The sequence below is a fragment of the Lygodium microphyllum genome, chromosome 13, assembly GCF_053477565.2.
Source record: "Lygodium microphyllum isolate KBCC chromosome 13, Lygodium_microphyllum_v1.1.10, whole genome shotgun sequence".
Taxonomy (NCBI): Eukaryota; Viridiplantae; Streptophyta; class Polypodiopsida; order Schizaeales; family Lygodiaceae; genus Lygodium; species Lygodium microphyllum.
Genome location: NC_141147.1, coordinates 80,421,097 through 80,493,185, shown reverse-complemented (window position 1 = coordinate 80,493,185; position 72,089 = coordinate 80,421,097). Strand labels below are relative to the sequence as shown.

General features: G+C 41.0%; 1 protein-coding gene and 2 pseudogenes across 1 annotated transcript; all 3 read left to right on the top strand.

The window, feature by feature from the left end:
- The first annotated feature begins 20,123 nt into the window (after window positions 1-20,123).
- On the top strand, window positions 20,124-37,874 carry LOC148026825 (putative calcium-transporting ATPase 11, plasma membrane-type pseudogene; annotated as a pseudogene).
- Window positions 37,875-45,894: 8,020 nt separating this feature from the next.
- Window positions 45,895-46,650, top strand: LOC148026824 (calcium-transporting ATPase 10, plasma membrane-type-like; annotated as a pseudogene).
- Window positions 46,651-46,986: 336 nt separating this feature from the next.
- Window positions 46,987-60,134, top strand: LOC148026823 (uncharacterized). The gene is made up of 3 exons (XM_087690345.1): window positions 46,987-47,065; window positions 52,428-52,710; window positions 59,951-60,134. The coding sequence occupies exons 1-3, from the start codon at window positions 46,987-46,989 to the stop codon at window positions 60,132-60,134; spliced, it is 546 nt and encodes a 181-aa protein (XP_087546471.1).
- Window positions 60,135-72,089: the final 11,955 nt, after the last annotated feature.

The following is a 72,089-nucleotide window of genomic DNA, read 5'->3' as shown; positions in this document are numbered from 1 at the left end:
TGAAGCTAAAGCCCTAAAGCGGGACGATGGTAACAGCGTGGCCCTGTTCATGTACGAGAATATCATCACCCATTTTGGCAGTCCCTTAGAGCTGGTAAGTGATAGAGGCACGCATTTCCTCAACAAAGTCATGGAAGAGTTGACAGAGTTATATAAGATCCGCCATCGCAAGTCCACTCCTTATTACCCCAGAGCCAACGGCCAAGTCGAAGTCACCAATCGCATCCTCTGCTCGATCCTGACAAGAACAATCGCTGCACATCGTCGTGATTGGGACGATCGACTTACAGAGGCCCTCTGGGCATACAGAACCTCCCATAAAGCAGCAACAGGACAGACACCCTTCCAGCTGGTGTATGGAACAGAAGCTGTTTTTCCAGTTGAATTGGAATTACCCTCTTTGAGAGTGGCCATCAAAGAGCATTTGGGGGATGATGATTCACTGCAACGCCGTCTCTTGCACCTGGAATGTTTGGATGAAATTCGTAGGATGGCTCTACAGTGCATGGAAGCCACGCAAGCTCGACGTAAGGCTTACCATGATAGCTTCATCAAGCACAAGGAGTAAAAAAGAAGGTGATTTGGTCCTAGCCTATGATTCACGCTTTGGCAAGTTTCCTGGCAAGCTCCAGCAGCGGTGGATGGGCCCCTATAAAGTACTTGCAGTCAACCCTAATGGCTCTGTCCAAGTACAGAACGTGGATGCCTCTGATGATCCCTTTCTGATCAATGGATATCGCCTGAAGAAGTACTTTCCTCCTTGGGGATCTTGACAATTACGGACACTTGATCCTTTCCCTCATTGGCGCGGCACTGTACTTGTTATGATGCTACTTCTGATAGCCGTTCTTCAATCACTCCTGATGAAGTGGGCGCAACCCTCTGTCCCCTCAAAACCCCCTTCCAGCCTTGATCTCTTATCCTCTATTTTCCACCAGCGACAGTGGCGAGGTTGGTCTTGACACATGGTCTTTCTACCATGCCCTTACTCAATATTGAAAAAAAGAAAAAAAAAAGAAAAAAAAAACAAAACATATCGGTCATGGGAGAAAAGGACTTAGGTCCCTGTCATGCCAACCTATTCTTCGAGAAAAGGTGGAAACACCCTCGAGAATAGGGGAAAATAAGAAAAAGAAAAAAAACCTAAATAAGAAAAAACAAAAAACAAGAAAAACAAATCTGTTATGAGAGAAAAGGAAGCAATTCCCTGTCATAGCAGGCCTCGTTCCAATAAAAGGTGATAAACACCCTTGGGCGAGAAGCTGGCTGTGGAAAAGGTGGTAACACCCAGCAGTCCAGAAAGTGGATTCATTGATTGATATCCCTCGGATCCAATTCCGAAGCTGCCTCCCTTGGTACGCTGTGTCCTGGGTCCCTCTACAAAGTGACTACCTGTCCTCTAGCAGACAACATGTTCCTAACCAATACAATAATCGATTTGATGGCTACCTCCCTGGGTATGCCTCTTCAACAATTGATGACGCGATCTTCATCGACAAACAATTGAGTGATGTGAGCTTTCATCCTAACCGGATGGGGAAGTGAGTATGGTTGCCCTCTGTATCTATCAACAACGAGTGAGACAGGGGGTGGGGCGAGAGACCAGTCTTTTCCCTTTAAATTGAATGAAAGGTGAGGAGTGTGAATGACGTGTTGCACACACGGGATGGGCCTCTCAAAGCACAAAGCACAATTTGTTTCTGTGCACTACACCATAAGGCTCCCTTGCCTTCCTTCTTGCACCGTATGCTGGCACAGGGCGGGATGCACTGTTGCACCATCAAATGCGCACAAGGCATACAACCTTTGCACAAGTGACTGTGAGGATTACATCAATGGGTTTCAGGAAAAGGCTGCCCTCCTGTATCTATCCACAGAGCATGAGACAGAGGGTGGGATGAGTGTGACTGGAGTTTCTTCAATCAATTACCGAGAGGTGAGCTTGAGGGACGTTACGACACTTGGAGTCAGGTATGTTCCACTTTCCCTGTGCACCCACGGGATGGGTTTTTACCGTCATCACAAGACACATCACCCTGTTCTGTACACTGCACTGTAAGGCTCCCTTGCCTTCCTCCTTGCACTTATGCCAGACGGGTTGGACGCACTAATGCACCATCAACTGTGCACCCTGTCATACTCCCTTTGCACCATTTCCCCCTTGTTGATTCCTCAACCGGGTATGAGATATGGGTTTTAATCATTCTTCCGCGAGTGATATTAGTCATGGGGCGAGTGACTGTTCTTTCATTCCAATTGAGTGACTGTGAGTTGAGTGTAGTATCCCTCATCATCGACGAATTTCCGGTGATTCCTTCAATCAGCTACCTCCCTGGGTGCTGCCGCTGGTCCCTTCCATGACGGACATGTGCCGAGAAGATGCCTTGGTCCCTCCAGCGCCGACAACCACACTGGACGTGCCATCGATACTCAACCTTAATTCTTGACGAAACGGGCCAAGTTTTTCTAACCCTACAACTTCTGTTTCTTAGTGATGGTCATGTTTTAAGTGTGGGGACGTTGGTGGATGGTCTGTGGCGTGGTCCTAGGTCCCTGTTGTTCGGTTAACCCTATCCGTTAAGGTCTTAAGTGTGGGGGCGCGTCCCTGCGCGTCTATATTGCATATCCTCTGCATATGCCTTATCCTGCTCATGCATGTATGCCATGACTTGCTTTTACCCTAATGGGATCCCTTCCCAACCACCCGGTTATGTTCCACCCACCCTTGGGGCTGTTCCCTTCCAGTTTTTCTTCATTCCTTGATTTTGAGGTCCTACTATGTGAATGCACCCTACGTTCACCAAAATCCCAATCCAACCTTATAGCCCTATTTCCCCCGTTGAACTGACCATTTTTCCTTTTTACCTACCCTTGTTCCGGTGCACGGTTTTTGTGTTATTAATTTTTGAAGCATTTTGCGCAATTTAGCCGGTTTTCCATGTGAATGCGCTTTTCTTGCTTCGGAACCGTGATCTGACATCCTATCCCTGACCACCACTTTTTCCCTGACATTTTTCCTTTTTATTCCGCATCATTCCGATACACGGTTTGTCCAATATTAATTTTCCAGGTTTTTAAGACTTTTTCATGCGTATTTTCAACATTTTTCCATGTGAACCTGCCCTATTTGTATCGGAATTCCAATTTGATTTGACAGCCGTGTTCCCTGTGCCTTCCCCTCCCTTTTTCCTTTTTCCTCCACCCTTTTTTGACTTCTGTATTTTTTATTATTAATTTTTAAATGAGTTTTTGGGCGTATTTTTGGAGTTTTTCGCATGTGAACCCCTCCTACTTCTGCCGGAACTGCGTTTTAACGTGATAACCCTGTGCCACTCCTTCCTGCGGACATTTTTCCTTCTTACTGCCTGTCTTTCCGGTGAACGGTTCGTCCGATATTAATTTCCGATTCCATTTTCGGGTTTATTTTTTGGGTTTTTCCCATGTGAACACGTCTTATCTCAGTCCGAACTCTGTTTTGATGTGATAGGATTGTCGGGCACATCTTTCTGCACAGTGTTCCTTTTTTCTGCACCTCATTCCGATGCACGGATTTTTCGCTATTAATTTTTACTTGCGTTTTTTTGTTCGTTTTTTGTGTTTTTTGCACGTGACCGCCCTTTACCCTTCTCGGAACCTCCTTCATATATTTTTCTTGTTTTCCCTCTGTCGTCCTGCCCACTTTTTGTTTTTACACTATGTCGTTTTGACGTCCGGATTGGGAGTTATTAATTTTTCTTTATTTTTACGTTTTTCTCGCGCCCGTTTTGTGCGTGAACGCGCCTTTTTTTTTCGATTTTCCGAGTCTCTACGCGCCCCGGTCGTGTCCGTGTAACCCGTACCGTCTTCCCCGCGTCATTTCAATCCCGTCACGGCAAATTTTTTTACCCCGCCCCGCGCACGAGCGCGGGACGGGGGTACGCGCCCTTGCCCCCCACCCCTTCCCCCCACCTACCCACCCCATGGCCCCCCCCATGGGCCCCCCACCCCTTCCCCCCCAACTGCCTACCCCTTCCCCCCAACCGCCCTTCTCTCTCTTTCTCTCTCCCTTTCTTTATCTCTCTCCTCCTGCGCGCCCTCCTCCTCTGCAACTCCTCCCTCCCACGCGCCATCTCCCACCATCGCCTTCTCCTCCCTCCCCCCACGCCAGCGCCCTTTCTTTTTCCCTCCCCCCACGCCATCGCCTTCTTTCTTCCTTCCTTTCCCCCAGCCCGCCTCCCCCTTCCTCCCAACCCCCCCTACTTCGTCCCTCTCCCTCCTCCCGCCAGCCTCCCGCAGCGCCTTCCCCCAACCCCCCTCCGCCTTCCTCCCTCCCCCCCGCCGTCTCCTGCTTCCCCCCGTCTTCCCACAGCCCTTCTTTCTTCCTTCCTTTCCCCCAGCCCGCCTCCGCCTTCCTCCCAACCCCCCGACTTCGTCCCTCTCCCTCCTCCCGCCAGCCTCCCGCAGCGCCTTCCCCCAACCCCCCTCCGCCTTCCTCCCTCCCCCCCGCCGTCTCCTGCTTCCCCCTGTCTTCCCACAGCCCGCCCCCCGTCCTTCTCTCTCTCCGTCCTACCCCCAGCGCCGCCGCCTTCTTCCCCTACCCCCCCGCCCTGCTTCCTGTCTGTCCCCCCGACTTCCGCCGCCCGTCCTCCTCCCCCAGCCCGCTCCTCCCCCGCCTTTTCCCCTACCCCCTGCCCTTCTGCCTCCCTCCCCCCGCCGTCTGTCCTCTCCCCCAGTCCGCTAGCCGCCGACTTCCTCCGTTCTTTCCCCTCCCCCGCCGTTCTTTCCCCTCCCTCGCCGTTCTTCTCCTCTCCCCTCGCCGCAGGTTGCCGCGCCCGTGGAACCGTCGCGCCACGCAGGCTGTCGCGCCTCCAGCCGCCAGTCGCAACGTCGTCGGGTCGCCGAAACGCCGCTGTCAGCCGCCGGATCTGTCGCCGCCGTCGTCCGCCGCCACCACCACCTCCACCCCTTCTCTAACTACCTTTGGTTAGTTGGTCTAACCTAACTAACCCTAACTAGGACAACTAACCTTAGTTAGTCTAAACCTAACTTAACCCTAGCTAGGTTAGTTTTAATTACCCATAGTTAACCTAGTTAAACTACCCCAAGTTAATCTAGCTAACCTAGTTAACTAAACTTAGTTGACTAACCTAACTTAGTTGACTAACCTAGCCTAGTTGACTAACCTAAGCAACCTTGACTAACTTGACTTGACTTAGGTAGACTAACATGACTTACCCCCACTAACCAGACTTAACTGACTTATGCCTAACTGACTTATCTGATTAATGTGATTTAGGTGACTTAATTAATCACTACATTACTTTTTCCATTAAAAAAATTCAAAAAAATTTCTAAAAATTCCTTTTGCCTTTTGCCAATTTTTGGGAGTTTGTCCGTTGGAAATTGCCTACCCTATAATTTCTGAAAATTCAATATTTCCTAATTTCACCTCGAAATTGCCAATAAATGTAGAAAATTCATTAAAAAATTCTAAAAAATTCTAAACAAATTCTAAAAAAATTCTCAAAAATTCCCCTCACCTCCCTTCATCATTTTCCCTTTATTCAAACATAAATAATCACAACTTAACACAAAAAATAACAAATAACAAATATAAAAAAAATTTAAAAAAAATAAAAACTAAAAATCAAAATAAACAACCAACACAAATCAAATCCACACATCCGCTAAGGTGTTGTCATTGTTGTTTCATCAGTGATCTTTACTTTTCCTTTACTGGATTCACTTCTTTTGGTGGACTCTTCCGTGCGCATTTTTGCATTACATACACACCCCTTCCAGGTATTTATTTTATGTGCTTTATTTATTTTTATTTTCCCCCTTAATCACAAATTAATTGTTAAAATGAACCCTTTAATTCACCCACAGTTTCCACGCGCATTCGCGCTACACACACATACTTTTTAAATTAAAATCAACCAGCCGTTCACTTAGCACGCGCTACATGCGCTACAGATGCACTATAAATTTTTTTAATTCAAATAAACCAGCCGTCACATGAGCACGCGCTGGCAAAAAAGCGCTCCACATCACCTTAATTTATAATCAATGAATTGCATTTAGAGACCCAGTCGGGAATCGAAGTTCGGGAATCGAATAACTGCACCGCTTAACCTAATAATTGGTAATTAAATAACTAATAAGGAACCGCCGTTTTCTTGTTAAGGTTTATCACCTAATAAAAATTCACCCATTTTTAATAATTGATTAAAATCAACCCTTCATTAAATTAATCCCCCCTCACTGCACTTAATTCCCCTTTTTAATGAAGCGTTTCGTGGGATGGGTTTGCGCAGTCATTAGTGTTATTTTCCATGGTCCAGTCTTGGTTTTATCACAGAGGTAGTTTTTATATGTGTCGGATGTGGTATAATTTTGGTTTCCTGTCTTAGTTACGGTTACGGGTACGGTATGCAGTTTTTTTCTTTTATTGCCTGATATGGGGTTCAGGGTGTTTGTCTGATGCATCGCATGAAGCTTTCGGTCGCATTTGTCTCGAGGTCATGTCAAATTTTTTCTAGGATGTGGTTTGCTTGGGGTTAGTAGGTCGAGTCACGTTTTATTGGTAATTCTCTTATCCTTGGTTTTTTTGTCTGTTGCTTTGCAGGCATTCTCCTTGATTGTCTGTGTTTGTGGTGTGTGTGTAACCATCTGAATGGCGCCTTCTCATGCTCCTCCCCTTATCCAGTACGTCCCATTAGTTAGTAGAGATTACTCTTCCCTACTTACTTTTGAGCCTCTCACGAAGGCGGGACTTGCTGCTTTTGTGGCCACTCCTTTTCCCCTGCTTCCAGAGGATCCGTCGTTATGTGATGAGTTCCTGGCCTCTTACAGCAAGAAGACAGGCGTAGTCCAAGGAATGTCTATGACTTTGACGCCTCGAGGCTTAGGGAAGGCTCTGTCTTTACCCTTCAAAGGAGAACCTTTTGTGACCACTCGTCAGCTCTTCTCTAATGAAGAGATTCTGAAGCTGTTGCAGAAGCAGACAAGGGAAATCCTTGATGTTAAGAAGGTGATAAACTCTTCAGGAGTTTCCTTTTCTATGATCACTGATCCCGTATGGAAGACGCTCTGTCAGTTCCTTCAGGACAGGTTTATGCCTACCAAAACGCCATCCCATTATTTGTCCAAAGAGCTTTTCACAGCTTCCAGGATGGTGTTGAAAGGAGTTGCTATTGATTGGAGTACTTACCTCCTTACTAAAATGGATCAGCATTTTGTTAAAGTCACCAGGGGTAATGTTACCAATGTTACATATGGATCATATTTGTCTGCCTTCTTGACCTATTCAGGTTTACAGAAGACTGTGCCTCCACCTCCTCCATTAGATCCAGTACCTCCTCCTCCCCCTTCAAAAGAGTTAGAACCCATTGACATAGAGGATGATGATTCTCCGCCTCCCCTGGTCATTCAGCGCAAACGCTTGAAGAGGGTAGCGGATAAAGCCCCTTCTGTACTTCCTTCAGTACCTATCCCTGCTACTTCTGGCAGTGCACTCCCTGGGTATCTCACTTGCAATAACCTGTTCAGAGCACATCGAGAAGGCTCTTTGGAGATCTCAGTTCCTTCCCTGCACAGTCTCGTCTCAGGAGATGCCATTCCTTTCCTCTGCAAGGATATTCAAAGTTCCATTGAGTTGTCAGTGACAGCCTGTGTTCAACAGCTGTACGCATCTTTCTATGAAGAGCTCATGCAGTCCAAGGACCAGTTGGATAAGGCAACATCTGAGTTAGCTTCTGCTAAGGATACCCTAGCAGATTTATTTAAGCAAATGGAACAACAAACCCAACTGGTGGCCACCCAAAGCGATGAGATTTCTTCATTGAAGACCTAGTTATTCGAAGCTCAATCCCAGGTTACTAGCCTTTCAGAGGAGAAGGAGAGGATGTCCAGAGAAGCGAAGGAATTCCACGCTATCTTAGATGACAAGCTTTCAGCTTTACAGACTACTAATGCCACAGTGGCCAACCAAGCCTCTCAAATCCAACAATTGCAAGATCAGCTTGCAAAGTCCCGCTCTGTTCCTCCAAGCCCTCCTGTTCCATTAATTCCTTCTCTTTCACAACAGGACTTGGCTGCCCTTCAGAGACAGGCTACTTTGTGCCCTCTATTCCAAGATAAAGTGGAAAGATTGCAGTCCAGAATGGACTTGTTATGGTCTACCTTTGAACAGTTTCAGGAATATGTCTTACCTGACCATTCTTTCTTTGTCCACTACCACTTACAGAAGTTGGTCTTCTATATGAAGCTTTCCACGATGGATTTACCTTTTCCAGAGGATGGCTGGAGTGGGGCTTGGTCTGCTGAGTTGTTGACAGAGGTAGTCAGAATGGTCTTTGAAGATTCTGTCACGCCAGATACCATGTTGATGTCATACATGTATCTCCGCGGAGATTTGTTAATTCCAGATGAGGTAGATATGGCATGGTATGTGGGGGATGTGGTCTTACAGGCTGTTTTATATGTCAATCATTTGGAGTTACGTATAGCTGATATGTTCCAAAGTTATTCCTCCAAAGTAGCTAATTGTCATGATAATTCGTGGCATCCCATGATTGATTCGGTGGTCCTCAATCAAAGACAAAACACAGCTTCTACCTTTGCCCAGAGTACTAACCAACTGAGGATGGATCTCTTAACCTATCTTTCCAAACATAATCCATTTGATGCTACCTTCTTTGATGCCTATCATGGACGATCTCTTTTAGGACCTTCTGTTCCTACACTCCTCTATTACCAACAAATGGCTCACCGCTATGCTATATATTTTTCCCTTTGTCAATCTAATTCCACAATTATTTTACCACTTCTTTTCCAACCTTCAAATTTCCCTCAAATTCCTATTTTCACTTACTGTTCCTTTATTGAGGATAGGGTATTTTCCCCTTCTCCACCCTGTCCTTCACCCCTCATTAATGTACCCTCCACATTTCCTATTTATCAGTTAACACCGTTCCTTAGTGATTCCTTACAAATTTCTGCCACTCCTTCTTTAACCTTTTCTTCCTTTTATGATTTTTCCTATCCTTCCCTACATCCACTTTCCCTTATTCCACTACCCTCTCCTAACACTTCCATATCTCAACCACCTCAGTTGGTTAGTGACTGTGACGGTTTTGATAATCAGATTTCCAGAAGAAGGGGATGGAGTTCGGATGATTGCCTTACAGGACCACAGATTAATTGGCCAGTAATTCCGGGAGAATGGACAGCTTCAAGTCAAGCTTATCAAAACTATGTTCATTTTGCCCAACAATATTCACAGTTTGCAGATCCCTCAATGAGATTAACTGCTCACTTTGCTTGGTACCTGGCGTATATGCATAGGCACTCTCATACTGATTCAAAGCCTATTCCAAATTTGTGCATGAATGTCAATGTTAGCATTGATTCCCAACAGCTGGAGATACTGTATTTTCATGCCCTTTGTTTGCCTAGCAGATACTTGGACCTGTTGGAAAGGATGTGCTGTCTCCCATTTTTCCAAAATCCTCCTAAAAACTTTGTAGATGAATCCTTATCTATGGATCGATTCCGACAACATCAATCTTTTAAGAGGGATCATCTTCATTGATACCTTTCCAATGTATGGTGGAAGCTTTTAATGAACACCTCTCTTTTTGAAGAAGTCATTCAGATGGTTGTGTTGTGTATTAGTGTTTGTGTTGTGAGTTTATTTATGTCATACGAACGTGGTGGTTTCCTATTGGATTTCGTGTACGAGCTCTGTTTTGGAGATTTGTAGAGATGGGGTCGTGGTTGGAGAATTGAAGCTGATGCTGAAGAAGAAGAAGCAAACTCTTATATCCTTTACAAATTTGTGGTGATTTTTAGTTTGATAAGAGGTGTTAATGTATGAAGAGTTTTCTTTTCTTTATATTTTTCTATCAGAAACAGGTTATAAGTTGGGGTCGTGGTGGATGGATTCTTTGTGAAAAGATATTGAAGATCAAAGTTGAGCTTTTCCCTGAACTTGTATTCCCTTTTTCCTGGGTCGCGAGGACGCTTCCTTATTAAGTGTGGGGATATGTTGAGTGTTGAAATGACTTGTTTTTTGGCTGATTTTTGTTGTTTTTGAGAGCTGAATGGTTGATTTTATGGGATGATTGATTGATTTGGAAGTGGTTTGAGAGTGTTTTAGATGATAATGATTGTGTCTTGGAAGTTCATGATGTTTGTTGGTGGTTCTGTGATGTTCTGATAGGTTCTGAATGGTTCTGTATACCTTCTGTTTTGCTCCGTTTTGGTCTGTTTTGTTCTGATTGTCTTCTGTAAGGAGGGAAGGAGTATTGATTGATGAAGAATGAGATATTGTAAAAGTTTATTGAATGGTTTGTGAGAGTTTGGAATGATTTGAGAGTGAGTTATGTGGTTTTGATGATCTTCTGTAACCTTCTGTAGGTCTTTTGTAGAGCTTCTGCTTCTGTTCTACTTCTGTTCTGTTCTGTACTGTAGCTGTTCTGTAGACTGTTCTGTATGCTTCTGTAAGTGTTCTGTGGAATGTATGTGTGACTTTGGGAAAGTTTTCTAGCCTTGGAAAGAGGTGAATACAAGTGCAAAAGAGCTGAAAGAAGTGGAAGAAGTAGCTGCTGAAGACTCAAGAGAAGACTAGAGTGAAGTGACAGTAGTGAGCTGTGAAGAGACATTGTAGTGGCTCTGGTGACCCTTCATATCAGACATACCTCTTGGGAGGGGTATCCACGACCTAAGAGTGATTATTGAGAGTGAATTTTGAGAGATTATAGTGAGGATATGATGTATTATTGATAGAGAGTGAGAGAGAGAGAGAGTCAGAGATAGACAATTCTACTCAAATAGAGTGATTGTATATGAGAGATTGACAGAGAAGACTATGTAGATATTGAAGATGAATACTATGTGATGTATTTCCATTCCAAGATGGTGTATTCCTTTGCTTTCTTTGTTCTATTGATGGATTTTGTGAAGATATTGAAGAATATGGTTGATTCTATTAAAACCGTGGGAGATCTACATGATGCTGCATGAAGATTTGTTGTGCCTGGTGTTCTTTTCTTCATTGGGATAATATGAAACATGATAAACAAGCTTGTTGATGTTACAAGATAGATTTTCTTGCAAGAGAATTCCCTTTTCCTTGGTGTTCCTCTCGGGGCTCCATCAAGTAAACAGGTGCTACTGCTTCCTCAATCTCTCTGATAGTGGCCACTCTTACATTTATAGGGGGTTACAGCATTAGCAGCTCTTGCAACTGATGAGTTGGAGGATAGTACTTCTTGAGGGGACTACCATTGAAGAATCCTATGCCTTTTTCCTCTAAAGTCTCAAGCTTGACATTATCGGTTCGTTTAATATTGCGGACTTTGAAGGGCTCTAATCCTTTGAATTTCATTTTTTTCTTATGCCCCTTCATAGAGTAGGGAAACACGAGGTCGCCTTGCTCAAAGTCACACTGTTTGACATGCTTGTCAAACCAACTATTGTGTTGTGGTTTTTTACAAATTAGCACACGGGTAGCTAAGAGCCCGATCTCAAAAAGATGTTCTAGCTATAGTAGGCATTCCATCCATGCCTCCTTTCCATCCCATCTCTCTATTATTCCTACTCTCAAGATTGGGACAAAAAACTCTATTGGCATGATCTCTTTGGTCCGTAGGTCAGCTTGAAGGGTGTTTGTCCCACTGCCATCTTGTAGGCCATCCTATAGGCCCATAGCATTGCCATGAGCTTGTTATCCCAATTGCTGTGCAAGAGAGAGACCACTCTAGTAAGGGCATTCACTAGTATTTTGTTCGCGGATTTTGCCTAACCATTGGCTTGAGGGTAGTAAGGTGATGATTTCCTATGGATGATCAGGAATGTGGATAGAAAATGAGCAATCACTTGATTAATAAAGTGTGTTCCTTGGTCATAACTAGCTTGATGGGGCAATTTAATCATGAGATCACTTGCTCCCAAAGGAACTTAGCCATAGTCCTTACATAATTCTTCCCAGTGGCATGAGCTTTGGCCCATTTTTTGAGATAGTCAGTGGGTGGCTACTATGATGTATTTGGCCTAGGAGTACTGTACTACAAGATTGATTGGCCCAACAAAGTTCATTTTCCAATTTTCAAAGGGTTGTTGTGCTATGATCAGGGTCAACTCCATCTTATCTTTACAAGCAGGGACCTTGGTCCTTTGGCACTCATCACAATGCTTTCCAAATTTGGTAGCATCGTGAAATAGAGTGGGCTACCACAATTGAGATTATAGCACTTTGCGTACTGTGATATCTCCACTGAAGTGTCCTCCAACAATTCTAGCATGCGCTTCAGTTAGCACATCATGCATTTTGTATTTACACATGCATCTTTGCAATAAGCCATCATGTCCCAATGATCTATAAAGCTAATCGACAAAATTAACTGATAGGGCTGAATCTTAAGGATAAGGTGCTTTAGCCTAGCCTTTTTGATATGTCTCTCTGGTAGTTCTTGTGCTCTAAGATTTGGACTATGTCATTTGCCCATGGCGTTAAGTCTAGCATGAACAAGTCTTTTTTGCTAGATATGCTAAACAGGTGCACATTGGGTAGGTCCTCTACAATCCCTTGTCCAATGACTTTACGTCTGGTGGGTATGTGGGACATGTGATCGGCCATGTAATTTTTCCCACCCTTGCATACAACCATGAAAAATTCAAACTCTAAAAGTAGAAGCAACCATCTAGCTATGCATCATTTAGAGCAAGGTTTATTTACAAGATAAAGCAAAGCTTGATGGTCCACAAAGAAGGTAAAAGGCATAGCCAAAATATAATGCTGAAACTTCTTTATAGCAAATACCATGGATATGCCTTCCCTCTCCGTCATGGAGTAGTTCATCTATGTATCTGTGAGTTGTCTGCTAGTAGCAAAGCTCACCAAATAGTTAAGATTGAGCTTTCCAGACTCGAATCTTAACTATCCGATGAGCTTTGCTCCCATGGAAAACTTTGAGGCATCAATATGGATGTGGAATGTCATGCTCCAATCTCGAGCTTGTAGAATTGGTGCAGTAGTGAGAGCCTTTTTCAATTCCTCATAAGCATGTTGTCACTCCTTGGTTCACTCAAATACGGTCGGTAGCTTGTAAAGTGGTTTAACAATTAGTGCATAGTTCAAGAGACGAAGCGCCGATAGTATCCTGTGTGTCTGAAGAAGCACTGAACTCCCTTATAGTTTGTTAGTGGTGGCAAGTTGGCAATAACCCTGATTTTGGAGAAGTCAATGGCAATGCCATTTTTGGACACCACATGCCCTAGGATACATCCATGTTTTACCCAAATTTGGCACTTTAAGGGGTTTAAAGAGAGACTATACAACCTACATAGTTCAAAGACTGCATGAAGCTTATTTAGGTGTTCCGCCCAACTAGAGTGTGCACATAAGTCATCAATGAATATCTCTAGTTCTTGCCTAAGCATGGCTTTGAAGATGGTGCACATTAGATGTTGAAAGGTGGCATGTGCGTTAGTAAGCTCAAATGGCATGACTATGTAAGCAAATATACCCTATTCCCTGTAGCAAATGCCACCTTGTGTCTATCCTCATGGTACACCTAAAATTGGTTATAGCATGAGAAGTTGTCCAAGAAAGTATATGCTTCTTTTTTCGATACTCTCTCGAGCATTTGCTCCGTGTAGGGTAAGGGATAATTGTCTCTCTTAGTTGTAGCATTGACTTTTTTGTAGTTCACACACACTTGAATCTTTCCATTTGTTGCTCAGAGCTTACTTTTGATTCTAAGTTAAACTCGCAACCCTTGCTAGAGGATGGATTCTCCCTTGGTAGTCACAACTCTGAGATTGATTCTATTTTAAAGAGAGGCGCGGCACTAGACTGGACTAGCCCTGCTTGCTCATAGTCATGCCTAAGTGATCCAACCAAGTGCAATCACATTCAGTTCTAAAGACTCCTCTTTCAATTCTAAAAGTGTTGGCTCTCCGTGGCATGGAGTCTACTCTTATTTGTTCGATCAGTCGCCCGTTTGTGTCGTGCTCTATCATCTCAACCTCTTCTTCACTTTCCTCATTTGCCGAGTAGTAGACTTCATACTCGAAGTTTGAATCACTACATTCTAAGTGCTCGTCTTTGTCTAGGCCTCTATTCTCATCTCCTTTTTCATCCATGATCAATGCCCAATTGTACATAAGGTTTAGGCCGTGCACCTTGGTCCATTTCCATTTTGGCCCATCCATGAGGTCTTGGAGTGGCTGGAGATTGCAGCTGGGTTACCGATGGCTAGCTCCCTTATCAAGTATTCAAGAAGCTCTTGGAGCTCAAGTTTGTTAGAAGGAATATGGAAAGGGGTAGGAGTTTGTCATTCGCTAGGGCTTCTGGCCATCATGCAAAGTGGCACTGAAGGTGGGGTTTTACTCTTCGGTAGCTAGGATGCGGTGCCTTTGTGGGACTCACCTACTGTCCTTGCAGCCTTCTTATAATCATCTTCTTCACATCCGAAAATAGTAGATCGATAATAGTTAGCATATGCATCCAATCTCACTTTTTGTCTTCAAGACAGGAAATGTACTTCATTAATGGCCTAGCAAAATGTCATAATCCACTCCCTTCATAGCTATGAAGTTCACTAAGAATTAGACACCCGCTATTTTCAAGGGCCAATCCTTCAACACTTTGAATGGCCTAATTTTCATGCCATTAGCCAATGTGATGTTAAACCTTGCGGTCTCCACTAGTGGCTTACCCCATGCTTGTGGGATTGCATAGCTAAGCACACCGAATCCCATTCTTGTGTCTCTACGATCCCTTTTCTTGTGACATCTCCTAATGCTACTAGTGGTAGGACTGCATGCATCTCTGTGCCCTCCTAGAAAGCATTTACATGCACGGACTTAGGCATTGAATTCAATGTTAGGCTCAATATCTTGTGTGGCTGCATCATGGTCATGCAAATAAGTTGCTCCTGGATCATTATATCCCTCTACCCACTCCTTTAACTCTCACCATAATGAGGAACTTTGCCTAAATAGATCCCCCATTAGCATGGGCACATGGGCGGATATCAATGTTGTAAGCATGCTACTAGCTGCTTGCCTTTCATTATGGTCTACACTCATTTGCCACTGCTCGGGCAGTCCACTTGCTTGTGGCACCTAGGTTTCATCTTTGTGGTGTCACCACATGGGGTGCTACCCACAATAACATTTTCAGCTCACAAGCTTGCTGTCTACACTCTCATTCAATCCATTTTCAACATTAGCCTATTCCAAAATAGCATTGCATGCATCATCATACTCCCTCTGAAGTTGTTTCTCTATGTCTTTTTCAACTTGCATTAATGCTTGCAAAACTTCACCATCACGTTGCCTTTTTTGTTTTAGCATATCAATGATTGCATCATGAAATTCACGCTTCGCAATTACAAGAACTTTGCTAAGTGTGAAGTTCTCTCTACTGCTAAGCATGAGTTCTTCCAAGACTTTTTTAAGGTTTGTAGTAGTCTCAAGATTTGATTACAGCTTGTAACCAGGCTACTTGCCCCCTTTTTTTCTCTCCTTGTTTCTTCTCCTAGATGCATCCTCCATAACATGTTCAGGTATGGCTTTTTCAGCCTCTTTCTGCTGCTCCATTTTACTTTGTGTTATGCGGTTAGAAGGACTTGAAGAGAAAGGACCAGTAGTGTCCTCTTCTCTTCTTCTCTTTTCTTCCATAAGAGCTTCCTGATTACGAACTTTAGCCAAATAATCATAGGTTGAAAATGAATCCATTTGTGCACTCCATCCTGTTCTCCCTTGTATACTCTGACTTGCATTAGCCAATTCAACCTCCTTTGTTGTTTTGCCCTTTTCCATGCAATCCAATGCTTGCATCCAAACATGAGATTTTGTTTCAAACATGCATCCTTTACGAGCTTCATCAGCCCTTTCAATTCTCAAACCATATGTGGTTGCATCTATGGCTACAAATGTTATCCTTGTAGCTATCTCTTCCAGCCTTTTGTGCATATCACCATTTCCAAAAATTAGCTCTATTGGAAGACCAGTTTCTATTGCATGTATTTTTCCATCTTTCCAAAATACTATCTTTTCGCCTCTGCTTCATAGTAGGCTACACAATCTCACTTATCATGATGTAAACTATCACACCAAATGCATCTCCTCTTGTATCCCTCTCTATATAGCCTTTGGGTTGTTGCCTACTGACCCTTCTCTTCTACCTTGACATCCAATTTTTTGATCTTTGCATTGATTTCAATCAAATTCAGCCCCAAATCGCACATGCCCTTGATTAACTCATCCACAACATCACCTTTAAGTGCCAAACTAATAGGTATAGCCAGCTATTCCACCATAGTTATAGGTGTTTTGTCTATAATTTCAACCCCCTTCTGAGCACTGACAGGTTTGGTGCATGCACCCCATCTTAATTTCATCTACTCTCTCTTTATCAACATATGCATTACCTCAGTTACATCAGCCCAATCTAATTTCAGCCGTGTTTTGGAAGAGGCATCTTCTAAACAATCAGTCAGCTTCTCTCACAAGTCAGGATCTACAACCTTTGGAAAAAAATCATTTTTTTGGCTTTCCAATGATTGCTGCTTATTGGCATCTAACTGCACATCCTGACTTTCAAATTCACGGAGCAAAGCTGTAGCATCCAACCCTCTATTGGGTTTTTCAATCCAGTCTGTAAATGTCTTTTTAGTTACCAAATGTGCATCTTCCAATAAAATCTCTTCTCTCAAGGCTTTCTTAAAGGCTGTCCAATCAACATCTCTTCTATGTCTCATTAATCCGATCATGTAATGCATGCATGGCCAAACTAGAGAAATACCAACTCCATGCATACTGCGGTACCCCATGAAACAACATCTTTTCTTCATACAACCTCATGAAGGCTAAAACATTTTGACCCTTAAATTGCTTCAATTCTTGTCCCATTGCCTACAATGCATTCATAGCTAAGGAATCAATTCTTTCTACTTCTTCCTCCCAAGTTTGCATCTGCTATTGTAACAAATGCTGTTGTTTTTGCTATTGCAAAAAAGCAATCATTTGTTGTAAAGCATCACCACCACTTGAACCTATAGAATCCCCCATCTTTATACAACTTGCTACTGGTGCCGACTTTCACAACGGATTCACAATTGTCAAAGTGTTTGGGGTTGAAAGTCTACCACGGGGTAAGAGAGAGTGGAGTGAAGGAGACTCAAGGAGAACAATAGATAAAAGAGAAGGGGTTGGAAAAAATAGAAGATGTAGAAGAAAGCTAATAGAGGTGAAGCATGTCAATTTATTTCAGCATCTTGCCATTCATGGAAGACATCAACTCATAATTATAACTCATAACCAAATACATCCAAATAAGGGTGGGATGAAGCCCAAGTCACATTGAGATGATAGCTCAACTCATACAAAAATACATAACATAACCCATGATCATAATCCATGATCCATGCTACTGCCATCCATTGATTGTTATAGGTATTCATCTCAAAATTACATGTAAAGTTCAAACTAGTAGTGGTAGAAGCCACTACGACCAAGACACATATCAAAATCTCATGTCAAAATCCTTGTCAAAGATAAAGTAGCACTTTAGCCTTGTCAATAACAGTGTTTTTCAGCCCTTAATCAAGGCTACAAGATGCATATAAATCCAATCATAAGCCTTTCTAATGAATGTCCAAGGTTGTCCTACTGTTTAGGGGTTGTATCCAATACATATATCACTTGCAAGTTCTCCCAAATTGAGTGGACTGTGGGCTGCCCTATTTATGACAGTTTTAAACAGTCCAAAACAACCCCTAGATCAATAAAAATCACACATTTGGCTGCGCCAAAATCCCTATGAATGAAGATGAAGCAAGAAGAGACCTTGGTGGTCATGAATTATTTGCCCTTCCTTGTTTCGGACAGCACCATAGCTCTCTTCCTCCCCCCCAAAATGCATGTCAAATACATACTTTACCTTTCTCTCATTAATCTTGACCATTCCCCTTGAGTTTGTTAAAATATTGAGAATGAATGCTATGGGGGATCAGTGATGAGCAAATAGACAATCATAATGAGGTAGAAGCATTGACAAAGAAGAACAACTAATATTATCTAAGCATAATTCAAGTACAACTGAATGATAATGACTCATGGAATGAGTGTGGGGATGAGTGACTTTTATAGGCTTATAGTAGGTGGCATTGGTAGGTGGAAAAAAGTGGAAAGGGACCATGATAATAACTAACTGTGGTTTTAATAAACCGTGCACACATGACCTAATCCAAAGCTTTATTTGTAGTCTGTTTCTTTGCCTTGTTTATTCCAAACAAAGAGGCTATGGTGGATGTGACTGCACATTTCTCAACACCCCTCCTCAATCACAACTAGAAAAGACACTGAGTATATAGAGATTGTCATGAGTAGAACCTTGCTAAGTGTAGACATGGAAAAAACCAACCATACAAAGCGAGAGGCTATTACAAGGCCTCACTAAGTGTGTAGAGGCTGTAGTGTGCAGAGGTTACATGAGGAGTATAGGAGCTTATGGTGGGAACGTTAGGCAAGTCCACATTTTAAACTTAAAAAAGTCTATCAGAAAATGAGCCACAAAAGAGGGACTTGTGAGTCCTATCCTTTTGTTCTTGGGGTTCTTCTTCTCCTTCTTCTTCAATTTTGTCTTCATCTTCTTTGACTATAGCAAGATATGCTCTTTGAGACATTTTCTCAGCATAGCAAAATTTCTCAATATGCCCAGTTTTCTTACAAAAGTCACAAACTACGCTCTTCTTCCCTTTCACATAGAGGAGTTGTTGGTCTCCTCTTGGGTTGCTTGTTTCTCCCTTGTTCTTGATCTTCTTTTCCTCTTCCAGGAGAGAGGATTTGATGTCCACAAGTTTTGGCTTTGGCATGTTGATTAATGTGGTAGACACATTATCAAACTCAGGTGGAAGACTCTTGAGAAGCACTCCAATGCAAATGTCTTCATCCATCGTCAAGTTGATTCCTGCAAGTTGTGTCAACAAGCTTTCCATATAATTCAAATGAGTTGCAAGTGAGGTATTACTTTGGATGTCAAGCCTAAAAAATTCAATCAGTAAACCATATTTTGAGGATTTTGAATGAGCTCCAAATAGGGTTTCTAATCGATCCCATGTCGTGTAAGAGGTTTCACAATCATCAACATGATGAATATAGTTGTCATCAAGTTCGAGCATGATAATAGCTTGAGCCTTATCATCATTTTTATCCCATATGACTGAAAGTGCATCCTCCCTTGGTTTCTTTTCTTGACCACTTGTGATTGACCACAAGCCTTTCTTCATTAGGATCAGTTTGATCCTAGTTTTCTATGTATGAAATCCAACACCATTGAATTGGGATGTCGGTGAGTCCTTGCCCATTTTGAGATTGCAAGATTAGCACCAAATCAGCTCCAAAAAATTCAAATTTCAGGTGAGCATAAGTGCCAAGAAGCACTAGGTGATTAGCATCAAGAGATACTAGGTGATTTGGTGACTAGTACGCCCGTGAACTTGGAATCTTCAAGATCTTGCAAGTCCGAGTCTTCCCCTCCTTGATTTGATGCTGGAGTTGCAAAAAAAATTGAGAGTAGTCCAAGAGAAGTGTTGAATTTGAGTGTGTCAAAGGACACAAGAGGATTAGTGTTAATCAACACTAGTATTAAGAGATACAATGTAGTTGGCACTTGATGTTGAATCTTCTTTTTATTGATTGGAAGTGGTAACTTAGTTGGGAAATCAGTGTTGTAGTAGGTCAAAGAGTCAGTGACATTACTGAGCCAAAGGAAGTAGGAGAATGAAGAAAAAATTGAGCTTTACAGATTAATGGCTATGGAGTCTGCATTAGGGAATCTAGGGCCAGCTTGGTTTTTCAGCTCCTGTGAAATGAATAGTTGATCATTTTGAAAACTTTATTTATAGAAATGAAGCTTAAGGATAGATTATCAAAGCCCTATGATGCTTGTCAGCATCGCAGCATATGCAGGCAGATTGAGCAGTATGAACAACAGAGGCGTAGATTTGACCAGCAATTTGTTGCAGGTGCAATGCTGGGATTAATAGGTGACAATGTCAAGCCTTGGGTTGACAAGGAGGAGTGCCCTGAATCAGGGAAGATTTCTTCGGAAGAAGATACGAGCGGAAATGGCCCAGGAAGAGAGATTCAGGTCCTCCATTGAAGGTGGGTAGCTGTGGAGGTAGGTGAGAGATTCATGGGAAAGTGGAGGGAGCCTGAAATTCAAACTGGAATGACTCAATCAGTGGTGGCTGAATGACTTACTAACTTGAAACCCGCTTTGATATCATGTTAAAATATTGAGAATACATGCTATGGAGGATCACTGATGAGCAAATAGACAATCATAATGAGGCATAAGCATTGACAAAGAAGAACAACTAATATTATCCAAGCATAATGCAAGTACAAATGAATGATAATGACTGATGGAATGAGTGTGGGGATGAGTGCCTTTAATAGGCTTACAGTAGGTGGTATTGGTAGGTGGAAAAAAGTGAAAAGGGACCATGGTAATCACCAACTGTGGTTTTAATAAACCATGCATACATGACCTAGTCCAATGCTTTATTTGTAGTCTATTTCTTTGCCTTGTTTGTTCCAAACAAAGAGGCTATGGTGGATGTGATTGCAAATTTCTCAACATAGTTGAGCTTCAATTGCATGCCTTGGAAGCTCCTCATGTGGTCAAGTTGTGCCAACACTCTCCCTGCAGCCCATGCTCGTGATTTGCGGCACAATTCACGCTAAAGGCCATGCTCTTAACCTACATAACTCTGAAGTTTCATAAAGCATACTTAAGTTACCTAAGTCATTAACAAAGGCATATACCATGCCCCCTGCTCAAACCAAGTGGACTTTTCAAACTAAGTGACATCCAAGAAAAATGAACTTAAAGAGTCAGTGATTTATGTCTTGTAACCTATCCTGAAGCTCCTTTAGACCAAGTATGCAGATCTACATGATCCACAACATCTCCATTTTCACACTGTAAACATAAAATCCCATGACATTGTAAATACGTATGACGGTTATCTTCTTTTTTTAAAATTTTTTCTTAAATAACTAAATTATAGCAAAAAAATATGTTAAAATTTATTGAAAAGTAATAGTTGAAAGTACAAATATAACATTTGGCTTACATACTTAGCATAAACTTACAATTAATCAAATAAAACTTAAAAGAAAAATTAAGAAAATATAATAAGTTATAAGAAAATGTAATTTATTAAGAAAATTAATTTCTTTTGATTAATTAGTTAAATTAGCAAGAAATCTCTAAAAAGTAAAGAAAAAGTAGGTTTTGATTCTATAAAGTTGTTGTCAAATTTTAAAATGATTAAACTCCTAAGTAGACTTTTCATTTATATTTCAATTAAATAGTCTAAAAAATGAGTATTTTTATAGCACTAGCCTAAAAACTATATTGAAAAGTAAATTCCTTATAAATTATATACATATCATTTTCAATAGTTAGTGAAATGTGTCTAGTAAATTTTTTTCCCTTAATCTCTAATAAATTAAAAATAAATAAAAGTACCTTTATATGAAAAATGTGTGTTCACATGTATAGAAGCTAAACTCAAGTTGTGAGTCTATTACTATTTGAATGAAAATGATTAAATTTCCATTGAAAAATTCATCTTAATCCTTGTCTAGAAAAGGCAATTTATTCAAGTATATTGCTCAACTAATTTTTCATTATAATAATGATTTTATTTATATATGTGCCTTCGAAAATCGAATGGGATTGAGGCATTGTGCTATCCCCAAGGCTATGCCTAAGATACACTTCGCTCAAAGTTATAAATAAACCATATAAGGTAGTAGACTATCATCTAGGTACATATGGTCCTTCGTATAGGAAGATTCTCCCTTACAATAGACAAGAACGAACAAGGCTTTGGTTAGAGGATATAATCTTAATTCTAGTCCTTTGATAGGGAAGGAAATGTATATATGAGTCTAACATGGCTTATCATTAGAAGGTCTTAGATGGATAGGGTAAGGTGTGGCAAATTGATTTTTGGGTTTGTTTGCTCTTTAGAGTAGTTGTAACTATGAAAATAATATAAATACATTTTCTTCAAAAAGATTGTTTTTGTGTTTATATATTTAAGAATGCAAGGTAGGCCTAGGGAATGCCTAGCCACCTACGTCCACACACTTGTGACTAGTATAGATAGCTAGGGTCCTAGATGACTACAAAACTACCCTCCCTATGATTTAGGGCCAAGTACATTTCATTGTGCATCAACTTGAAATAAGTAGACTTTATTTTGCATTTCACATTACAAATGGTCAATGTATAAAATATATAATGAATTCAAAAGAGAAGCCATTTTTCAAAAATAAGTTTTGAACACTTGACTTGCATGCTTTTGTTTTGACTTTGACTTGACTTTTCATCCTTTTGTTGGGATAAGTGTACAAAGATCAAGGAATTGGAAATTACTTCTATTATTTCAAAAGCTTCAATCTCCTTGATTAACTACCTCTCACATAGTCCTCTCATGCTTCAATCTAAAATAATCATGTCTCCTTTCTTCCTACCATGAAAGAAAAGAACACAAGGCTAGTATCTGCAAGATGTAGTGAACTTACTTACCTTCATATGTTATAGTCTAGATATTGAAGGCTCAATGACAACTCCTTGATCCAAGTGTTTGCTCCAAGATCCACAACTCAACTCCTTCACATTTGCCTCAAGCATGTCACCATTGATGAGAGCTGAACATAGAGGATAAGGAGGAGGATTGGGTGAAGGTGGTAGGTTTGAGGGTAGCAAGAGGTTGTGGTTTTGTTATATTGATTTGGAGATGAGATTGGGCAACTTCTTTAGGATTGTGCTCAAGTTTTTCTTACTTGATTTGATCTAGCTAATGCATGGATTTGTTATAAATGGAGGTTAGGGTTTTTGGGAAAGAAAGAATGGAAATTTTTTAAAAAGGACTGAAATGATATATACCACCATTTTACTTCTCGATCTTAGGGGACGAGTCAAGAAATGTGGGGGTAAATGGAGAAGAGGGACTATTCCCCATGGCTTTTCAAGCATGTTTTGAGAACCTATAGTAGCTTGGGATAGTTTGGAAGTATTCTTGGCAAGACAATATGGACCTATAGGTTGGTTGAGGGCTATAGTGTGAGGCAACCTATAGTACTCTCTAGTTTGGCTTTAGCTTGGGTGTCAAAGTGTTTGTGGAAGCCTTAGTTTGCACTTGGAAAAATAGTTTGTGGCTAGAGTTGGCTCTTTGGGGATCCAAAGATAACAATTACACTGGTAATATCCTTGCACTTCTAAGAGATCTTTGGGTACACACCAATGTGAGGTCTTATTATAGGTGAGCTTACACGATACCTCTTTTGATGCATTGGCATTCTATGCATGGGCTTAGTGGCCTCATAAGGTCATGTTGGGTGTTCATGTGGGTCCAAGATTCAGGTTGCCATTGAAGATATATAGGCTTTTAGGACTCGGAAGGTCATTTTGGACGAGGTGATTCGAGAAAATCACAAAAAAATATTTGTCTAAAACTTTGTTGATTTTTTGTACATTTGGAGGTTTGAAATAAAGAAGAGGGTGGGAACAACCTCTTGGGAAATCCAAGAAATCACTGGATGGAAATATTTCATGGACCGGTTTACCAAGGGGGGGTGAAGAGTAAATATCAATGGAGGAAAGTGAAGAGAAAATGTGTTTAATGTGAAAAGAAAAGACATGAAAAGGATTTGGAGCCATCCAAGGGGCATGTGAGGCTCATAATGTCATGGATTTGGAGCCTTATGATAATTCAAACAAATGGGACCCTTCTTGGAAAGCATTAATGGAAGAAAAATCAGGCACATGGTTTTGTAAGATTTTTTAAAAATACTTCCACTTCGATCCAAAAAAAAATTTAACATAAAAGTTGTAGATCATGAGTTGAAATTTTGACTGGTATTTTTTTATAATTTTTTTGAGCCACGAGTCAGGAAATATGACCAAAATGGTGGATGCCAACATTTTCCAACTGCGGTGGAGACCACCTCCCAATTTTATACACACCTACACTTTCTTATCCACACTTAATACTTCCGTAAAACATCATTCATTAGAATCCCAACCCTTTCCCCTCTCTTCTCCTCTCTCTCAAGCTAATAAACCATTAGAATTCCCCTCTTAAATCACCCTCAAATCATCCTTAATTGTAGTAGTAATGTATGAATTCTCACTATTCGCTCTCCATTATTGCTAGATATGATCTTATTTTATGAAGATTCTCTATATTTTTTTATAGGAGAGATCTTGGACTCAAGCTATGGGGGAGAGAATGGAGAAAACACACCTATGAAGGAACTTGATTAAGTACAAAATTTGTCAACAAAACATCTAGATTTAAACACCCTCAAGGCCTATATAAAAAGACATTCCCCTTTGTAATTTTCAACAGAGAGCCAAGAGGCATTCTTCAGCCCTATTGAGCCTTCCCCATTCTCTCTCATGAGCTCATGCAGTTCATTTCCTTACTATAGCTTATGCATGCTCTATAGTGTAATAAGCCCATGCTATTGGTGTCCATATTGTGTATATTGGTTATGTCTTGAGGGTTCTCCATCTCTTGTGCCCTCTTAAGTTTTATTGATTCATCTATTTTTTTAGTTCTCTCTCTCTCTCTCTCTCTCTCTCTCTCTTAGTTTTCCTCTCTTCTCCCTCACAAGCTCCTCTCCCTCTTGCATAGCATCCTAGTCCTCTCTTCCATGACTAGGTGGTGCCCTTACCTCATTCACTTTGTGGCAGAAGGGAGTTTGGCATAGTAAAGAGGCTGCCATACCGAATTTCGTTCGTCAAAGGGGACAAGATAGGAGGAAAGAAGACTTCAGTCAAATTCAGAGTCATGAATTTAGGTATCCATAAGTGTCTACTCGGGATGGATTGGCTTAAGCCCAACGACGCCCATATCCACTGTGGAAAGGGTCAAGTTTCCTTTCGAAACTCTGAAAGGGAATTTGTCACAACTCAAGGTGAGGCAGGAGTGCCAAGAATCCAATTAGCCAAAGTATCTCGGATCATAAAAGGAGTCAGAAAAGGATTACCCGTTTACCTGATCAAACTCAACAAGTTAGATCAAAAGCAAGAGTCTCATGAAGGACCTTCTTGGCTAAAGGAATACGCTGACGTGTTCCCTGAGGAATTGATTGAACTTCTGCCTCAAAGAGAAGTAGATCATGAGATTAGGCTAGTGCCTGGAGCTGCACCAATTGCAAAAAGACCTTATAGAATGTCCATACCGGAAGCAATTGAGTTGAAGGAACAACTCAAGCAACTGTTAGATCAGGGTTACATCCAGCCTAGCAACTCACCGTGGGGAGATCCAGTACTATTCCAGAAAAAGAAAGATGGGACACTTCGACTATGTATTGATTATCGAGGGTTGAATCAATCAACAGTCAAGAACAAGTATCCTATTCCTAGAATAGATGAGCTTCTTGATCGTCTTCAAGGTGCAAAGATCTTCTCCAAGATTGATCTCAGGTCAGGTTACTATCAGATAAGAATCAAGGAAGAAGATATTCCAAAGATGGCCTTCAATACAAGATATGGGCACTTTGAGTTCCTGGTTATGTCATTCCGGCTTACAAATGCACCTGCCACCTTCAATAGATTAATGCAAGATATCTTTAGACCATATCTTGATGATTTCGTACTTGTCTTCTTCAATGACACTTTAGTCTATTCTAAACAGGAATAAGATCATGAACCTCAACTTCGAATTGTCCTTGAGACAATGAGGTCTCATAAGCTATATGCAAAAATGAAGAAGTGTGCATTCTTCAAGCGTCAGATTGAATATTTGGGATTCATAGTATCATCAGAAGGAATATCAGTAGACCCAGCCAAGGTCAGAGATGTGCTTAAATGGCCAATACCAGTATCCATCAAAGAGATATGTAGCTCTCTTGGATTGACAGGATGGTATAGGGTCTTCATCAAAAACGATGCTTTGATTGCAGCACCTCTTACAGACTTACTAAAGAAGTAGACTTCCATTACATGGTCAACTTTCGAACAAAATAGCTTCGACAAATTGAAGCAAAGTTTGGTATCATCACCTATTCTAAAACTTCCTGACCTCAATAAGGAGTTTGAGGTAGTAACTGATGCTAGCATTCTGGCCTTGGGGTGTGTACTTATACAGAAAGGTCATCCAGTAGCATACTCTTCAAGGAAATTGAAGAGTCATGAAAAGAATTATGCCACGCATGATCTGGAATTACTAGCTGTCATCCATGCTCTAAAGCTTTGGAGATACTACCTGTTGGGTAACAAGTTTACTCTAGTAACCGATCATAAGAGTCTCAAATGGATTTTTACCCAGAACGAGCTCAACATGAGACAACGTCGATGGATTGAAGTATTGGAGGAATATGATTTTGAAATCAAGTACCGACCAGGGAAGGAGAATGTAGTTGCCGATGCACTCAGTCGCAAGGCATTCCTAAATTCCCTAATCTTGCAGAATCCATCAATGGCCAGATCTCTGGCTACAAAAGTATCTATGCCAAACAACCCTATACTTGAACTAGCTAGAGAGGAAGCATGCCATGATTTGGCATACCAAACAATGATAAAGGAAATATCTACCAAGGAGCAGAATCAGAAGTTGCAAGCTAAGTATCAGGAATTTTCCATTGATAATGGTCTTGTCTACTACAGAACAAGGCTGTGTATACCAACAAGCCAATCACTTAAGCAGAAGATATTATGGGAAGCTCATGATTCTCCTTTTGCAGGACATCCTGGCTATGCTAAGACTCTTAATGCAGTTAGGAAGAGCTACCATTGGGAGAGGCTTAAAGGTGACATTCTCAAATATGTCATTGAGTGTTTGTCTTGCCAACGTATCAAAGCTGAACATGTCATGATGCCAGGGAAACTGCAACCACTTGACATTCCCAAAATGAAATGGGAATTCATCAGTATGGATTTTGTTGTGGGCTTACCCTAAGTCCAAGGAGGATACAATTCCATTATGGTTGTGGTTGACATGCTTACCAAGGTTGCACACCTGATTCCAGTAAAGACAAACTATAAATCCTCCGACATTGCAAGATTGTTTATCAAGGAGATATTCAAGCTACATGGGTTACCTAGAAGAATCATTAGTGATCGAGATTCTCTCTTCACATCACACTTCTGGAGAGCTATCTTTGAAGCTATTGGGACTCAACTCTGTTTTAGCACCGCCTACCATCCCCAAACGGATGGCCAAACAGAGCGAGTAAATCAAGTCATCGAGGATATGCTTAGGGCATACTGCTGTCGAGAGCCGAAGAGGTGGATTCAATACTTGCCTTTGGTTGAATTTGCCTACAATGCTTCTTACCAGCAGAGCATTCAAATGACCCCTTTTCAAGCATTATATGGTCATGATTGCAGAAATCCCCTAAACTTTTCTGATCCAACCCTAAGAGTTGAAGCGTCAAGACAGATGTTGGAAGACATGGATGATCAAATAAATTCAATAAGACAAGACATACAAGCGGCCAAGGATAGACAAAAGGCATATGCAGATTTGAAACGTCAAGAAAGAGTCTTCGAAGAAGGAGACATGGTCTTCATTCGGGTACGCCCTAAAAAGAGTTCTCTATCCCTAGGAGAATGCAAGAAGCTAAGTCCAAGATATTGTGGGCCGTACAAAATCCTCAAATGCCTAGGACCCAATGCTTATAGATTGCAACTCCCAGAGAACCTAAAGGTTCACAATGTATTCCATATCAGCCTATTGAAAAAGTATGTACCCAACCCTAATCATGTACTTGATGACCAACAAATTGTAATGCCTAGTCAAGGAGTCCTTGAACTAAGGCCAGATAGGATCTTAGATGTTAGGGAGAGATAGTTAAGATCTAGAACCTTAAGAGAATGCCTCGTCCAATGGAAAGATTATTCCGAAGAGGATGCCACCTGGGTAGATGAAGGCGCTCTCATCCATCAGTATCCCCGGTTTATCTCGAGATGAGGACATCTCGATTCTTCTAAGGGGGGGAGAATGTAACGTTCTAAAATTTTTTTTTCTTCGCGTGGACTACCTCTTATAGGAAATAAGGGATAATGATATAGCAATTTTTTTTTCTTCCTTCTTTTCTAAGGATAATGGGAATTTTTTTTTTCCCCTTATCCCCCCAGCTGACTGACGAGCTGGAGGGGGAGGGAAATAGAAGTAGTGATTAAGCTCCTTGGTGGAGCTTGGAGTGAGGGGGAAGGCATGCGTGATGCCACGTAGGGGAGGGAGGACCCCCCTCCCCTCCCCTATTTAAATCAGGGCAGTAGGCTGAAGGGGGGCCGCCGTAGATCAAGAGGACGCTGTTAGCCATGAGGGAGAGGGGAAGGAGATACGTGAGGACGAGGGGAGAGGGCGCTGCCGCTTGAAGACTGAGAAGGGACGACTCGCTGTTGCTGGCCGCCTCAGTAGTGGATAGGTGAAGCCGTCGAGGGAGGGAGGAGCCGCCTCTAGTTCGCCATCAAGACTGACGGTCATAACCACCCCCCCAAGCTTCTGGAAGCTTGGAAGCTTCCAAAGGGGGGGCCTCTTTAACCCCCCTTCCTATACCCTACTACCCCCTCCCCCCCCCGCCCCCCCCAGTTTTAAATTCCTTTAAGCCCCCTTTCCCCCCCTTGCGTACTTAAACAAAGGGATTCTTACCCCGGGAAACAAAGCCTTTCCCTTGCCTTTCCCCCTTTCCCCCCCCCCCCGGTTTTAAAAATCCCCTTAGCCCCTTTCCATGGTTTTTGGGAACCACCCCCCCCCCCCCCCCCCCCCCCCCCCCCCCCCCCCCCCATGTTTTAAATTCCCTTTTCCCCCCAAAACAACTCAGACCTTAAAAGGTCTTATCCCCCCCCGTATTGGATTGGAGATTTTTCCCCATAAAAGGGTTTTTGACCTTAAAGGTCTTATCTTCCCAGTTTTTATTTCCCCCTTAGGGCCCTTGCTCATTATAACCCTTGGACTAACCCCTTAGATCTTCTCCTAAGGCCTCGTTAGGCCCCCTTTTTTCAATAACCTTTAAGGCTACTTTCCCCCCTTGGAGTTCCTCCCTTAGAATTCTGTAAGGCCCTTTTTCCCCAAGAGAATTTGTCCTTATTCTTTCCTTCAAACTCGCAAAATGCCTTGGAGTTTTGTTCTTCTTCCCCCACTTGTAAAAGGGAAGAGAGTGCTAAGTGTTTTTCCGAAGGAAGGGTAAAGCTGCTTCCACGTTCAACGGACTACAATTGCGATGCCTCCTAAGAAAGTCCAAGGCATAGCTGCGGGAGGGTCATCTCCCGGTATCCATGTGGATATCTCACCCCAAAACCAGGTTTTTCTTCTTGGCTTTAATTCCGTTTTAAGTCAATCATGCAAAAGGGAAATTGTTAGGGATAGGATATATTTGTCCGAGTTATTTATAATGAAGGATTTTAGCTTATTTGAATGAATGATAATGTATAGAACTTAGTTTCCTTCGAATTGCATCAAGCATTATAAATTACGAGCAGATTATCCATTTACTATAGTAGTATATTTTAGTTAAATCCTAAAGATATAGAAATTATATCTTGCACCATTAGTCTTATTCCTTTCACAACGAATCATTGTAAATGATTAAATTCATGAAAGGTTTCTTTCGTTGCTCAAATTACTAGGAAGTTATCATTGCTATTTGCACATCGTAGCAAGGGAAATGTTTGTTATTTGGCATGAGTTCATCTGCAAAAAGGAAGTTTAAATTGAACTGTATTGACTGAAAAGTAAATTGTCACAAGGATAGCAAAACTGTGACAAGACGACTAATATTACCTTCCAAAAAATATCCAAACCAATCTAAACATAGAAATATTCATACCCTAAGCACTTGACTATTTTCCTTATTGTAGGGTCAAACAAATTCGTAAAGATAAAGAACTAGGGCTGTCCCCGAGATCCTTAAAAAGAAACCCTAGGCCGATATACGTCAGCTTAAAGGATCTAAAATGGATTACTCCATCACAGGACTTGCGCAGCAAGTACGAAATCATTTAGTCTTGTGATTGATTCACAAGGAGAAAGGGTAAAAACCCTCATCAAGGATGGCAGATCCCTACACAAGTTATCTTGCAAAAGGACATATTTTTGGATATCCTTCTAAATAAGGAAAGTTGTAAACCGGAAACTAGCATATCTAAGGAACTTTAGGGTAGGGTTGACCAAGTTGGGTTAATAAGGTACACCCTACACCGGAATGTAAAGGATCTTGCAAATTTACAAGACACCTTGGGAGCGAGTGTTGATACACTCAAAAGGAAAGAACACTTCCTTAGCAGTTTGCCAAACAACACAGTTGATTAATGGAAATGTTTGTGCTTGCTAGAGATTTTAGGGCTCTGTTTGAATTATGAATTACAAATTAAATGAGTACCTATACTTCAGGTTAAAGGCCTGAAGGAAGAGGCAGTTTCAGTTACCCCCGACTACCTGCCTAACCCTAATCAAGGGGGTTGTTGACCGTGCTGGGAACGTGGACCGAACCCGCCGCGAGAGGTCTCTCCGTTGAGTTCTACTTGGAGCAGGAGGACACTTGGGTGCCAGGGGGGCTCTGGCCGTAAATCCCTCGCCTTCCGGGTCCTGCACAAGAGGCTAACGTGACTCAGGATTGGATCTCGAGGCCCGCATACTAGTTTACGGGCGGAAGCTTGGAATAGTGATCCCTGAGAATCACTGGATAGCCTTCGGGCGGATTATGGACAAGCCTACGGGCGGAACTCCTTGTATTTCAAAAATAAAATAATGAAATGTTAAAAAAAAAAGAACTTGCTTGATATTGTTTTTCTGTGTCACGTGATAAGCTTACGTGAAGGAACCAGTGCTTAACAGGATTAGTTGAAGAAGCTGATTGTTATATGTCAAATTAATGTGTTAGATAATTACATAACTAAAACAAACCGAGGAAAGTGCGGAGGATGGGCCATGGGTCCGTCCTACGGTTGGGTGGTCCCGGTTAGCTGAGAACTTTTCTCAAAAATCTCGAAGAACAGCGGGATGATCATCATCATCAAAACGAATAACGAGAGCGATGACCTAGAGTTACGTCTTACCCGATTTACGCTATTTTAGGGGAAAGGAATGGGACTATGCCTTATGGCAGAGAGGTTGAGCTTTGCATCCCTCTCGTTTCCCATTCTCCTTGAACCAAGGGCAGCGTGAATCCGCTTCGGACTTGGCATTTCTGCGTAAAGTAGTTCGCTCGGATCTGACGCTAGTTGCTGTTAGCTAATGACCAATCAGGAAAACCCTAATTCCGGTCGATCCTAAGTGGGAACGGCCAGGATACTTCCGCTACGTGGCATACGTTGGAAGACCTAGATCGCAAAACCCGTAACATTCCATGGGAGTGCCGGGCGGAGTTTTCTAGACATCCTTTCCGATGGACTGCTAAGACGTGTCCTGAATGATACTAGTGGACACGTTACAAAAAATGGTTGGGTAGGCATTGCCCCCTCCACAAAGAAAAGGGTCAGTCTCCCACCCCAACATTAAAAAATAGAAAAAACAAGGGGTATCCAAGGTCTCCTCGGGCATCTTCAATGCCTTGCAAGGGTCCCTAGGCATCCTCTATTTTTTAAATTTTTTTCTAAAAGGTAAGGAGAGTCCCTATAAGTTTTTAAAACAAAAAAACTAGGTAGGAGGGCTTGCCATGTCCAACAAAAAGAGATAAAAAAAGGGGTGCCACCCCCCTTAGCCTTTGACATTGGCATGTAAGCCTATGGGGATAGGGGGGCTTTGCCCTTCGTTACATTGAAGGGGCTTATGGTGGGGATCTTACCCCTCCCCATTGTGTGTGTGTGTTGGCGGGAGCTGGGGGGTAGGGAGGAGGTGGAGGGGAGGGGGAGCTTTCCCCCTTCCTCTCCCCTTCTCAAAGAAGGGGTGTATGGAGGGGGGCTCTTCCTCCCTTAGAAAATAGCATCAGCAACCCATTTTCTCGAAATACAAGATGTATGTATACGAATTTTCGAGTAAGTGATATTTATTTAGTTTTTATGATGAATCATTAGTGTATATAATGGAAAGATGATTGCAAATGATTGAAATATGTTTACTGATATCAGCAATTTTAGAAATTTATTCATTTTTTCTTTTTTATATTAAAAATAATAAATTCACAAAACTCGAAACATGATATTTAATGAAAAAATGGGGTTGTTCTTGGATTTTGGGGCTCAAAGTATGTTTGTATGGTATGAAATTGAATATGTTGATAGATTACACTTTATATAAGTCATAAAAATTAAAAACTAAAAAAATTAATGTTAAAATAAATAGAAAAATTCATAAAAAATAGTCAATAAAGAGAGAAAATTAGAAAAAATTAGTTTTTGTATGTTTAAATTTATAAAAAACTAAAAAATATGTGTGAATTTATAATGAAGGTGAAGCATGGGGGTTTGCCTTTATTTATATGTTAAAGTGTGTGTTTAGAGCTCATTTCTATGGAAAGTTATCATGAAATCTCCCTATATTAGTATGAGCAAGTAAAATGCCAATAGTAGGGGGTGTGGGGCTAAAATGGAAAGATATTTGATTAAGTTATTGGTTTCTTTGCATATCTTAACTTATAGGCCATGGTTCATTTAAGTTTTGAAGGGTTCAGTAGTAGGGTTAGCTAGGTTGTGTTGTTCCTTACCAATACCACGCTATCGGAGCGTTTGCAATCGAAAGTCTACCACCGTGGGGGTAAGAGACAACAGGGTGAAGGGAGATTCAAGGAGTGGAGTAGATGGAAGAGAAGGGGTTGAAAGAAAGAGAAGATATGAAAGAATACTCATAGAAAGAAATAGAAGACGTAGAATAACACTCACAGAATTGAAGCCTGTCAGTTTATTTCTCCATTATGAGAAGACAAATCTCCTATACACAAAAATGTACATACAATAATACCTTCCTCTATGCTACTCAGACCGCCAATCTAATGCTTTCATTGGCTCTGAAAGGGGGGTAAAATACTAGCATACCTGGCCATAATTCTACTAGATCACTCCTTCTTTATCTCCCACTTCGAAGTGTTGTTCACTGCCTAAAAACAACGATCGCGATGCGCGTGATTTTGTCCATTTATCTTTTTTCATAAAATCCTCACAGATGGCTAAAAGCTACATGCTTCATTTTGCATGTCATCCTAATCTAGAAGTTGTCTATAGTTTTTGGATTTTTACAAGAGATAATATCTATAATATCATAACTTGGCTATATTTGTCCAAAAAACTAATATGTTTGAACCATGGACACTAACACTAATGTCTAAAATGGCATTGGCTCTCTAGATCAATAAGAAAGCCACACTTTAGAGTTTTTCACATGGTGTGAGCGTAGTGGCTCGACAATGCTAGTAGAAAGAAATCATGAGAAGATTGTTTGTGCACTTCACATTTACTAGTTTTTAGTTAAGTTATTTGAGCATGGAGTCCCATACACTTTACCTATGTAATTTAGATATGGTATTAGAAGATAAATTCCTTGATGAATGGTAATTGTACTAGTTTTTAGTTAAGTTATTTGAGCATGTAGTTCCATATCCTTTACCTATGTAATTTAGATATGGTATTAGAAGATAAATTCCTTGATGCATGGTAATTGTATGTCTAGATGATGACCAACATTGAGAGTGTAAGATTCCCCTTTACTATAGGGGTAGTTTGATATCTTGGAAAAATCGATGAAGTATATAGTCTCATGGATTGTTACATTTATATTATGATAGAACTGTATTACCTCCATATTCTATGTATAAGACAGTGCATCCTAGGGCTAATCCTCAGGGTGTAGGAGAGCCTTAGGAGCCGCAGCACTCTACTCTATCTCTTTGTGTATGTGAATTGAGGTACTAGATACATGTATGTTTGGATACTCTCTCTCTTGGAGTTGGGAGGGAAAAATCATTGGACTATAATCGATACAAATGCGTGTTTTATTTAGAGTAGTGTATAATCGCTAGATGTTCCTGATTGTTTCCAGGCCATGAGGGTGGTTTGGTGAGCATAGGAGACCCAACTAAAGCCCTAGAGACAGTATCAAACTAGTTTACATCCCAATGTAAAGTTTTTTCTATGTATACATAATTTATAAATCTCCAAATCTTTAAAAAAGAGAGGAATATCGTAGTTAATTTAATAATAGACTAGGAAAAGTGAGACGTATGAAAATAGAAAAATAAAAGAGAGAAGGAAAAAAAATTGGATGTATACATCACATGGAAGAGTTATTGGAGTATTTCCTTAAAATATGCAAAGGCATGTATGTCCAAGCTTACTCCACCTCCTTTTTTCATTTTCAAAGATCTTAGCTCCAAGTGTATGTCAAATTTGATTTTTTTATAGAAGATATCCTCATATCTCCTTGTCTTCATGTTAACTTCGTTGTGTACTTGGTCTATTTTCTTAAATGTGAGGAGACTCTTATGCACCACTCCAAGGTTTCTTAATGACATGTGGCTCGCATCCAAATCTATCCAAGCCCAAGGTTAGAATTATTATAGATAAATATTTCCAAAGAGGATTATATGAGAGGGGTATTAAGTGTCAGTTGACCGCCCCCTACACCCCCCCAGAATGGTTTGGCTGAGCGAATGAATAGAACCATCCAGGAGCATGTACGCAGTATGCTTAGCCATGCAGGCCTACCACAGAGCTTTTGGGCTAAGGCAGTTAGTATAGCTGTGCATGTCATAAACAGATCACCCTCTAGTGGTTTGGAGTTCCAGGTTGCAAAGGAGGTATGGACTGGAAAACCTCCCTCTTATGCGCATCTCAGTGTCTTTGGATGTGAGGCATTTTGCCATGTGCCCAGGGACAAGAGAAGTAAGCTGGATCCCAAGAGTGTCAAATGCATTTTCCTTGGTTATGGGGATGCAGGCGAGATCGGTTACTGTCTCTGGGATCCGTAGGTGCGAAAAGTCATCCGCAATCATGATGTAGTCTTCCATGAAGACAAAATGCATAGGCAGCTTGAGAGAGTTGTTGAGATTCGCAGGGTCATATTTCAGAAGGAGCTGAGAGCTCCCGCACAGCTAGTTGGACAACCTATAGCTGTAGCAGATGCTCATGGTCAGGGTGTTGGACAGGCAACTGGGCAGGCCGTAGAGCTTGCCGTGAGACGGTCTATTAGAAATAGACGTCCATCTGATAGATTTCAGCCCTCGATGCATTATGTCTTGGTTACAGATGCAGCAGAGCCTTTCACCTATGATGAGGCTACGCGTAGGGGTGACAATCACTCCTGGGAGAGGGCTATGCAGTCTGAGATAGACTCCCTACATAAAAATGACACTTGGGATTTGGTTTTCTTACCTACGGGCAAGAAGGCTTTGCCATGCAAGTGGGTATACAAGCTAAAAAGTACCCCTGGACACCCCAAGCCGGCATACAAGGCTAGATTGGTAGCAAAGGGTTTTAAGTAGGAGTATGGTGTGGACTTTGACGAGGTCTTTTCTCCTGTGGTTAAGATGACCACCCTGCGCTTAGTCTTGGCTTTGGTTGCTCAGCTTGACTTGGATTTATACCAGATGGATATCAAGACGGCTTTCTTGCATGGGGACTTGCATGATGAGATTTATATGGAGAAGCCTAAGGGCTTTGCAGAACTTGGCAGGAAACACCTAGTATGCAAATTGAAGAAAAGTCTTTATGGATTGAAACAGGCACCTAGGGAGTGGTATCATAAGTTTGATGCCTTTATGCAGTCACAGGGCTACAGCTAGAGTGCTATGGATCCATGTCTGTACACGAAGAAAGCCCATGATGGTTCTTTATTGATTTTGGTACTCTATGTGGATGATATGCTGATAGTAGGGAAAGCTCATGATGAGCTAGATGCTCTTAAGGCTCAGCTCAAGAAGAGCTTTGAGATGAAAGATATGGGATAGGCCGCTCATATACTTGGTATGCACATTAGATGCGACAGGCATCAGGGACTCCTCTGCTTGTCACAGAGGGAGTACATTCAAAAAGTCCTTGAGCACTTTCGCATGCAGGATGTAAAGCCTATTGGTTGTCCATTGCCTGTGAAGGTATCACAGGCTGATTGTCTGTAGACAGATGAGCAGAGGACCGAGATGGCCAAGATTCCCTATGCAACTGCAGTGGGTAGTCTTATGTATGCCATGATAGCCACTAGTCCAGATATTGCCTTTGTAGTTGGTGTTGTGGCACGCTATATGGCTACACCTGGCAAGAAGCATTGGGATGTTGTGAAGGGTATCATGAGGTACCTGAAGGGCACTGCAGATATGTGCATATGCTATGGTAGCCAGGATACAGGAGTCGTGGGGTACACTTACTCTGATTATGCAAGACATGCAGATAGGAGAAAGTCCACTTTTGGCTATGTATTCACCTATGCACGACCCTTTCTACTACAGAGGCCGAGTATGTTGCTGCCACTGAGGCTTGCAAGGAGGCCATTTGGTTGGGTCGTTTAGTTGCTGACCTTGGTATTGATGCTATCCCTACACTGTATTCGGATTCTATGAGTGCTATTCAGTTAGCCAAGAATCCGGTCTTCCATGCAAAGACGAAACACATTAAGGTGAGATATCACTTCATAAGTAGGGTCGTTGAGGACAAGGCTATTGATCTTTTCAAGATCTCAACTGACCAGAATCCTGCAGATCTGCTCACAAAAAGCCTCTCTACATAGCGCTTTGCCTTCCTCAGGAGGTTGATGGGCGTGGGATGAGATGACGTCTTTCCTCATCCTATTGTACATGTGTACATGTTGTACTATCTTTTTCTTTTTCTTTTCACTCCTCACTAGGGTAGATTCGCCTTTAAGTGGGAGGTTGTTGGGGGTAAAGGCGCCTCTACCTAGCCGCTCGTGTGTTACTACACTGACAGTCATCGCCATTGCACACTGCAGGTGGCGAGCGCCCATCACCGTCACTTTATTCTTTATTCTTTTAGTGACAGTTTGAATAAAAGAAGGACCGATCACACATTGTGACTGTGGGAGTTTCCATTTCTAGTCTCTCCCTTTCTTGCTCTTGCTCTCCCACCATAGCTCTCGAGTCCAACCTTCGATCCGTCACTTCCTTTCAGTTGAACCTTTGCTTTGGACTATCCTCATGTGACTTGCTCTTTATGTTATACCTTGCATGAAATTGAAGCTATTTCCATAGCAGCAGGTGGCAGTCTATTGGATGTTGCAGTGGGAATTAAGCACCTCCTTGCATTACTCACTTCAGAGGTGGCCCTTTTTGTGATGAACCAAGCATAGGAAAAACTGTGATAGTCATTCATCTCATCTTGAAGACAGAAGGCACACTTGCTTGTGCAAGCACAAATTGGGTGACATGTAAAATGTTCAAAATTACTAGTGGAATATATATATGATGATCATGAAATGTATAAGAAATTGGTTGGGATACATGGCATTGCTCAAACACTTGATGTATAGGATGTGCAATAGGGAATCAATGGTAATGATGTAGAACTTGAGCAAAGAATCCAAGAGTTTGGACCCAACAAATATAATGAGAAACCTTCTCGAGGGCTTTGGATGTTTGTGTTTGAAGCGTTCCAAGATGTAACTCTTATTTGTTTAGTGATATGCGATGTAATATCCTTGGCTATTGGTATTCCTACTGAGGGTATTAGACAAGGTTGCTATGATGGCGTCGGCATTCTTTTGAGTGTTTTGATGGTTGTATTTGTCACAGAAGCTAGTGATTATGGGTAGTCACTTCAGTTTTAGGACCTAGAGAGAGAAAAGAAGAAAATCAAAGTGCAAGTATTGCGTTCTGGTGAAAGAAAGACTGTATGGATTTATGATCTTGTAGTGGGATATATTGTAGTATTTTGGGGGGAGAGGAAGAGAGCTATGGTGTTGTCCTAAATAAGGAAGGGCAAAGAATCTATGACTAGTAAGGTATCTTCTTGCTTCATCTTCATTCATAGGGCTTTTCTTGATGCCTAAAGCCTGATTTTTGCTCCCATGATCTAGTGTACCACTTGGGACATCGAAATGTGTGATTTTCTTTATCTAAGGGTTGTTTTGGACTCTTCAAAATTGTCATAAATAAGGTAGCCCACAGTCCACTCAAATTGGGAGATCTTGCAAGTGATATAAGTGAATATATGTATTGGATATGGTCCCTAAGCAATAGGACAACCTTGGACATTCAATAGAGAGGCTTATGATTGGATTTATATGCATTTTGTAGCCCTGATTAAGGGCTAGAAAACACTGTTATAAATTGACAAGGCTAAAGTGTTTCTTTAGCTTTCACTACGAGGATACGGAGGTATAGCGACGATGCTTTCCGACGCAAAATAGCGGCGTTGCTATTTGTGTCGTAAATAACGATGCAAATAGCGACGGTGCTCAGATAAAACAACGTAGGCCAAAACCCGAGCGCATTATTTTGCACGAAAAAATGAAAGAGAGAGCGAAAGGGAGAGTGAACTCCATCTTGCATTTGAGAGGGAGAGGGAGAGAAAGAGAGAAAGAGGGAGAAGGAAAGCTTCTCACTGCCGCCGCCGTCATTTGCAAAGAAGAGGAGGAAGTGTACAGAGGGCGAAAAGGAGCTGTCATCGCGAAGAGTAGCTGCCAAATCCATCCTCGGGCCTTTACGGTGAGTGCATTGTTCAGTCTTGCTTTGTTTTTGTTTTTTATCTTTTTCTTTTACTTGTTTTTGTTAAAAATCATGTGTATTGAGAGAGGGAGAGGAAGAGAGAAAAGGAAAGAAGGAATGAGAGAGAGAGAGGGAGAAAACATTAAACGTAATAGGAAAAGAGAGAAAGAGAGGGAGAGGGAGAGGGAGTGAGAGAGAGGGAGGGAGAGGTTCTTGTTATTGTTGTTGTTGTTTTATTTCTTCTTTTCTTTTTTTATTGTTTGTTGTTGTTGTGGTAGTCATAGTAGCAGTAGCGATAGTGATAGCGGTAGCTGTAGTGGTAGTTGTTGTTTAATTTCTTATTTTCTTGTTTGTTATTTTTGTGATAATTGTATTCGTAGTTGTGGTAGTGGCAGTGGCAGTGGTATTGGTACCGGTAGTGGTAGTTGTTGTTTAATTTCTTATTTTCTTGTTTGTTGTTGTTGTGGTAGTTGTAGTCGTGGTCTAGTCATCGTAGTCGTGATTGTAGTAGTAGTATTAGCAGTAGTAATAGTAGTTTTCTTGTTTGTTGTAGTAGTAGTACTAGTAGTTTTTTTTCTTTTCTTGTTTATTGTTGTTTAGTTTTCTTGTTTGTAGTAGTAGTAGTAGTAGTAGTAGTAGTAGTAGTAGTAGTAGTAGTAGTAGTAGTAGTAGTAGTAGTAGTAGTAGTAGTAGTAGTAGTAGTAGTAGTAGTAGTAGTAGTAGTAGTAGTAGTAGTAGTAGTAGTAGTAGTAGTAGTAGTAGTAGTAGTAGTAGTAGTAGTAGTAGTAGTAGTAGTAGTAGTAGTAGTAGTAGTAGTAGTAGTAGTAGTAGTAGTAGTAGTTGGTTGGTTTTTCTCATTTTCTTGTTTATTGTAGTGGTAGTGGTTTGTCGTAGTCATAGTCGTAGTCGTAGTAGTAGTAGTAGTAGTGGTGGTGGTGGTGGTGGTTTTCTTATTTGTTGTTGTTGTTTTTGTTGTTGTTGTTGTAGTTTTTTTTTTAATTTTCTTATTTATTGTTGTTTAGTTTTCTTGTTTGTTGTTGTTGTAGTAGTAGTAGTTTTTTCTTCTTTTCTTGTTTGTTGTTGTTGTTGTTATTATTGTAGTAGTAGTTGTTGTTGTTGTTGATTTTTCTTCTATTCTTGTTTATTGTAGTGGTAGTGGTAGTGGTAGTGGTAGTGGTAGTGGTAGTGGTAGTGGTAGTGGTAGTGGTAGTGGTAGTGCTAGAGAGAGAGAGTTGTTGTGGTAGTGGTAGTCGTGGTCGTAGTCATCATAGTTGTGATTGTAGTAGTAGTACTAGTAGTAGGAATAGTAGTTTTCTTATTTGTTATTGTTGGAGTAGGAGTAGTATTTTTTCTTTTTTTGTTTATTGTTATTTAGTTTTCTTGTTTGTTGTAGTAGTAGTAGTAGTTTTTTCTTCTTTTCTTGTTTATTCTTATTGTAGTAGTAGTAGTTGTTGTTTTTTCTTATTCTCTTGTTTATTATAGTGGTAGTGGTAGTGGTAGTAGTTTATCGTAGTCGTAGTCGTAGGTATCGTAGTCATGGTTCTAGTAGTAGTAGTGATTTTCTTGTTTGTTGTTGTTGTTGTTGTAGTAATAGTTTTTTTTTGTTTTCTTATTTGTTGTTGTTTAGTTTTCTTGTTTGTTGTTGCTGTTGTAGTAGTGATAGTAGTAGTAGTTTTTTCTTATTTCCTTGTTTGTAGTAGTAGTAGTTGTTGTTGTTGTTGTTATTGTTGTTGTTGTTTTTTCTTTTTTTCTTGTTTATTGTAGTGGTAGTGGTAGTGGTAGCTGTGATAGAGAGAGAGAGATGTTTTGTCAAAGGAAATTGGTAGTAGAGAGAGAGAGATGTTTTGTTAAAGGAAATGAGAGAGGGAGAGGAAGAGAAAAAGGAAGAAGGAAGGAGAGTGAGAGAATAAACATACAACATAATAACGAAAGAGAAAAAGAGTGAGAGGTGGAAGGAGAGGAGAGAATGAATGGATAAAATACAAAGAGAGAGTGGTGGCAAGGTCTAATGCAATACCACAAGACAGAAAACACTCTGACATACGTTAAATTGTGGGTGGGTGGAGACTTTACATACGTTAATTTTGTTGAGTTACAAGAGAATAAATCCCTTCTCAAACAATTTAAGAAAGAAAAAAAGAATGATTAAAAAAATTATTTGTCGTAACGTAGATAAGATGGAAAACGATGAAGGTCGTGATGTTCAAGATTGTGAGGCATATCTTAATTTGTGTGTCCCATGTCCTTGCTCTCAATGTAAGCTGGCAATTAGACGAAAATGTCGATTGTCTGTAGAACACATATGATGCTTCGGTGAGTTTCAATCTGAGATCATTGATCAGGAAATCTCAGATTTTGAGCAAATGATAAGAAAAGTGTATATCAATCATGCATTGTATTCGCAAGCTAATTGAATACCATATACAAAAACATTGGGTGTGGCTAGCAAATTTTCTATCCAGGTAGGTGACGTCTCGTTCCAAGGAGGAGTGCATCCTTTGCGGCCAGTTAGAACATTTCATGGGTGTGCGATGGATGGAGTGCCTGAGCTAATCCACCACTTGGAAGATACTACCCAATCTATACCGTCAATACTAGAGGAGACATGCAGCCTTCCAGACTTACCTACAATCTTGGAGCCTGAGATGGAGGCAATGATCGATGCATTGATGTCCATGGATGTTGAGACTTCTGATTCGCTTAGAGAGGAAGCATCCATACCATTATATGATGGGTGCCGAGTATCTCACCTGAAGACATTGCTTGCACTCCTAAGTGTGCAAGCAAAATACGGGTGGAGCGATGCGAGTGTGACCTACCAGCATGCTCACGCTACAAATCCACCTTCTTATGCATCTTGTAGATGAAGTGGGAATTGCTGGACCTGTCCATACGCGATGGATGTTCTTCTTGGAGCACTTTATGAAAACCCTAAAAGGAATTGTGCAACAACGAGCTTGGCTAGAAGGTAGCATGGCTGAAGATTGGTTGGTGTCTAAGGCGCTAGTGCATATTTCACAATGGCTACCAACGGTGGATTCAGACAACAGTATGCTATGGTCGCTCAAGGATGATGATAGACTGATCGGAGATATGGTGGTTGAAAATGGGGTAGAAAAAAGAATGGATGCTACAATGGAGAAGAAAGTGAATTGCTTTTATATGTTGCACCATGCCTCTATGGAGGCGTGGCTCGCTAGGTACCAGCAAGCTAGGAAAGATCGAGAGGAAGCGCAATCTGAATTTTGATGTAGTATGCACCATCGACCGATTCAATATCCCAAGGGCATGGAGGAGATGCCGCGGTTTATGTCAACACGATGGTTGCATGGAGCTTTGACCGCAGCGTCTCGCGAAGGGGCAGAGGTCTCAACCGAGGAGTGGGGCATGTAGTCCAAAGGTGATGACATGTTTAGGATTCATCGTATCTATATTTTATATGCGATAACTAATTGAGTGTTTCAATGTACAATACAAAATATATAGTGCAGCGTGGTTGCACAGACGACATTTTCGCGTGGAGCGTATTGACAAAATGCGCTCCACAACAGATTATGATATCATGGCAAGGTTTGAGCAAGAGAGCCGATGACGAGCAATGGATCTAAACATGGTTATAGATGAGATGGAGTATTTTGGAAACTTACAAAGTATTGTCATGGTGGACTACCGTAGCTTCTTCATGATCCTATTCGATGTGTAGTGGTTCAAAGTGGTACTTGAAGGAGTTGGAGCAACAGCTTGACGAGGTCCACCATACATTCCGATAAAACATGGATAGATTTGTGCGACATGTTTGTGTTGCCGGCCCATTGAATACAGGTGCATGAACTCATGTGTTTTTTAATTGTTATGACATGGTACATGTCGCAATAGCTAAATCTCTCTTGTACGTGATTGTGAATAGGTAATTTTCTATCCGAACCTCGGACAACCTCGATGGTGGTATGTTATACCTTCAGCTCCCCAAAGTGCGAGAGTATATGATCAAAGCGATGTTTCGAGTATGGATGAGGACAATAAGAAAATATGGGGGTTGATATTGCAAGGGGTAGAGGCCACCAAAAGCTTGGAGCATGTAGAGGAGCCAAAATCGGGAAACAATGATGGAAATACAAGAGTCTAAGAATTCTTTGAGAACAAGGTGGACTCATCCTTTTGTGGTGACATGTCTATCAACCTTCCACTGTATGTGGAGTTGTGTTAGGAGATTGACATGGGACCATAGGGCACTTCATACTTGGAGCATCCACCTACTCAATTCGTTGACGAATCACTTATAAGGGTACATAAGATATGCATTTTAAGTAAGATCATTTTTTAAAGATTTATATTATCGCGCTTTGTATGATTTATATTGATTATGTTAACATCATTTTTTGTCTATACAGGTGACCTTTGTGGATATTTAGATTATTAGGATGAGTTGAGGGATGAGTGACGAGGAGCTGTAGAAGACTTTCATGCATATATCTCTAGATCAGATGGCGAGATTTAGAGATATGGCGGACTAGAAGCTGTCTCGGACATCGTCAGGCCACTCTATTAGATCTACTTCTGCGTGCTTTGATGCTTCAGTTTCTAGCAGATGAGGTCAACGCTCTAGACTTGGGCCAGATGGAGGGAGTGGTTCAGGGGGAAGCTATAGAGATCCGAATGTAGTGAGCCCGTGGTCGGCTCGGGATACATGTTCTACTCCTCGGTCTCATGGCAACTCAAGAGAGCATGGCTCAAGTGGTTGATGTGGAGGTACGGACGCGTTGTCTCCGTCTCGTCGTTCTGCTGGAGTTGCGTCACCTCCGTGATTTGTCACACCTGTGGGGACGTCTACTCCACTCACTCTAGCTTTTGCTCAACCGTCCACAGTGGCACCCCTATGGATGCTACTCCAATAGATACTACCCTGATAGGTACACCACATGTATAGGGGTCTCCTAGATATGCCCAAGAGCGTGGTCGCAGGTGGGAGAGAACCCATCTTAGGCATACCATAGAGGGGTATGCCTACCTTGTAAATGATAGGTCAGGAGCCATCATCATGAATGGTGAGGGGAGGAGGGTGATGGCTCGCATGAGAGAGTTGTGCCAACAAGTTTTTCAGCACAACGTCTTGGATCATTGGAAGAACATACCAAAGGGGAGCAAGGACTACATAGTAGCATCCTTTCATGAGAAGTTTCTGGTACCAACCGCAGCAGATAGGTTTTCTACGGGCTGGATGATGGAGTGTATGTGTGCATATATGTCACAGAGATGATCGGAAGCACACAAGGCACTTAAGAGTAGGGCTTCAAAGCCCGAGTGGCTAGACGTAGATGACTGGCGCCGACTCAAGGAGGAGGCTACAGATTCTCCAGGACATTGGATACAGTAGTACGAGGCGGCGAGGGCACAACTAGAGGCCGAAGTGGTCCATCATCTTGGGAGTAGCGGCCACAGGACATATCTGGAGGACTTTGTAAGTTTGTCTTTTGTTTTGTTTGTTTTTTTTTTTTTGCAATATCCTTTGTACTAACAATCGTGTTTTTAACAGTTGTATTTTGTTTTCTTTGCAACACTCCATTACAAATCACGATCCCACCGGCCTTGAGACTCAATATGCAGACATGGACGGTCTCACTACATTGATCGATCGATTGTATGGACGTGGCAGCACTATAAGTCACTCATTTTTCTTGTCCGTAGTTACCATGTTTAATTAGAATGCATTATTGTATGGTGGACTGATGTGTAGTTGTTTCTTTTTTTTGCAGAGTCTATTCGATGCTCCTTTGTAGCGGGACGAGGTTTCGGATGGTGATTATAGCTTGCCCTTGGATCCCCGGAGCTCACATACCCTTCTTTCTTGGTCACGTGATCTGTGTAGACATTTTCTATGTAGTAGTAGTATCTTGCCATGATTGTACCGGTCACTTTCATTATGCTATCATGTATTTATTTCATGTATTAGTGTTAAGATTTAAGTACACTTTGCATTTATTTACATGAGCATTGTACACATTACTGAAACTATTTTGTATTAGCGTCACAAATTTACTACACATATCGCTATTAGCATTACAAAATGTGTCGCTATTTGCATCGGTATCAGCGTCGTTGATACCGACGCAAATAGCAATGCTGATAACGATGCTGATACCGACTATTCTATGACGTCACCAATAACGACGCTTTTTGCAATGACAGGGATAAATTTCTTTATGAATATTTTCGTCACTTTTAACGTCGGTAGAAGGCCTATATCTTGTAGTGTTTGACAAGGATTTTGACATGAGATTTTGATATGTGTCTTGGTTGTAGTGGCTTCTACCACTACTAGTTTGAACTTTATATATAATTTTGAGATAAATACCTATAACAGTCAATGGATGGCAGCAGCATGGATCATGGATTATGATAATGGGTTATGTTATGTATTTGTGTATGAGCTCAGCTATCATCTCAATGTGACTTGGGCTTATGTATTTGGTTACGAGTTATGATTATGAATTGATATCTTCCATGAGTGAGAGGATATTGAAATAAATTGACAAGCTTCACCTCTATTAGCTTTCTTCTACATCTTGTATTTCTTCCAACCCCTTCTCTTTTATCTACTATTCTCCTTGAATCTCCCTTCACTCCACTCTCTCTTACCCCCTGTGGTAGACTTTCGAACCCAAATGCTTCGACAATTGTGAAACCGATGTGAAAGTCAGCAACAGTAGCACATTGTGTAAAGATGGGGGATTCTCTAGGTTCAAGTGGTGGTGATGCTTTACAACAGATGATTGCTTTGTTTCAGCAGCAACAACAGCAAGAGTTGTTACAACAATAGATATAAACTCTGGAGGAAGAAGTAGAAAGAATTGATCCTTAGCTATGAATGCATTGTAGACAGTGGGACAAGAATTGAAGCAATTTAAGGGTCAAAATGTTTCAACCTTTATGCAGTTTTATGAAAAAAAGATGTTGTTTCATGGGGTACTGCAGTATGCATGGAGATACCATTACACGTTTAGCTCAATGTGGTTGCAACTACCAAATTGTTCTAGCTTTTGCTCTTCTTACTTTTATAGTCCTTTTGGTATGATTTTTGATAGCAAGGTTCCAGGAGGGTTTTAGTCAATGGAGATTTGAGTACTTTTTGGAAATTCAAGTTATTTTGTAATTGTAGTTACAATCCTAGTCGTTGAGGTTCCCAAAAGGCTCCCTCTTGTCGTAACTCTTAGCCTTGCTTATGCCATGAAGCAGATGATGAATGACAAGGCTCTTTTTTGCAATCTAGTAGCCTGTGAGACCATGGGCTCAGCAAGATGCATTTGCAGTGATAAGATAGAAACTCTGACAACAAATCATATGACCATTGTGAAAATATGGTGTGCTGAATTTGTAGGTGTAACTAAAAAAGCTTCATGAAGTATACCTGAGAAAATTATGGATTGTTTTATGGAGGGTACGTTTTTGAATACAGAGAGAGATATAGGGGAGCATGATGGTCAATTTCAAATACAAGTTCAGAGAAAAAGAGGATGATGGTATTGTTAAAATTGGCAAATGGAAGGTTCAGGATTCACTGCAAAGGTGCTTCAAAGGTGGTTTTAGCTATGGGCCACTACAAAATGGATGAAACTTGATCATCTATTCCTTTACATTCTATAGATGTAGAGGAATTAAGAAATATGTGATCTGTCTAGGAGTCAAGGAAGTGGTCAAACTATGCTTTAATGCTGGGATGAAGGTACGAATGGTGATAGGTGATAATATAGAAACTGGAATGGCCATTGCCCGTGAATGCAACATTCTCACAAAATAAGAAATAGCCATTGAGGGTCCAGATTTTCATCGTTGGAACCATGAACGCAAGATGTAGAATATTGCAAAGATATAGGTGATTGCGAGGTCCTCTCCACAACACAAGAGCACTTGAAAGAACAACACGAAGTGCTTTCTTTCATTGGTGATGGAACCAATGATGCACCAACCCTACACGAAAAAAATATTGGGCTTGCAATGCACATTTCTGGGATTGTGGTGGCAGCCCACTTCCTTTTGTGAATGCTATTCAGTAGCAATGACATAATCACTAATGATAATTAGAGTCAAAAATGAAGAATGCTTTCTTAAAAAATCTTTTTGGTGCCTCAAACGGAAGTGAAGAACGATATTATCAACGATGGCTTGAGCGTCATCATTGATGATTAATATTGATGCATTTTTCCCAGTAGCAAATGGCTATAAAGATGAAGGAAAAGATTGGGGAAGGCCGACAGATGACAATGAAGGAGAAGATAAGGGAAGCATGATGAAGGAGAAGACGATGGGTAACAAAGGAGAAGATGAGGGAAGTGTGACGAATGAGAAGACGAGGAAAGCGTGACAAAGGAGAAGACGATGGATGACAAAGGAGAAGACGAGGGAAGCGTGATCAAGGAGAAGCACAAGGGGAAGCCATCAGCTGTGGATAAAGGCAGTAATCAACTGCAGGTGAGGAGATGACGATGAGACTAGCATGGCTCGATGACACAAGGAGGCCGGTGGGGGAATCACGTTCCTTTTCATGAGGAACTGTAGTCATCCCAAACATCTTCAAGTCTAATCTTTCAATTCCTTGCCTAGAGAGCTCGGAGAGAAATAACAATTAGCGGTGTTACAACTGGGTATGTAATCTCGTCTTCATCAATGACTTGACAGCTTTCTTCATTTGTGTGATCATTTATTGTTCCTTGTGAATGGCTAAGATTTGTTCCTTCTTTTGCTATGACAAAGAGTGATACCATGTTGAGAGTTTATAGCTTCATGGTGCCTTTTCATGAGAAAGAAGATGCCATTATAAAGAAGAAGAGCTTTATACATGGACCACATGACACAACAATCCTCAACATGCATGTTTATGGGAAAAGAAAGATTAGTTGTTCATGTGCCATTGCAAGGTGGTGACAACATCAGCTTTATCTCTGAAGATGATGGCCTGAAGTAATGTTGAGAGGCATGCTAAGTGGAAGAGGCCTTTGAACCTTAAAGAACCATATCAAAATTGTCAAATACACTTTCAATTCGCTTCTCTTTTCATGCATTTCCATGATATATGAATCTCTCTTGTGACCAAACTTGGAAATTCTCTTCTGAATTGATTCATTGAACTTTGTTTATTCTATCCCTGGTGTGTAGCAATCAAGAAATCTATGTATGAGAACATATCAAGAAGATTGAAATCTTTGTATTCCCACTTCTCCTTATCATGCTGACATATGAAATCGTTTGAATGACAATCCTAACAATTCTTTTACTCCATGTATTTATCTTGACTTGAGTACTCTTCTTAATATTTTTGCTTCCATCTTGCTAAGCGTCCCTGCAGTGAGCAACTCCCACAAACCCATGTGCAAACCCTGTGTGACACTGTGGGCCTCATGCAGTGCTAGTGCTCATCGATGGTGCAAAACATGCATTAACTCAACCCATGGCATCAAAGTATTTGATAAACTTAGGAGACTCCTAGGAGTGTAGTATATCTTGTAAGTGTAAGGTGAAATCCATTAACCCAACCCATGGCATGGAAGTATTTGATAAACTTAGGAGACGTCCCGTGAGTGTAGTATATCTCATAAGTGCAAGGTGAAGTGCTCATGAACCCATAATCCCTATGACGTGCAAAACTAGCAAAAAGAAAACTGACTAGTTCCACGATGTTCGAATGCTACTAGCAGACTCTAGCTCCAACCTGTCCAAAAAAATACCAACCTCGATAAAGGCTATCAAGTTTTCACACTCATAAAATAAACCAAAATAACTAAAACAAATCCTAAGCTAAACAAACACAGAAAATCCAACTACGAAACAACAAAATAAACAATCATGTAGATAGTCAAGCTACAAAAAATTTAACATATCTACAGTTTTACTAGGGGTTTTTAGTTTTTTGTGAAAGTGCTTGACACATTTAGTCATCCCTCTAGTGTGAAAACATTCATGTGCAGTAGTTGCTTTCATAAAATGATGCAATATTTATATGGCAATCAAAAATTGAGTCCAACACTCCATCCTTGAATTCTTCATATTCAAAATATAAAAAAATCAATGGCACATTACTCTCAAACAACTCCTCAATGAACACACAAAAGTCACCCACAAATTTCTCTTTAAAATTCAAAAAATTTTCAAATCCACAGTTCTCAAAACATCCCACACTATCACCACAAAACATCTCATCATCCTCAACAATCCACATATCCCTTCTATCCTCCCAAAAAGAAGCCAGGACAGTTTTAGAGTTTTGGAATAAGGTTTCACCCTTTTCTATGTTGTTAAATGCATCAAGAAAATCCTTAGAAAATGCTAGAAAAACATTTTTCATCACTAACAAAATATCCAAACACACCATTAACCACATCAAATTGATACATCTCTCGACAAAATTGATCAAAAATTGAAACCTCTCCAAGATACCCATTCAGACTACTTGTCTTTTCAAAACAACACGACTCCAACTCTTCAACTCCACAAAGACAATGGTCAATGCTTCTCATAGCATTCTCACAAACTAATTGAAGAGACTTTTCACAAGAATCACAAACAGAAACACTAGGCAACGCATTAGGGTTAAAGGCCTCATTCAAACAATCCAATTGTCAAATCCTCTTCAACTTCTACCTCACAATCTTTTTCAAACTCTTTCCCCTTGGTATTAGATCTCTTTTTCCTCAAATTTTCAATCATTTTCATAGCCTTACTCAAATTTTCTCTCACTTTCTCATCAATTTCACTTTGATGCTTCCAAATGCCTCCCTTTACTCCAAACTTGTCATTGATTTGTCCTCCAATGTTTTGTTTCCTTCATAACACTTGCAATTGTTCTTTTGATAATAATCTCCTTTTGTCCTCCTACTTTTGATTTCATGCAATTATGTGACCTAGCAAGAATTTTTTTTGGAGAAATAAACCCTTTGCCCAATCATACATGACTTGAGAAGAAAATGTAAAATTGAATCCATGCTATGCAATCAAACAAGCAATGCTCAACACAAAAATAATGAATGCATTGGAAAAAATTGTGCCTAGCCTATCTTTATATGCTCGTGCGTCATGCAACATGCAAACACACCTGCTTGATTTTATTATGACCCTTATCCTCACCTCTCGACACTTAGAAATAAAATATTGTACTCCACTCCACCCAACCAAAATCTCACTGTCACTCAATAAAATAATATTCCTCAAGTTGTTGACCGAGAAAAAGAACCCATCTCACTCAACCACCTTTCCCACTCCAACTAGAAGTTCCTAACTCCATGATGAATAATCCCAACTCTTGTGCGTGTAGAAATAGTGTGTGCATAATGAAAGGTGCTCTCTGAAGTATATATGGAACTAAGATTTAGTGCATATAGCTGCCGTAGATCTCATGTCGTTCTAGTGCTCAATGATGGTGCAAAACGTGCAGTAACCCAACCCATGGCATCAAAGTATTTGATAAAATCAAGAGATGACCCCCGAGTGCAATGTATCAGACAAGTGTAAGGTGAAGTGCTTGTGATTTCATAATCCTTGTGATGTTCAATAGTAGGAAAAAGAAAACTTATGAGCTCCATGATGTTTAGCTACTACTAGCAAACTCTAGCTCCAACGTGTCCAAAACAATACCAACCTTGATGAAGGATATCACGTTTCCACACTCATAAAGTCAAACAAAATAAGAAAAACAAATCCTAAGCTAGACAAACACAAGAGATCCAACTATGGAACAACAAAGAAAACAATCATACAAATAGTGAAGCTACAAATAATCGAAGCTATCTATAGTTTTACTAGGGGTTTTCAATTTTTGCAATAACGCTTGACAACATCATGCAATATGCAAACATAATTCCTTGATTATTTTATGATCCTTAACATCATTCTTATTACTTAGCAAAAAGAAAATATTGTACTCTATTCCACCCATCTAAATGCTCACAATCTCTTGAGAAAATAGTGGTCCATGCATGATGTTGACCAAGTAAAACAACCCATGTCACAACTTGTAACGTGTCCACCTGTTCCCTTCAAGACACGTCTTGGCAGTCCATCGCAAAGGAGATTTAGAAAGCTCCGCTTGGCACTCCTATGGAATGTTATGGGGTTTGTGATCTAGTACTTTCCGCGTCTGCCATGTAGCGGAAGTATTTTGGCCGTTCCCACTTAGGACCGACCTGAATCAGGGTTTTCCCTAATGGTCATTTCCTAAACAGCAACTAGTGTCGAACCCCGAGCGAACTACTTTACGCAGAAATGCCAGGGCCGAAGCGGATTCACGCTGCACTTGGTTCAAGGAGAATGGGAAATGAGAGGGATGCAAAGCTCAACCTCTCTGCCATAAGGAATAGTCCCATTCCGTTCCCCTAAAACAGCGTAAACCGGGATTATTATAACCTAGACTCTAGGTTAGCGCCCTTGCTATTCATTTCCTTTGAAACGATCTCCTTGCTGTCCATTATGATTGAGAAAAGTTCTCAGCCAACCGGGACCACCCATTCGTAGGACGGATCCATGGCCACATCCACCACACTTTCCTCAGGTTGTTTTAGTTGTCTAATTACCTACCACATTTAGTTGGACATGCATCAAGTAGCTTCCTTAATTAACCCGTTAGGAACCGGTTCCTTCACGTAATCTTAGCACTTGACATAGCAAAGCAGTGTCAAACAAGTTCCTTTTCAACAGGTTATCATATTTATCTTTGGAATACATTTATAAAGTCCAGCCCGTTGTCGTATTGCTGCGCATTTGAGGTGTGAAATCCACCCAAAAGTTGTGTGTGGGAGTTGATATTTTGTACATACTTAGTTCTTATGTTTGCATCTTTATCCTACATGGTAATATAGTAAGGAGGGGTTAGAAAAAGATCTTTTTTGTTGGTAGCACATTGGTTTGTATATATGCCATGTGTGGTTTATTTGCAGAAGCAGAGGCTACTTTCAAAGAGTTGCATCACCATGATACAGTGTCTTGGAACGCAATGCTTTTAGCCTGTGTAGATCATAACAAAGTAGAAAAGGTCTTGTAGTTTTACAAGCAAATGGAGGCTGAAGAGCAAATTCTCTGGATATTGGTCGTATATTACATTCTGATGCTGTGGAAGCTTACCAGAAGCAGAACATGTGTTTGTAGAATGAACTGGTCGTGATGAGGTGTCATGGATAGCATTGCTTTCAGTATATGTTCAGCAGGGTAAATGTAACAATGCTTTAAAATTGTACAAGCAAATGCAAGAGGAAAGGGTTTGGCTAGTTCAGCTGGAGTTAATGATTGTTCCTACTCATCAAGCATGTGGCCTCCTTGTGAATTCAGATGAGGCCCCGATGAAGCCCCTATTTAAGGAAAACAATCAAGCCAAATTATGGCTTTAGGAATTTGTGAAGGATTGCATGCTGATACTTTAAGAAAAGGTTGGAAAAGAGGATAAAAGCAAACAGACTGAAAAAGGCGGCATAATGTGTTCAAATTAGAAAAAAAAACAAACAAACGACATATGGGGAAGAGGAGGCACGAGATAATGGGGAATCTACCAGGAGAGAGCAGAAAAGCAAGGGGGAAGGAAAAGAAATTAGGGCAAGCTTAGGGAAGATAAGAAAAAGGGAGGATGATCAAGAACAGAGAACGCGGAAGAAAACGAGGAGGAATGAAGGAGGATAGGAGGCCATCGCACTGTACTAGAAGGAGGACATCATCACGTGTCTTATGTTGGGTGGCAGGGCAATGATCCCTCAACTGATTTCAGGGGTGGAGGATTTGTCTCTCTTGAAAATCTACTATTCTTTGCGAAGAGATTCCCTCTAAACCCACCTCTTGGACAGGGTCAAGCTTTTTAAGGATACTTGCTGCTGCTGAGGTTGTTACACGATCTGCTTTGTCGCTTGGCAACATGCTATTGTGTGGTTGTGCCCATCAGAAAGGACATGGAGATAAATTTCTGACCTTGGATCTCACACCTGTGCAAGAAGAGAGACTTTGCAGACTACAGTTGCGCTTAGAAGTAACTTTTGATGGTACACGACCAGATCATCAGGAGGCTCTGAAGGCATTATGGCGAAGAAGAGGGATCAACGCAGATTTTGAGGCAGAGGATCAATTTTCAGAGCATTTGACTTAGTGGAGCTATGCAGTTGCATTCCCTGAGTTGGCTTTAGTTCTTCTCATAGGATTACGCTGGTTTTTTGAAGCAAACAAAGGTGGATCGTTTCTGTGGGCAATTAAAGTAATTGGAAGTGAAGCGGGTTGACTTGAGTCGCTATCAAAGTTTTCTGTCAGCGTAAGGCAGAAAGCAGCCCAGAAACGGACTGGTTGTTGCATTGGGAGAGAAGTTTTTAGAAAGAAAAAGCGATGCGGATGTTGTGGTTAGAAGAGCTCGAAGGTTCAGTCTCACTGCTACGACTGAGAAAGAGCAATAACAGAGGGAAAGAGCTGGAGTTTTATCGGAGGATACTGCAGTAATTGATGAATGAAAGTATTAAGGAGCTCTTCGATATTGGAAGGTCTTCGGAGATTACAATGAATCATCAACGAATAGCTCTGAACGGGGTGACAAAGGTGAGAAGAACGACTGAAGAAGGAGATGGAAACTTCTGATTGTTCTGGCAAAGACTGGAAAACTGTGCATCATCCATATTGGAGATGGTCGAGTAGTGTGGTCTCTCTTGTTTCCTTCATTTCAAATCTCTGAACTCAGCTACTATTGAGAATGGGACTCCTCTGTTTTTCAGTGGATTACAAGCCATTGCAAAGAAGCCATTCTTTCAAATCTCTTCCCACATACTATATACAGTACTAGGATTTCAACAATCTACATTGTATAGTGTGACAATTACTATGTCACAATTCCAGAGATGTTCATTGTGAATACAGATATTAAACTACCCATTCCATGTTGGACAGCAGTAGGATCTTTTATTTTTCATGATGTATTTATAGGCCTATAGGAGAGACTCCAACTGGGTGAAGATCTCTGTAACTGAATCATCTTTATCATCATAATGATCAGAACTGAATCATCATTATAATCACAATGATCAGGATATTCTTCTTGGTGTTCCTGTAAGAGCAATCAATTTGGTATTGATAGTAAGGCTGGAGATACAGATACTACAATCTTATGGCCAGATTAAGCATAAGCTTTAGTTTAACCCAACAGTTATGGAAAAATCTAGAGCTCACAACAAATTGATGGAAGCTACTTGACCGTTCACAATGCAACCATTATATAAAATGAGTTTGGAGCATCATGAAGATTGGGGTGATAACAAATTTGATTCTGTTCTGAGTAACAGAATTTCAGATTAACTTTATTGAATATATTCTGAAATTGCCTTGTGGTTATTAGAAATTACATGATTCAGAGTTGAAGGCTAGTTTGATGGTAACTGTGATATTGAATGATTCATTTGTTTGATCTTCCATCTTGAATTTTATCACGGTCTTCTGTAGACACGACTCTGCTTTCGCAAATCCTTCGACAACTTTGGTGAACCCGACGTGAAAGCGTCGCAGAAATTTCAGGATGGGAGATACTTCAGCCTCTATTTCAGCCTCTTCTACAATTCCAGCTGCGTCTTCTACTTCAGCTCCATCAATGACTGCTGCGTCAAGTACTTCAACAGAGGATCTAAAGCATATTTTACAGAATATGTCCATGTATATGCAGCTCCAAAATCAGCAGACACAATTGTATATGCAGCAGCAGCAACAATTGCATCAACAACAGTTGTCTCAGCAAAGGCAACTCTATTCAAAGCAGGAGAATGCAAACAGCGCGACTAAGGCTATTGAAGCAGTTGAGAATGAGAAGAAGCTATTTGATGGCCGTAATGTTTCAGCATATTTGAAGACATATGAGATCAAGATGGGGTTTTTTGGAGTTCCAGCTGGATTTATGAGTAAGTACTTCCTTCGTCTTGTCACACCCGCTTTGAGGGCAAAAGTGATTGATCTTTTTATTCAAAATACACATTGGCAAGATTTTAAGAAGGCCTTGAAAGAAGAATATTTCCTTGAGGACTTTGGTATGGCTACTCGGCGGTCATTCCGAGAGTGGGTCTACATGCCAAACAAAGGTCTAGCTGCTTCAGAGTTGATTCGAGAATTTGAGGAGAGGTATAGTCAGCTTGATGCCATTGAACAAAGAGCATTGGATGTTGAAAAAGTTGAGCTTTTCTTGCAAGCTGCAGATCCTGCTCTTCAAGAAGAATTGGGTGAGCTTCTTGAGGATCGCACGAAGCCTATGGGTCTTAAAACAGATTGACAGGATGCTCAGGATGCAGTCTCGACTTTGACCAAGAGGAGGATATGGAAGACTCGTCTACAGAATGGTTCCATGACACCTACACCATCATCAGCTTCTATGCCTGCTTCTATCCCTGTTATTTCTTCTCCTCCTCAGCCAGTTTCTTGGCCTATGCCAGTGCCTACTGTTTCCACTCCACCTATTCCTCCCGTTCCACGACCGATGCCTACACCTTCTGCTCCAAAACCATCCGCTCCATCGGTGCCTACTTCTCTTGATGACATAATCAAAGGCATAACAGATTTGACACTGGAGTCAGTCAAAGTGGAGTTGGTGGGAAAATTGAAAGAGCAGTTTGCTTCGACTGCGCCTACTACTTCTTCTAGTGCTCCTACTGCACCTAGGAGTGCTCCTAGTGCACCTAGGAGAGATCGGAGATGTATTTGGTGCGATAGTACAGACCATCAGCATTGCAGGGATTGTGAATCTTTTCAGGATGCAAGGAGGAAGAATTTGGTATATTGGGGGCAAGATGGTAAGATTTGGTTTACTGAGACAGGAGCTCCACTTGCTACCAACTTTGGTAAAGGTGGAATGAAGAAGTTAGTGGATGACATGGCTGCGCGTACTTCTTATGTGACAGCTAGAGGTGATGCTTCTGCATATGGAGTCCAAATTGAAAAGGGATCAGAGACTCAGTCAGTACTATGGACTTATGCTATGGAGACTGCAAACAAGGGGAAAATTTAGCAAACTGTTTTGACTAGTGCAAGCTCTAGCATCAGATCAGAGACAGGTTGGACTCGCCTGTTGACAGGTACTCTATTTATGCTTATTTGGCTAAGTCTCAGGGAGCAGATGCACTTGTTGAGGAAAAGCGTAAGAGGGATGAAGAAAATCCAAGTGTAGCTAAGAAGACTAGAGGGGGTGAGTTTGTTACTCCACCTACTGCATGATCGTCTTCAAGACCAGGGCCAGATCGACAGATGGAAGATGCTCAAAAGAGAGAAAAGAGGCAAGAGCCTAGAGAGAGAAAGCAGCCAGGGTTTAGATTGATGTCCGATATTGAGATATCTACAGACATGAAGAAAATATTTAATGACAAGATACTTGGCAGTGAGGTGACTTTCACTATCTCTGAGATTTTGGGCATCTCAAAAAGAGAGTTTCAGGATCAGTTTCAGGAGGTTTTGAAGAGGAAAAGACATGCATTGTCTACCACTGATACACAGGGAGTTTTGATTGGGGAGTTGGATGAGGATGAGGATGAGGTTATGGTTGAAAATGCTTCTGTTTTTCCGTAGGTAGAGAAGAGGGTTCAGCCTATGCATTATGCTGAAATTGATGAGCCTGTCTTGATACCGCGTAGTCACTTTTCGCGGAGCCATTGGGCTAGGGCAACTACAGAGACGATGGTAAAGACTGGAGAAAAACAGGTGCCTTATGTTGCATTGGTGGATCATGGTTCAGAGATTAATCTCATAGTTCATGGAGTTTATGAGAGTAACAGATGGCCTATGGATGTAGAGCATGGGTGGCGTATGAGAGCCGCCAATAACACTGCAGGTGATTTGTATGCTGCCTGTCCTAATGTCAGGGTTTCTATTGGTGATGTAGAGGAGGATTTTCATTTCTTTGTGCAGGATTCATGTTCTTATCCCATAATTCTTGGACAGCCATTCATCACAGAGATGCGCATGGAAACAAAGGTAATGGATGATGGTTCTGCTTATGCACGAATTCGCAGTAAAGATGGTATGAGAGCAGTTCAGTTTATGACTGTGTGTGTGAACCATGTTAGAAACAAGGATACTCTCAGAGATGCACCTTTGCCCACTGTGAGGGATTCGGGTTTTCATTAGGTACCGCCGTTTCTCGAGACGACGGTGGTACAGAGCAGAGGAGATTGGAGTTCTCGCCTCTTGGCAGCAGTGTTTTCTCCTCCGGTTTTGTTGGGATTTCAGCAAATAGTTCGATGAGTTATTTGAAGTTTTCTAGGTTGTCTAGAGCTGCCAGGCAGTACATATGTAGGAAGGAGAAAAAATTGAAAAATGCAAGAATTTTGGAGGATGATGAGCACATAGATGGGATGTATGACAGTATGATTTGTGCAGATACAATGGAAGAGATGAAAGATATGCTGAAAATTGATATGCAGAGTTGTTACAGTAATGTATTAGTGCAGTCCCTGGACATGTATCATGAAATTGCAGATTTTGTGTCACAGATTGAGTCAGAGGCTGAGGTAACTCAGCAAAGAGTGTTGAGTGCTGAAGAAATTCAGCAAACAGAGTTTCCAGCTGGTTATGATCAGCTTTCAGAGACACAGAGGGCTGAAAACTTTCAGCCAACAGAGTTTACAACTGAAATATTTTAGCATCCAGAGTTTAGGGCTGTTCCTATGCAGTCCATAGAGCAGAGGGCTGAGGATATTCAGCCATTGGAGTGTAGAATTGCTGATTTACAGCAAGATTTGAGTAATGCAAAAGAGCATAATGAAGCCAGGGTTGACACGAAATACAAAACTGTGGATAAGAAGGTGAAGCCGGTAGCTGTAACGCTTCTACCTGACAGTGATTAGCAAATAGAGAGGGCTGCTAAACAGCAAATTTTGAGGAATCCGGAGTATATTGGTCATAAATTTTCAGCAGAGACTCTTGCTGAATTGAAAATTGGAAATGGTGATTTTTTGTTACCCATAGAGAAGCAATGCTTTCAGGAGATGCTTGAGCGACATGGAAGGGGATTTGCTTTTTTCCCACATGAGATTGGATGTGTGAATCTTGATATTGTTACTCCTATGGTGATCTTTACTATTCCTCATATTCCATGGAATCTCTGACCTATTCCAGTGCCTAAAGCACACCTGCCAAAGCTAATCGACTTATTGAATGAGAAAATCAGGATGGGAATTCTTGAGCCTTCATCTGCACCATACTCAAACAGGTGGTTTACAGTTCCAAAGAAGAATGGTACTCTCCGATTTATTCAGGACATGCAGCCCCAGTGAACAGAGTTACTATCAGGAATGTTGGTATAGGTCCAGTTGTGGATGAGTTTGCAAAAGCATTTGCTGGACGTGCCATCTATTCTTTAGGTGATTTGTATTCAGGATATGATCAGTTTCAGCTGGCTTTGGAAAGCAGGGACATAACCACCATGAGAACTCCTATTGGGCTTGTCAGGATGTGTACCTTGCCTCAAGGTGCCACTAATTCTGTTGCGCATATGATGAATGCCATGCATAAGGTCCTACGAGATTACATACCTCAGGTTACTATGCCTTTCTTGGATGATGTGCCCATTAAGGGGTGTGCAGAAGAAGAGAAAAATGAGAGTCTAAATGAGCAGGGATGCAGATCCTTTGTGGCTGATCATATTTCAGCATGTGAGAAGATTTTGGCCAGGTTAGAAGAAGTGAACTTGACACTTTCAGGACAAAAATCTGTTTTTGGAGTGAATGAGGTTGTCAATGTTGGACATATGTGTGGATATTATGGCAGGAAACCCTCACCTGATAAGGTGAATGCTATAGGCAAGATTGCAGAGTATTGTTCTATCACTTCAAAGGTACGGAGATTCATTGGAGCTTGTGTGTTTTATATGATTTGGATACCTCATTTTGCACACATAGCAGATTGTTTATATCAGCTGCTTCGAAAGGGGTAGAAATTCTATTGGGATGAGAGCCACACTAGAGCCATGCGGAAATTGAAGAAGTTATTGTAGAATGCTCCTACTCTCAGGAAAGCTGATTATAATTGTGGAAGGCCTATTGTATTGACAGTTGACACTAGTCCAATTGGCATAGGTTGGGTTGTGGGTCAAGATGATGTAGATGGAAATAGGTATGCTATTCGGTTTGGGGCGAAAGTCCTAAACGAGAGACAGAGGAGATATCCGCAAATCAAGAGGGAGCTACTGAGGATTGTTACGGCTCTCAAATGTGACAAGGAGTACTTTATTGGAGCTTCAGTTATGGTAGAGACAAGTTGTTTTAGTTGTCTAATTACCTACCACATTTAGTTGGACATGCATCAAGTAGCTTCCTTAATTAACCCGTTAGGAACTGGTTCCTTCACGTATTCTCAACACTTGACATAGCAAAGCAGTGTCAAACAAGTTCCTTTTCAACAGATTATCATATTTATCTTTGGAATACATTTATAAAGTCCAGCCCGTTGTCGTATTGCTGCGCATTTGAGGTGTGAAATCCACCCAAAAGTTGTGTGTGGGAGTTGATATTTTGTACATACTTAGTTCTTATGTTTGCATCTTTATCCTACATGGTAATATAGTAAGGAGGGGTTAGAAAAAGATCTTTTTTGTTGGCAGCACATTGGTTTGTATGTATGCCATGTGTGGTTTATTTGCAGAAGCAGAGGCTACTTTCAAAGAGTTGCATCACCATGATACAGTGTCTTGGAACGCAATGCTTTTAGCCTGTGTAGATCATAACAAAGTAGAAAAGGTCTTACAGTTTTACAAGCAAATGGAGGCTGAAGAGCAAATTCTCTGGATATTGGTCGTATATTACATTATGATGCTGTGGAAGCTTACTAGAAGCAGAACATGTGTTTGTAGAATAAACTGGTCATGATGAGGTGTCATGGATAGCATTGCTTTCAGTATATGTTGAGCAGGGTAAATGTAACAATGATTTAAAATTGTACAAGCAAATGCAAGAGGAAAGGGTTTGGCTAGCTCAGCTGGAGTTAATGATTGTTCCTACTCATCAAGCATGTGGCCTCCTTGTGAATTCAGATGAGGCCTCGATGAAGCCCCTATTTAAGGAAAACAATCAAGCCAAATTATGGCTTTAGGAATTGGTGAAGGATTGCATTGATGATACTTTAAGAAAAGGTTGGAAAAGAGGATAAAAGCAAACAGGCTGAAAAAGGCGGCATAGTGTGTTCAAATTAGAAAAAAAAAAACAAACGACATATGGGGAAGAGGAGGCGTGAGATAATGGGGAATCTACCAGGAGAGAGCAGAAAAGCAAGGGGGAAGGAAAAGAAATCAGGGCAAGCTTAGGGAAGACAAGAAAAAGGGAGGATGATCAAGAACAGAGAACGTGGAAGAAAACGAGAAGGAATGAAGGAGGATAGGAGGCCATCGCACTGTACTGGAAGGAGGACATCATCACGTGTCTTATGTTGGGTGGCAGGGCAATGATCCCTCAACTGATTTCAGGGGTGGAGGATTTGTCTCTCTTGAAAATCTACTATTCTTTGCGAAGAGATTCCCTCTAAACCCACCTCTTGGACAGGGTCAAGCTTTTTAAGGATACTTGCTGCTGTTGAGGTTGTTACACGATCTGCTTTGTCGCTTGGCAACATGCTATTGTGTGGTTGTGCCCATCAGAAAGGACATGGAGATAAATTTCTGACCTTGGATCTCACACCTGTGCAAGAAGAGAGACTTTGCAGACTACAGTTGCGCTTAGAAGTAACTTTTGATGGTACACGACCAGATCATCAGGAGGCTCTGAAGGCATTATGGCAAAGAAGAGGGATCAACGCAGATTCTGAGGCAGAGGATCAATTTTCGGAGCATTTGACTTAGTGGAGCTATGCAGTTGCATTCCCTGAGTTGGCTTTAGTTCTTCTCATAGGATTACGCTGGTTTTTTGAAGCAAACAAAGGTGGATCGTTTCTGTGGGCAATTAAAGTAATTGGAAGTGAAGCGGGTTGACTTGAGTCGCTATCAAAGTTTTCTGTCAGCGTAAGGCAGAAAGCAGCCCAGAAACGGACTGGTTGTTGCATTGGGAGAGAAGTTTTTAGAAAGAAAAAGCGATGCGGATGTTGTGGTTAGAAGAGCTCGAAGGTTCAGTCTCACTGCTACGACTGAGAAAGAGCAATAACAGAGGGAAAGAGCTGGAGTTTTATCGGAGGATACTGCAGTAATTGATGAATGAAAGTATTAAGGAGCTCTTCGATATTGGAAGGTCTTCGGAGATTACAATGAATCATCAACGAATAGCTCTGAACGGGGTGACAAAGGCGAGAAGAACGACTGAAGAAGGAGATGGAAACTTCTGATTGTTCTGGCAAAGACTGGAAAACTGTGCATCATCCATACTGGAGATGGTCGAGTAGTGTGGTCTCTCTTGTTCCCTTCATTTCAAAGCTCTGAACTCAGCTACTGTTGAGAATGGGACTCCTCTATTTTTCAGTGGATTACAAGCCATTGCAAAGAAGCCATTCTTTCAAATCTCTTCCCACATACTACATACAGTACCAGGATTTCAACAATCTACATTGTATAGTGTGACAATTACTATGTCACAATTCCAGAGATGTTCATTGTGAATACAGATGTTAAACTACCCATTCCATGTTGGACAGCAGCATGATCTTTTATTTTTCATGATGCATTTACAGGCCTATGGGACAGACTCCAACTGGGTGAAGATCTCTGTAACTGAATCATCTTTATCATCATAATGATCAGAACTGAATCATCATTATAATCACAATGATCAGGATATTCTTCTTGGTGTTCCTGTAAGAGCAATCAATTTGGTATTGATAGTAAGGCTGGAGATACAGATACTACAGTCTTATGGCCAGATTAAGCATAAGCTTTAGTTTAACCCAACAGTTATGGAAAAATCTAGAGCTCACAAAAAATTGATGGAAGCTACTTGACCGTTTACAATGCAACCATTATATAAAACGAGTTTGGAGCATCATGAAGATTGGGGTGATAACAAATTTGATTCTGTTCTGAGTAACAGAATTTCAGATTATCTTTATTGAATATATTCTGAAATTGCCTTGTGGTTATTAGAAATTACATGATTCAAAGTTGAAGGCCAGTTTGATGGTAACTCTGATATTGGATGATTCATTTGTTTGATCTTCCATCTTGAATTTTATCAAGGTCTTCTATAGACATGACTCTGCTTTTGCAAATCCTTCGACACCGTAGACTTATCCATAACAATAATATCGACTTTGTAATGATAGTCATTAGTTATTCTAGATTCGTTACTTTGTAATGCACAGAAGCAACTTGCTAAAACTGCATAGACATCTTTCGTTCATTCCATTGAAAAATACAAGTGACCAATCTTCAATCGTGAGTTATTTCTTTTAAAAGTAGCCAATGTACTTCATTCTCATCAAACTAGGTGGATTTGACAAGCATAAGTGCATCTTAATTCCATGAATTGACTATGCATGATTGCAATACTTTGACATAAATCAAGAAATAGGAAGAAAACCTAGACTTGTGGGTTCGGTGAAATGTCCACATGAATATTAGGAGATGATCCTCCTGCGGTTGCACCTTGTGCATTTTTAGGGGCCATCATGAATTTGACCTTCTTGCCTTAGCCGCAGCCTTATGATCTTGGCCCGTCTCCCTCGTACACGCAATTCCCTTTGAGGTATGGCTTCCTTGTCAGAAGTGCCAACTTGCGGGATTGGGCTTTGGAAGGCCTTGGGGTTCGGAGCTTGGGCCTTCTTTCTTTCGGAAAAGAGGGATTTGCGAGAGGGTTCTTGCAAAAGCCTTGCGGAAATGAAGGCTTGAGAGATTCTTCTCCTTGAAATTCCGGCTAGGAATGGTTTTATGGGCTTTGCGGAAATGGGGACTTTTGAAATTCTCCTTCCTTTCATAGAAGTTCCAGGGAAAAAGATCTTTGTGGAGAGGGAATGTGGAGGAAAAATTAGAGATGGGTTTATGGGGGAATTCGAGTGGGAAGGGTTTAGAGAAACCCCTCTTCTTCAAAGCCGGGATGGGCTTATTTGAGGATCTAATGGGGAAGCCTTATAGGCTTCCTCCTCGAAGCTCGGAGGGAAGAAAAGTTGTCTTTTAGAGGGTTCAATGGGAAGGTCCCTTAAACCCGGCAAGGAGATTGGGCTTGTGATGGATGCAATGGGAGGGATTTAAAACAAATCGGGGTAATATGGACTTGTGTGGGGAATCCACGGGAAGGGCCTTTAAATCCGGAGATAAAGATTGCTTGTGGTGGATGCAATGGGAGGCTTTAAATCCGGCGGGTAGAGTGGACTTAAGGAGATCAAATAGAATGGGGGTTTAAAACCCGGGGTTAAAATTTTCTTATGGGAATGCAATGGGAAAGGGGGCTTAGAGAGCCCTCTTAGAAGCTTCTGGGCAGCTGAACCCATGTGGAAAAGGGGGGGGAATTAGTAGACGTCATGGAGGGTGGTGTAAAGACGGCGTCGAATGGCCAATGACGGCCCGCACGGCAGCTGGCGGCTCCCTCTTCTCCTCGTGGTGCAGATTCCTCAACTCTCCCCTCTTTCACCCCTACAATGGAAGCTCCCACAGTCAGGTCGTGGCCTCCTTCTCTCCAACTGAAATGACAACGTTATATCTCTCCTTTCTCTCCACCTTCCCTCTTAGAGGGTGTTTATATAGGACAAGGGGGGGGGAGGGTTCCCTCCCCTACGTGGCCCCCTGCATGCTATCTTCCCTTCCACCTCCTCAATTTCCCATTATCCCCTTCCCTCAGCCACGCTTCGGCTGGGGGAAGATAAATAATTAAAAAATTGCAATAAACCTCATTATCCTCTTGACCTCCCCCCAAGAGGGAGTTCACCTACGGTTATGCGGGGTTTTAAACCTCGGTCCCGTTTTGCCAATGGAGAGTCATGATACCTCGTGTATAGTTTAAAGATTGTACCGTCGGTAACTCCAATGCCGGAATTGACCTTTGCATGAGTTTCACACGGGTTGTGGAAAGTCGGACTAGTAATATTTTTTTAACGAAAATATTACATTCTCTCCCCCTTGGAGGAATCGAGATGTCCTCATCTCGAGATGAACTGGGGATATTGTTGGTTGAGAGTGCTTTCATCCATCCAAGTGGCATCCTCCCCGAGATAATCTTTCCACTGGATGAGGTATTCTCTCAAGGTTCTGGATCTCAGTTGTCTCTCCCTAACATCTAAGATCCTATCAGGCGGTAGCTCAAGGACTTCTTGGTGCGCAGATTGGACGCAGATAGCTCACGTGGTGAATCCCGGAAGGTCCCCAAGAACAAAGAACTCTACCTTTTTGCACAAAAACCCATGTAAAAGCAAGCACGACAAGAGGCAAGAGACAAATTGGGTTCAATCTCCCCCATGCCTTGTGTGAGCGCTTCACAAAGCATGTATTTTATGTATATTTCCAATCTTCATACTCAATAATAGCCCAATTACAAAAATATGACAAGCTTTTAGCTTTTGAGTTTGCTTTCTACAAAAATAGTAAAATAAAGCTAATGGACGGTGCCCATAGTGTCTGGCACGCCCAATCTCAATGTCCAAATAGAAATAACATATCCAGGCGCATAAGCGCATACAAAATAATAATAAATAATCGATGTCTCAATAGACATAACAAAATATAGGCGTGGTGCCTATCAAAATCTAGTCCAAGAGTCGAAAACCCGCTAGACTCCAATGCTTTCCTCCGCCACTGCTGCTATCTCTACACATCAACTGAAGCATTCACAATTGTTAGTAAAATAACACAATTAAACCGACAAAAGTGAATACCTAGCAGTCTTCAGCTACATAAATAAATCAACTGGTTAGAAATAAATCCTAACCTTAATTTATTACGAGTGCGCACTCTAAACTCATAAACGTTTATTAATTTAATATGCATTTTGCGGAATCACCCGCTATGGAATCACCCATGTACACACTAAATTAATGAAACGCCCGAAAAGGACAGGCGTCCCCATCAACTTCTCGCACAAAGAATCCTCTTTGCGTATGAGCCCCGGTCATCTAAGTTTATGGAATCCACCGTAAAACCTCACGGAATCCACCGTGGAATATGCCTCCTGGCATCATACCCCCGGGGTGGGATAGCAATTGACCTCAATTGCTATTAGCTCAATGTGGAGCTAACAGAGTGGGGAAAGCATTTAAGTCTCTAGCGTGCATCCATTGTGCTTCCTCTACAGGATGGTTCTTAAATTTCACTAGATATCTAGAATACCTTCGGCCAGTTCTAGTGGTCATGTAGTCAGTGTCTATGATGGCTTCTGGTTCAAGTATTTCAGTCTCTTCTTCTAGTAAAGGTGGGTTTTCATAGACAGGGTGGATAGGTATTTGGCCTCTAAATGGTCTCAATAAACTAATATGAAATGTATTATGAATTTTCCAATGAGATGGCGATTCTAATTTGAAAGCATTGTCATTAATCTTATGAATGATTCTAAATGGTCCGTAGAATCTAGGAGCTAGTTTGACAACTGGATGTCTATCTACACTTTGCAGTCTACGCTTTTCTATTCTAAGCCAAACATAATCATCAACTTTGAAATTCATGGCTTGTCTTTTCTTGTTGGCTTGTTTGGTATATGATTGTTGGGCTTTAGCAATCATATCCTTTACCTCATCAAAAATAGTGTTATGCATAACAGCAATATCATCAGCACTCTGTATTCTATTAGACAAGGATGCAACAGGTGTAGATAATCTATATCCATAAATAACTTCAAAAGGTGCTTTCTTTGTAGATGTGTGCGGTGTATTGTTATATGCAAACTGTAATAAATGTAAATGAGTATCCCATGTTTGAGGTTTAGAGATAGTGTATGCACGTAAAAGATCTAGAATGGTGCTATTTGTGGCTTCTGTTTGTCCATTCGTTTCTGGATGAAATGCAGATGAGAAATCAATCTTTGTGCCTAGATTTGCAAACAGTGTAATCCAAAAATTATTACAAAATCTAGAATCTCTATCTGAAATAATCACTTTCGGCAATCCATGGTTAGTAAAAACAGTTTTCAAAAATAACTGTGCTGCTTGTGATGCTGTTAAAGTTTTCTTACATGCAATAAAATATGCTTGCTTACTAAATCTATCTACAATTGTCCAAATCATGTCATGGTTAGATTTAGTATTTGGTAAACCAGTAATGAAATCCATAGATATATGTTCCCAAGGTTTAGATGGAATAGATAAAGGCATTAATAGTCCATACTGTTTACCATGATGTCTCTTTATTCTTTGACAAATCAAACATTCAGAAACAAAATTAGATACATCTGCATCCATATGCGGCCAATAAAAATCTTCAGTTAACATGCGTAATGTAGAAATGATACCTCTATGACCTTGATATGGGGGACAATGAATTTCATTCAAAACAAAAGATCGGAATGGAATAGTAACACACAGTCTCTTTTCAAAGAACATGAATCCATCATTATATGACAATGAATCAACAGGAATGAAATTATTTTGAACTAATTTTTGCCAATCAGAATGAAAAGTAATATCCTGGTGATATGTGTCTTTCATGGCAATCAAAGAATCAAAAGATATGATAGAAATGTTATGAACTGCAGGTCTTCTACTTAATGCATCAGCAACTACATTTTCTTTTCCAGGTTGGTATTGAATGATAGGATGGAAACTTTGAATGAACGAAGCCCATTTGATATGACGGTCAGAAATTTGGGGTTGGCTAAGTAGATGTCTAATGCTTTGCTGGTCGGTCTTTATCATGAATTCTGAACCCATTAAATAATGCTTCCATTGTTTTAATGCTTGGACAACTGCTAAGAGTTCCTTGTCATAAGTGGAATATTTAAGCTCATAGGGTTTCAGTTTAGAACTAGAATATGCTATTGGATGGTTGTCTTGCATTAGCACGGCTCCTATTCCTGATCCGCTAGCATCGGTCACAACTAAAAAGAATGGTCTGTTAAAGTCAGGCAATTGTAGAACAGGGGCATTGGTTAATGCACGTTTGAGTAAGTCAAAGGATTTCTGCTGGTTTTCAGTCCATTGATAAACAATGCCTTTCTTAAGAAGTTTGGTCAATGGTAAAGCAAGTAATGAAAAATTACGTACAAACTTCCTATAGAAACTAGCAAGACCAAGGAATGAGCATAATTCATGTACATTTTTAGGAACAGGCCAATGCAATATTGCATCAATTTTCTTAGGATCAACTTTTATTCCTTCTTTTGATACAATATGACCTAGATATTCTATTTCTGTCTTAAAGAATTCACTCTTGTCAGGATTTGCAAACAATTGATTTTCTTTTCAGTAATTGAAAAACTAATGATAAATGCTCATAATGCTCTTTTTCACTTTGACTGAACACTAAAATATCATCAAAGAAAACAATCACACAATATTGATATTTTAGAAAAATACGGTTCATCATTCTATTGAAAGTAGCAGGTGCATTAGTTAATCCGAATGGCATGACTAAGAATTCGTAATGGCCAAACTGTGTCCTGAATGCAGTCTTAAATATGTCGGATCTATCTAGCCTCACCTGATGATATCCAGACTTAAGGTCAATTTTACTAAATATAGAAGATCCTTGCAGTTTGTCCATAAGGTCATCAACTCTAGGTATAGGATACCTATTCTTTACAGTGATCTTGTTTGATGCTCGGTAGTCAATACACATCCGATAAGTATTATTCTTTTTCTTGACTAAGAGCACAGGTGCACCGAATGGAGAACTGCTAGGTCGAATTAAGCCTCTATTTAGTAGTTCTTCAACTTGACTCTGGATTTCTTTTTGCTCTATTTGATTGTGCCTATATGGGGCTTTGCAAGGTGGTTGTGTGCCAGGTATTAGGTCAATCTTATGGTCTTCTGGACGTGATGGAGGTAAACCTGGTGGTAGGTCTTCTGCAAAACAGTCCTTAAAATATGCGAGAAATTCCTTATGCTTAGGGTGCATATGAGTTTCTTTTGCGTGCAATTCATTCACCCAAATGAGATATGATTTAGTATTCTTGCGTAGTGCACGTTTTGCTTGAGTATGCGAAAGCAGTGGAAAAATATGAGATGCATGCATACCAAATAATGTAATAGATTTTCCTTGAAAATTTATATTCATTGTGTGTGTGGAATAATCTATATTGGGATTATGTTGGTGTCTCCATGGCATTCCTAGAATAATGTCGCTAGACTGTAATGGGACAACTAAGAAATTTCTTCTTTCAATATATGGACCAATTTGAATTTCTAAATCTTGAACTTCTTGTGTGCCATTGTACCTAGTGCCTAAAAATGCAGCTTTTATGCGATAGTGCGTAGGTACAGTATGCAGTTTCAATTCCTTTACCAATTTTGCTGAAATAAAGTCATGGGTACTACCGTCATCATGCAATATAGTTCTTTCTTTTCCATGGACCATACATTTCATAGTCAACAATGAATGTGAAGTAGGCATACCTGGTAAAGTGTCGGAAGTAGTAGTAGGATCATCTTCTTCTTCAGTGAAATCCGGCATATCCTCATGCTCGTCTTCGTCCATAGCTCCAAGGTAGTTGATATGTGCTGATGGCTTCTTTGAATGACAATTTGCTGTGAGATGCCCTGGCTGGTGACACTTGTAGCATACGATGGGCTTGGCTTTGGTCACATTATTTTCAATGGCTGGGAGTCTGGGTATATTTGGATTTGCTTGTGGAATAGGCTTAGGATTTGGATTGACAGTGGATGGTAATGCAGGTGGTTTAGGCCAATTCTTGCGGAAAGATGGTGATGAGAAACGACCTGGATTAAACCTTCTGAAATTGGAATTGAATTGTTTAGATCCATAATTACCGTTTGCTTGGAATGGATGTGGTCGTCGATCTCTTCCGTGTAACTTATCTTTAGTGTCGTGGGCTAAGGAGATGGCGTCTTCAAGGGTAGCAGGCTTGAACATGTTCACTTCAGCGTAGTAATGTCCAAGAAGTCCAGACATATACTTCCGCTTATGTGTCGTCTCTGGTACATCTTCAAGCATGCGTAGCTGTAGGAGTGCATTCCAAAAACGCTCTGTATACTGTGGAATAGGCTCACGATCGCGCTGTTGAAGTAAATCCCATTGCTTGATAGCCTTCTCATGAAATTGCGGTGGTAGGAAATTTTGCATGAACTTCTTCTTGAAATCTTCCCATGTAGCAGGACATTCTATGCTCTTGCGGACTACAGTCCACCAAAGTGATGCTCTGTCTATCAGATGATTAGTAACACACTTGATTTTATCTTTCTCGGGATAAGTTTCCTCATGGAAATAGTCATCAAACTGACTAATGAATGATAAAACAGTCTTTCCTTCTCTTATGCCATTGAAAGTGCGAAACTTGAAACTTCGTTTACTTATCTTGGATTCCTTGTGAATGGTTTGTGCTTCAAGAGTGGCGTTGATGGTACGGCGAATCAAATCTTCAGCTTGAGGTTCTTCTTTGTCAGTGGACGCTCCTTGGAGCTTTGTCAATTGTGCTTGCAAGGCTTGCCTAGCTCTTCGCTCTTCTTCCAATTGCAGCATGATAAGATCCAGCTTTTGTTCCATGGTAGGCTCGGGTAGATCGTCTTCAGCCATAGGATCATCCATATGTGGGGTAGTCATCCTGTAAAACTCAACAAACCTTTCTCACTCAAAATTAGTTAGCGGGATGAGCGTAGCTCAAATTTGGGGTTACAAGGCTATGTATTTTTGGGTATTTTCTTCTTCAATTTTCAGAAATTCTGCAATATTTCTGTCTCCGTTTGCTGAAAGTACTTCAACGAACCTGTAGATAGGTAGAACAGCTTGCTGCGAACAACTTTCCAGTTCAGAGTTTTTGCATACGAACGAGTCTTCTATGAGTTTTAAGCACTAGTCAGTTCTGATTTAGTCTGACTTGCAGAGTTGCAGACTTAACAGACTTGCAGAGTTGTTGACTTGTTGGACTTAGGCCGACTTGCAGAACTTGCAGAACTTGATTACTGTCGACTTGCGGAACTTGACTTTAGGAGTGCGAGACCCGGAGTATATCGACTTCTCTGCCCTGTGTGACTTGATAAGAGTTGAGTGACTTAAGCTTAATAGCTTAAGCTATGGAAGGAGGAAGTAATGGGCAGCAATGACGTCAATTTTCGTGGGGGGGGGCCGTTTTTGCCTGCGCGGAATTTTCGGGGGTACTTCCTGATATGACGACTCAAATTTGTGGAGTTTGAAGCCTTTTTAAAGCTTCTAAGCTTAAGATTAAGCCTTAATAGAATAATTAAGTTGGATTTGAGAAGAGCTTATCTCTGTAACTCCACGACTTGATGATGGAAGTGTTTGAGTGGTCCTCCGCCTGCAGAGCTTGGTCCTTCGCGATCTGACAGTGGAAACAGGGGTTCTTGATCGCCAGAAGTCTGCCTGTATCGACGGTTCGCGACGAGGTTGACTGTAGAGGCCGTTTGTTCCTGGAGCTCCGCCTTCGCCCGAGATTGGTAGCGATTGGAAGCTCTTGATCTCTGCTCTGCTTTGATACCACTGGTGCGCAGATCGGACGCAGATAGCTCACGTGGTGAATCCCGGAAGGTCCCCAAGAACAAAGAACTCTACCTTTTTGCACAAAAACCCATGTAAAAGCAAGCATGACAAGAGGCAAGAGACAAATTGGGTTCAATCTCCCCCATGCCTTGTGTGAGCGCTTCACAAAGCATGTATTTTATGTATATTTCCAATGTTCATGCTCAATAATAGCCCAATTACAAAAATATGACAAGCTTTTAGCTTTTGAGTTTGCTTTCTACAAAAATAGTAAAATAAAGCTAATGGACGGTGCCCATAGTGTCTGGCACGCCCAATCTCAATGTCCAAATAGAAATAACATATCCAGGCGCATAAGCGCATACAAAATAATAATAAATAATCGATGTCTCAATAGACATAACAAAATATAGGCGTGGCGCCTATCAAAATCTAGTCCAAGAGTCAAAAACCCGCTAGACTCCAATGCTTTCCTCCGCCACTGCTGCTATCTCTACACATCAACTGAAGCATTCACAATCGTTAGTAAAATAACACAATTAAACCGACAAAAGTGAATACCTAGCAGTCTTCAGCTACATAAATAAATCAACTGGTTAGAAATAAATCCTAACCTTAATTTATTACGAGTGCGCACTCTAAACTCATAAACGTTTATTAATTTAATATGCATTTTGCGGAATCACCCGCTGATGGACCTAAAAACGGGCCGGCACTGGCTCATGCACTAGCCGGACCTCGTCACTACGCACAAGACAACCCCTCGGCCTCGCGGCCAGGAGCGTCTATCAAAATCTCTGCCTTCCTACACATTGCGTTTGTAATACGTTGTAGTCCAACTGATCCTAACCCAATATTACTCCTCAGAGGGAGTCCCTTTCACATAGCCAAAAGGCTCGAATCACATACACATGGGGTTCCTCCTACGGCTAAATGCCGTCAACCCTCTGCGACTCTCTTACACCTTGGGGATTGGCCCCTCGATGCGTCGCTTAACATTTAGAAATTTCGCACAAACGTCGCTCAAGGTACCAAATAAACGTGTCCAGGAATGTACCATTGTCCTTACTTGACTTCCCCTTTTGGATCCCACGACTAGCCTACAGCATGGGTATCTCACTGCCTCTCAACGTAGGTCATATCCAAAACCAATTGCAATGCATGTCCAGGAGCTGATCACTGATACTTTTAATTTCCTCTAAATGATCATGCCAAGAGGTGGATGCCTAGTGCTCAAACATTTAGCAAACCAGTATCGTGCACAAGTGCAAATCATTCTTTCATGCTTTTCTTTCTAACCGCTTTGTGCTTCGTTGCATGGGCTTAGCACCGAGGTGATCCTCGTGCTACTAAGCTCTTAATCTTAATTATCACCCGTCCTAAATGCTATGCATAGAAATCAGCAACTTTCCCATCACTTCACACGGCATTTAGACATATTTCAACTTCTCTACCCTTCCCCGTTTTAGTATTGCATCGTTGGATAGATTTATAGGGTATTTCACCATCATTTTATGTAGAAAAAAACAAAAAAAAAACACACTAGAACAAGAAGGCGGGGTTGAACTGAGGCAAACCCTCATGCTTCAATCCCCACACACATTCACCAACATTATTCTTATTTATCCTTATTTTTCGGACCCCAAAATGTATTTTTCCCCTATTTTTCATGGTTTTTTCCTATTTTCCCTTATTTTCCTGCATTATTTAATTGCTGGAAATTCAAAACAGGTTATGGGCTATGGCCCTTAGTTCCTTCTTGCAGAAAAATGAAAGTTTAGTTGATGTTCCTATCCATTTTTCCATTTTCATGCCAAAAACCCTCATTTTCCCTTGTTTTTCATGTTTTACGTGTTTTAACATATTATTTTGAACCGCAAAATGCATATTTTTTCTGATTTTTTGATCATGACCAGCAAGAACTCATAGAAAACAGTATCATGAACAATTATTATCCCACATGAACACCATTTCATCCATCAAAAGCCATAAAAACTCAAAT

Coding starts and splice junctions, on each gene's coding strand:
- LOC148026823 (XM_087690345.1), top strand. CDS start 46,987: ATGGATGACAAAGGAGAAGACGAGGGAAGCGTGATCAAGGAGAAGCAC. Junction 47,066..52,427: donor ATCAGCTGTGGATAAAGGCA/GTAATCAACTGC, acceptor CCTCTTGGACAG/GGTCAAGCTTTTTAAGGATA. Junction 52,711..59,950: donor GCAGAGGATCAATTTTCAGA/GCATTTGACTTA, acceptor GAAGGAATGAAG/GAGGATAGGAGGCCATCGCA.